This window comes from Nelumbo lutea, chromosome 1 (assembly GCF_056320005.1).
Source record: "Nelumbo lutea isolate HS-2025 chromosome 1, American lotus-T2T, whole genome shotgun sequence".
Taxonomy (NCBI): domain Eukaryota; kingdom Viridiplantae; phylum Streptophyta; class Magnoliopsida; order Proteales; family Nelumbonaceae; genus Nelumbo; species Nelumbo lutea.
In genome coordinates, this window is record NC_142684.1 from 202,894,226 (window position 1) to 202,966,314 (window position 72,089).

At 39.4% G+C, this 72,089-nt stretch overlaps 1 protein-coding gene and 1 pseudogene across 6 annotated transcripts; one reads left to right on the top strand and one right to left on the bottom strand.

Moving 5' to 3' along the window:
- The first annotated feature begins 25,247 nt into the window (after positions 1 to 25,247).
- LOC148880445 (3-hydroxyisobutyryl-CoA hydrolase-like protein 5) lies at positions 25,248 to 40,617 on the top strand. 5 transcript variants are annotated; one of them, XM_088962358.1, is made up of 17 exons: positions 25,248 to 25,431; positions 25,767 to 25,835; positions 25,987 to 26,070; positions 26,246 to 26,314; positions 26,520 to 26,583; positions 26,742 to 26,815; positions 26,902 to 26,985; positions 27,141 to 27,191; positions 27,230 to 27,278; positions 27,329 to 27,414; positions 35,173 to 35,294; positions 35,389 to 35,449; positions 35,745 to 35,843; positions 39,813 to 39,914; positions 40,033 to 40,074; positions 40,132 to 40,238; positions 40,340 to 40,548. In XM_088962358.1, the coding sequence occupies exons 2-17, from the start codon at positions 25,803 to 25,805 to the stop codon at positions 40,416 to 40,418; spliced, it is 1,206 nt and encodes a 401-aa protein (XP_088818484.1). In that variant the 5' UTR covers positions 25,248 to 25,431; positions 25,767 to 25,802; the 3' UTR covers positions 40,419 to 40,548. The 5 variants fall into 5 exon arrangements, with proteins under 5 accessions (XP_088818484.1, XP_088818482.1, XP_088818480.1 ...); XM_088962356.1 differs by lacking the exons at positions 27,141 to 27,191; positions 27,230 to 27,278 and having other exon boundaries at positions 26,759 to 26,815; positions 40,340 to 40,617; XM_088962354.1 differs by lacking the exons at positions 27,141 to 27,191; positions 27,230 to 27,278 and having other exon boundaries at positions 26,759 to 26,815; positions 40,033 to 40,238; positions 40,340 to 40,617.
- A 717-nt stretch (positions 40,618 to 41,334) lies between these two features.
- On the bottom strand, positions 41,335 to 42,379 carry LOC148880446 (SKP1-like protein 1A pseudogene; annotated as a pseudogene). The gene is made up of 2 exons (XR_016109596.1): positions 42,312 to 42,379; positions 41,335 to 42,163 (listed from the first exon to the last, which is right to left on the bottom strand). The product of XR_016109596.1 is annotated as an SKP1-like protein 1A pseudogene (transcript).
- Between the last annotated feature and the right edge of the window lie 29,710 nt (positions 42,380 to 72,089).

Here is a 72,089-nt window from a genome sequence, read left to right on the forward strand (position 1 = left end):
ATTTGCTAAACTGTCTTGTAGAGAGTGACACCCCCAATTTGTTAAATACATTAACAAGTACCATAGTTCTCAGGGAGACCCTCGAAATCACTGACAGCCAACCGCCTACAGGTAAAGTGACGAGTCAGGTTTAATTGGACACAGTATCTACTTATCAGGTATTTATTAAAGCCAAACTATGGCTTTATGGCAAGGAATTCCTACGTTGGACAAATTTGGTTTCATCGCACACATGCAAGACAAATTTTGTTGTTTTTGTAAACAACACCAAGAAACCTTCAATCATATATTCTTTCATTGTTCCTATGCACGGGCTATATGGTGTCATGCTCAACTTGGCATCAATCCGGATCACCATGGAGAAGCTTCTTTACAACAGATTCTCAATAATTGGCTCTTGTCCACCAAACGAGAGTTAACAAAGCCAGATGAAGTCGTGTTCTTATCCAAAATTAGTATCTTGCTGAAACTAATATGGGATGAAAGGAACCTTAGAAGGCACCAAGGTGGGGCATCTTCATCAGAGGATTTATTCCAAAACATGCCATCTTTCCTTTTGAGATAGGGAACTCCAAGGAACCAAGAAACCTACAGCAAGAATTGGTTCCCATAGATTCTGAGCATATCGAAATTTATACTGATGGTTCTTTTAATTCATTCTCAAATCGTGCAAGTGCAGCTTTCGTCATAGCCACTCACGACAACCACTTACTATTTGCATCAGGAAACGTCATTGCAGCTCAAGGAAGCCAAGATGCTGAATTCAAGGCAGTTGTTAAGGGATTGGAAAAAGCACATCAAGAAAGATATAAACACATATCTCTGTTCTTTGATGCAGCACAGGTTATATAACTCAAATGCATATCGGAACTATAATGCTCAATATCACAAAATTTGAGGGCTTTACTCATCTTTTCTTTTTGCTTACTACTCTAGTAAGTTTGATGTAAATATAATATATGACTTTTCTAGGCTTCATGTACTTTCAAATTATCAATAAATTTTATTTTATTTAAACAAAATCGATCAGAAATTAAACCATCTTCTTATCTAGGGTGAGTTAGTGGTTCAACCTTTCAGGCCAAATAGGTTAACCCCATGATGTATCATCAAAAAAATATATTTTTTTAAATAGAATAGTACAAAAAAATATGAAACAATTTTGGGAACATCTATAATATTATATACTAATAATATAAACCAAAATAAGTATGACAAATAATAATTATTTTATCAATGATATAAATGAAATGCAAAAGACTAGTTTGAAAATGAAACCATTTCCATATCTACATGGTAGGTAGGTCAATGATCTAACATTCCAGGTCAAAATGGGTCACCCTGTGATGTCAAAACTAAGTAATGAATATTATATATATATATATATATATATGCATACATGCATACATAAACTCAAAGAAAAATATAAGCTTTGTACAAAGCATTTTGATATAATTCTATTGTTATATATTCAGCATATTAAACAACATAAATGTGAAAATATGAATTACTTTTATCGATGATGAAAATGGAATACATGATTTAAAATAAACCGAAAAAGCAAAATGGTTTTTCATCAAAGTGGTGGGTTAGTGGTTAAACTATCTATGTCAAATGGATCAACACACTATGTTATAATTAAATAATAAAATACATAAAATTCTAGAAAATGTAAAATTTGTCGATAATTTTGGGAACATTCTATAATAATAAATATTCATAATATAAAAAGTGTGATTAATGAGAATAATTTAATTAGGATAAAAAATAAAGAACATTAATGTCTAACACATCACCCAACTAACCATGTAAAATGGTTCAATAATTTAATTATCTAGGTCATCGTAGGCAAGTGGTTTGGTAGGGATGCAAATAGATTAGATCAGATTTGAATTGGGGTATATTCAAATATGATCTGATCCAAAGATTCAGCCAGATCTCATAAATATTTATTCGAATTCGAATCTGATCAAGATGTTGGATATTCAAATATGATACGATCCGATTTAATTTTTTTAAATAATAAATTATTAAAGAAAAATAAAATATAACAATTGAAATAAACAAACAAAAAATATAAGTATTTTCCAACTATTTCCATCATATAAAAAGTTTACAAAAATGCAATATAAATAACATATTTACAAATAAATAATAAATAACACATATATTATATATAAATAATTTATTTGACCACAATATTAAAAACCAGTGTTCAAACAATATATTGGAATTGCATTTCCTCTTGGCAGATAAGTAATTTTTATTATCTCCTAAATTAAATAATAAAAATAAAAATATAGAATTTAATTGAGCATATATTAATATTATATATTCTCCATATTAAACAAAAAATATGTTTAAAAAAATGAGAATTATTGTTAGTAAAGATAGAAATGGCTAAAATACAATGAAAAAAATGAATTAATGTCTTAATCATAGTCCATTTTCTTGGTTAAATAGGTTAACAGTTCAACTAGTAAGGTCATTTGGTTGTTAATTATTATCATCATCATCATTTGATAATACCACGTGCAAAAATAAATGTGAAAATAAGAACTACTTTTATTGATGATGAAAATGGAATACATCATTTAAAATCAATTAAAAAAAGAAAAAATGGTTTTCCATCCAAGTGGCGGGTTAGTGGTTCAACTGTCCATGTCAAATGGATCAACACATGGTGTTATTGTTAAATAGCAAAATACATAAAACTCTAGAAAATGTAAAAAATTTGTAGATAATTTTGGGTACATTCTATAATATTATATATTTATCATATAAAAAAAAGTGTGATTAGTGAGAAAATTTTTCATTAATGATAGAAATGGGACAAAAATTAGGATAAAGAATAAAGAGCATTAATGTATAACGCATGACCCTATTAACCATGCCAAATGGTTCAATGATTTAATTAAATAGGTCATTGTAGGCAAGTGGTTCGGTAGGGATGCAAACAGATTAGATTGGATTTGAATAAGGGTATATTCAAATTTGATCCGATCCGAAGATCTGATCGAATCTCATAAATATTGCTTTGAATTTGAATCTAATCAAGATGTTGGATATCCGAATCTGATATGATCCACTTTAATTTAAGAAAATAAATTATTAAAAGGAAAAGAAAATATAATAGTTGAAATAAAGAAAAACAAAAAATATAAGTCTTTTTTCAACTATTTTTATCATATAAGAACATTACAAAAATGCAATATAAATAACATATTTATATATATATATATATATATATATATATATATATATATATAATTTAACCACAATATTAAAAACCAGTATTCAAACAATATATTGGAATTGCATTTCCTCTTGGTAAATAAGTAATTTTTATGATCTCATAAATTAAATAATAAAAAATAAAAATGTAGAATATTTTATAAATTTTATAGAAAAATTTGAACATGCATTAATATTATATATTCTTCATATTAAATAAAAATATATTTGAAAAATAATAATTATTGTTAGTAAAGATACAAATGGCTAAAATACAAAGAAAAAATGAATTAATATCTTAATCATAATCCATTTTCCTGGTTAAATAGGTTAATGGTTTAATCAATAAGGTGCAGTACACTTTTACTAGTATATATATATATATATATAATCTCCCGTCTTCTCCCTCCTTTTCACCCACCACCACCGCTACAACTCTTAGTAGCAGTGGTTAACACTCCCCCCTCTCTCTTACAGATGTAGTTAGCCATGTTAGGAGGGCAACTAAGAGCATTGGAAAAGATGGTGTCCAAGAGGGATTGGTGGAGTTCTTCCAACCCTTGCGAGAGTGCCTTCTCTGCCTCATGCGTTGATTGTTGTAGTCCACATATTCCCAGGATCTACTTGCTTCGTCAATGGCTTGATGTAATTCATCTGAATCTGTACAGGTGATTCATTTATTTATTTATTAGAGGACAAAAATAATGGTGGTGCATGAATAGCTTTCGAGTTCCATCAACTTAGATAGATAAGCGGGACAAATCAAGAGAGAGGAAGAGAGATTCCTAGATATGGAAGTAATAATTACAACTTTAGAGCACCAGAGGAATAAATCACAATCAAACCTAGGAATGGCAACGGGGAGGGTCGGAGACTGGGAGCCTCTCCTCATATCCCCGTTCCTGCAAAAATCTCCATTCCCGTTCCTGTCCTTGCTAACGGGGATAAGGTTATCCTAATTCCTGTTCCCACGAGATCTCCATTCTCCGTGATTTTTTTTATAATGTTAACCATTTTATTTTTGTTTTCTTATTTTATTTATAAAATAAAAATAAAATAATTAAAATTTATAATCCTATTAGAAAATATTCAAATATATTCAACCATATTTTTAAACATATTAATATATAAATGTATGTGTACATATATACATATATACATATATGTTAGTGGGGATCCCATGGGGCGGGGAGTGCTCTCCCCATCCTCACCCCATCCTGCTAACAAGGATGAAAATTTCTCCACAAGGGGAAAATCGTACCCATCCCCATGTGGATTGGAGAAATGGGGAAAATTGTCATCCTTAATCAAACCTTTAATGGAATAGTTACATAATATACACAGAAATGCATACTGAAACAAACATTTCTTTTTCTATGGCATTGTTGCAACTCTCTCACATAGAAATAGGAAAGGTGACGGCAAAGCACCATTGGCAATAGTTCTGGTGGCGACGCTTCAGCCTTTTCAGACGGCCTCCAAAAGTAATAAACTAGAGATTAAAAGAAAATAAGTGAAAGAAAGAAATGCATGCAGCCTTTAACAGTTGTTTTGGGTTGTCAATTTCCATTCAAAGTTGCAGCAGCAAAGTGATAGCGGGTGCAAAGGAAGAAAAAGATACGGGAGGGAGATTCGGCAGAGAAAGAGAGAGAGAGAGAGGTGGGGCCCATATATAATTTCAAGTGAAACCTACCCTATTAATTTTCTCTTAAAAGAGGAAATTTAAAGTGGGACTCACCTATAATTTCAATTGGGACCCACTTATATATTATTTAAAACATTTATTAATTTATATATTAAATAATTTTATTTTATGGAGAAACACGGATAGGTCCAATGCAGATTTCTGATTTCTACTGCAGAGTTATAAGCATTCAAAAGGTCAAAAACCCACATTCTATGCACCAATGCCCGCTCGTGAATTGGCATCAATTCCGTACTGGCACCTACCCCAAATGTACTTTGAACCTACAAATTTTGACCTTGGGCTAAACCTCATTCTCCCTTTAGTTTATTCAATGGGACCATTTATAATTTTTTAATTTTTTTAATTTAATAGTGTCATATCAGCATTTTCTATTATTTTATTCATTATTTAACTAGTTGTGAACGGTGTTATTAACACCGTGCATTTTGGGGCTAACGAGCGAAAGTGACCTCTTTACTTTACAAAATATAAGGCTTGTTAAAACTAAAAATGCAATTTATTTATAGCAACATCCAATCAAAATTTCATCAAAATTTGATGAATAAGGTTTAAATTGTAAATATAAAAAAATCAAATTTGGATCTATGTATATTTAACACGATCCATCACAGCCCAATCTTTTTCTTTCAATTTTGGATCAATCTCTAATACCATCAATTCTGAGACCAGATAGAGAAGGGTTGTGGTAGCTGGTTGACGTCAGGTAGAAAACTCTTGCCAAACTCTCTAGGTCATGGATCTTGAAGGAAGTAATTATAGCCCAGCGCTATGTTAAGTAATAGTGAGTCACCTAGCAAGCAGAAGAAAAAAAAAAAAACTTTAGGATCAGAGTTTGTATATGTGCATCTTACGGTGACTCATAAAATGCACGGGGTGTTTTTTTTTTTAAATATATTTTTAAGGGAAAAAATGAAGTAATAGTAATTCATCAAATATTTTATATATTTCTAGTTTTTAAGTATAAAATAGTAGAAACAATAGTTTTTTTTTTTTCCTTTTAGTTATTGAACTTCAAACATATTCCTTTTTATATAACCAAAAATGTGCTTAATGTGAGATCAATAACCAAATTAAAAAACAATTTGAAAATTGAACTGACTACGAATCTATGAAACAAATTTACATTAAATTAATAAAAGTATAGAAAAAAACCTAATAACCCATAGAAAGGAGAAATGGTTTCTTTCGGATTTTATATAAAAGAAGAAATTTGGTTTACCCCATGTATTGGTGGGCAAAGTTGGATTTTGACATTAGTTTGGGTCAAAGCTAAGGTTCATATTGGCTGTCTCTTAAACTAACCCGGGAGAGAGAGAATAATGATGTTATTAGAGGGTAAATATGAAATCTATGAGAGACAATAAAGACCCATTAGAATTTTAATTTTGCCTTATTATCTTATTAATGATTTCAATTAAAATAAATATATGCACATGTGCCAGAAAGGAGAGTAGGAGAAGGGTTTGATTTCAACGAGTTGATGAATAAGAATTTGCAATTCTGAGACCTGGCAGCAAGCACTGGTTGTGTGAGTGCGTTTTTTGTATGTGAGCATGAAATAAAACTGTTTGGGAGATAGTAAAAGTAATTATAAACAATGTTTTAAAACCATCGTAGGTCCAGACGATCAGACTGTTCAGTCCAAAAACTGGTCAAGATACTGCTTCCGTTTCAGCCCCAAATCATTATTTTTCCAAAAATCATTAAATTAATTAGCTAGTGATCTATTTACCTGGACAATTAAACTATCGATTAGTTCGATTGGGAAAATTATTTTTAGGCTAATGTTTATTTTAATTAAGATCCATTCAGATTGAACGGTAGAATTGCTGGCCTAGAAACTTGTGGCCTAGCTAAGCGGTTCTAGTTCTGGGTTGATTTTTAAAACATTGATTAATTAGAAATTTTAGAACATAGAGTTAGAATTCTAATTAATTTATGATCCACGCGTATTGCTTGTAATTTATATTGAGGTTGGGCCAGTCTGAGTAATCCAGATTGGTCCAACCCATAGGACCAATTTGGTTTTTGATTATTGCAACATGGTCACAACTAACCTGTATATTGTTTTAAAGTACCTTTAAGTTTTTGACAATTGTCTAAAACCTCATTTTCCTTTAACTTTTAGTCACACTCCATTTATCTGTGACATCATATGACTGATATTTTTTAAAATTTCTAAAACACCCTTTTTATGATATGACAAGGAAAACCCACTTCTAAGTCCACTCCGCCTTCATCTCTATAAGAGCTCTGCATTCAGACAAGTAGCTTACCTCCACACCCAGAGCCTCCCAATTGAGCACCAGGCCAAACAAAATCCGTCCCAATGCCAGCCCCATAAATGTAGGGATAACCGTAGCTCACAAGCAACAAGAACCCACCATGGATGGAGAATTATGACTCATATTCCTCCTTGATCCTCCACTAATGCACAGTGGGCAACACTAGCTAGCCACTAACCATTTGTTGAATTTTAATCTCATTAGAGATTAAATCCAATTGAGTTTAATTGATCAATTACATGAAAAACATACCTGCACACATATTTTGGAAAATATTTTTTTTTTACTAAAGCCAAATTTCAACTTGTCCCACATTGAAAAATTACTAAAATTGTTTTGAGTTTTTAAATTGTAGCTTATTTACACTCCTTAGATATATAAGAGGAGAGTATGGAGGTTTGCTACCGTGCAACATGCGCACACATGTGTGCAGCGCAGTGAGGTGCTTTAAAGGCACACTTTTCTGAACTAACACCTTCCTCTTCTCAATGAATCTTCAGAAATTATTTAGGCCACATTTGTTTGCGGTGGAAAATCACTGGGGTAAACTTTACACCCCGGTTTGATTTTACACATGTTTGGTAGAGGTGTTAATATTGCCTCGTAAATTGATGTAAAAGTCCATTCTTGCCAATATTTAGATTGAAAATCAATAAAAAGTTAAAATTGATGTAAGCTTTTCATTGTTCTCCGTCCAATGGCCTCATCTCTATACAAAGAGTCGAAGAGAGCGTGAGAAGACCTCTCCTCTGATCGTGAGAAGACCTCCTTCGTCCAATGGTCTCCTTCATTTCGCCCACACATATTCCCAACCTTGGATGGGAGAGAGTGAGAAGACCTCCTCCGTCTAATGGTTTCCATCTAATGGTCTTCGTCCAATGGTCTCCTTTTGCATCCTTTGTTTTGAGAGAGATCTTGTTTAGTTTCTCCAAATGTTGCATTTCCCATGAGGGAAGGAGTCTACCTTCAAGGAAGAACTCGTCAGCCGTTAACATCCTATCACCGGTGGAGTTGCTAGAGAGATTTACATTGTGCAACGACACCTTTTCCTGTTTTGTGTCAAGCTTCTTTGGCAACTCGCAACGCTGGCTTATGGAGATGAAATCATTATCATCAACGAAGTCGATGGAGAAAGAGATCTGCGGGCTCGATGTCAGCTCCATGGAGTTTCAGAGCAGAGCTTCAAGAGGCTTTACTAGATTGACAACAAAGAGAGTTTCAAGAGGCTTTACCAGAGCAGAGAAAAGTTTCAGAGTAGAGTTTCACTTTTACATTGGAACAACCAAACAGCATGAGAGAAAAATTCCAAAACACCCCGGTTCAATTTTCCATCGATCACTAAATCGGGATCAAATTTTCCATTGGTGTAAATTTGAATTTACACTTAAAACAAATGCAAACTTAAGGAGCGTGAATCAAGCAACTAACATAAGTTTTTTGAAATCACTCGTGTCTCTCTCAGTTTGATCTACTACTATTTCACAGAAGGTTTCTTCAAAACTCTTTCAACTTTGCTGGTTGTAGATTTTGCCCAAGGTTTTGTTGTATCTTAGGAACGCATTTATCTATAACCCAACAACTATCTCAGTGGAACTATGTGGGGCAAATAACGTTCTAAATATAGTGTCTTCAGACACGCCTCAAACCTTCTCCTCCAAGTTTCAATGACCCCAATTTTCCAACACCATTTTCACTAGCTTCATCCAAGCTCCATTAATGACCATACATTTCTTACCTAGAAACATCTTGCCATTTCCCATGCAGACTTTGAGGCATCCCTCTTGATCTCTTTCACTTCCATGTCTCTTCTCGGTGGTGGATTTACCCTATCTTGTCTGAACGCAAACGATTTGTTCTTTCTTCATGAAGCAATGCTTATATACCAAAAGCTCAAACCTTTCAACTGAAGCTAGATAGATCGACATCTTAAAGAACCTTCCTTCCCCTCTTCCTCCCCCTCTTTATAACATGCAACTGCAAACTCAAGCTTTCAACAAATAAATCCTATTTTGTTCTTTCTCTTTTGCTTTAGATTATTATTATACTCTAAAGGGAGATGCATCGTATAGCTGTTGGAGAGCATTTTTCAAATTGAAAGATCTTGATGTAAGTTGTATGATTTCTCACAACCCTCATAATGTAGCGAATTATTTCATCACACATAATCATATAATCTTAAATATTATGTTGAAAATTTCAAGAGGACTCATTAAAAGAAGACATTGAGAAACTACTTATTCAAATAAGGGGAGTAAAATCTCTCATCGATTGTGGTCATGGGGTTTTGGCTATGCACAACAAGATGCTGGATCTCGAAAAAGAATCAGAAGTAGAGATACAAGAGTTGAATCCTTTCCCAGTGATGGGGTGTGGAGCTAAGCCAATGTTTTCAAGCCACCATTGACCCAGCCGGTCAAACCATTTGAACCATTGCCCGACCAAGATTCTAGGTCTGGTTCAGTCAAGACCCACCAGATGATAAAAAACTGTTGATTTGGTCAAGAACCATTTAACCTAGCTGGTTTGACCATTGACCCATTCGACCTGGTGATCGGGTTGTAGGTTGCACATTCAAATTGACTGTTGACCATTGACTCATTCAACCCAATGACCCGTCAACCCTTTTTTGGTCTCAAATTGCAATTTTTAATATTTTTATAGTAAAAAATTTAAAAATAAATTAAAAAATATAAATTTAATATAAAAGTACATATAACGTATCTAAAACATATTTATACATTATTTATTGATAAAATGTGTATTTATACAATATATATATGCACTGACATGGTAGGTCTGAACCGTTCGACCTAGCCAATTGAACCGGTGACCCACAACTCGGAGGCAAAAATGGTTCGGCCTCCAAGTCGGTTTTTAAAACATTGAGCTAAGCTACTTCAGGTTGGGAAGGTTTGAGGAGAATCCAATGGGGAACATGAAAGACAAAGCTCTGTGTGTGTGTGTGTGTGTGTGTGTGTGTGTGTGTATGTGGAAGATTTCTAACGGAAAACCTTCCATATTCTTCTCAATTCCAACTCCAATTGGATCTACAATCCAATCATTGTTTTGTCAACTCCAACCTTGAAGAATCGCCATATAAAACAACAAAATGAACCAAAGGATGATCGACACTTCCCCTATTCGGCCAAGAACTTCCACCTCTCCTCCACTCGAAAAATGGGTTGGTCATCAGTTGGGACTTATTTTGAAAATTTGAGAAATAATGGAGGGTAAATTTGAGATTTTGCTTTTTTCACCAATATTTAACAATGATGACAATTGTCAAAAAACTTGGGGGTACTTTAAGACAATATGTAAGCAACAAGGGTAGAGTTAGTCAATTTCCTAAACCATAAGAGTAATTTAAGAAATTTGCCCAATAATAAGTTATCACAAATTACTGTTACTTTTCCCTTATACTTATTTAACAATAAATTAATTACAAAAAAAATTATCAACAAATTACGAAATTTATTAGTGTATATTTGTACTTAATATTGAAGCCATTAGTGAAATTATCAATAAATAATAAATTACCACAAACGATCGAATTAGTGTTACTTTTGCTTATACTTATTCAACAATAAATTGATGATAAAAAATTATCAAATTATCAAATTAGTAATTACCAAAAAAGTAATAGAAATTAGAAAAATTAACATTAATTACGAAAAATTATCATAAATAAGTAGAAATTATAATCCTTCCCCTATCTTGGTATCAGTTTATAATGTCACGATGGAAAATAATATATTACTGTTATGTATTTCTATTCTTCACTTTCGGGGTCCTCACTAGTAAATAAATAAATAACTCCTTAATGACTGAAAGTGAAGTTGGGTTTCCCTTGCTTTGTTGGGGAATATTTTGGCTCCTATCTTTTAGTCTTTTTAATAGGTACCGGAGGACATGGGTCCTCTCAAATGCATTTTAGATATTAATTTTAGGGTTTAGGGGCTTAGAGATTTAGAGGGTAAGGGTTTAGGGTTTGAATGTAAAAATCAAGAGATAGTTGGATATGCCTTGGTCCAAACCATGGTAGGAGTGAGGTCACACTTTGCTTAATTTAGTTCCTAACATTGCCCTCGCCCACTCTATTAGCAAGGGGTGTGTGATATGGTAAAATGAGGTTGCATTCGTTTTGGGAATTTAGACGTATGTTTTTGTTTCCTTTTTGGTTTTGACAGGGTTGAAAAATGAAAGGAAGTGTGCTCTATATCTATTGTTGGGTCTAAAAGCTAAGTGGTTGTCCTTTCCACTTGGAATAAAGTTTATGGCTAAAAATATGAGGTTGCTTTACGTAAGATGATATGAACTAAACAACTAAACTCATGTTTGCTTTTACTGAAAAGAAAGAAAAGCTCGTTTTCCAGTTCTGTATTACTAGGCGAAGAAAGGCTCTCTTAGGTTGTGTTTGGTTTGACAGAAAATTTGAGAAAAAGTTAGTTTTAATTATTCATGAAATGTTACTTAAAAAACATTTGGCAAAAGCCAACTTTTACTGAAGTGGTTGATTGTTCATCTCAATCAACTCGCTCCTAATCGAGTTAACTGTTGCCTCTCACCAACCTGATTTTATGCTCACACACACAAATGCACATTTTATTGGTTTTTTCTTTGGACTCTCAACTTGTTTGCATCCTAATACTAGTCCGGATCAGATAGGCACAAAGTTGTAACTACATTCAATGGGCACTTAAAATCTTTTTTTAGCACCTGTCCTTTAAAATACCCTTATCCTAGCTACTCTTGAAAAAGATTAAAATGGCTTTTTGACAGTTGTTAGAATATTTAGTAAGTGCTCATTGAATGTGCTTACTATATTGTGCCTATTAGATCTGATCCCCTATGGAGTTCTATCAGTATTTTGGTTCATTCTAAATCTCCCAAACCTAAAAGATTAAATTTGTTTGCATTGCGAATCTCATTTACATCGGTGTAAATGTATGTGCAAATAAACTGTGTAAATTTTTATTTACTTTTGCTTCGTATTTGACATAGTTCCCACGGAGATTTATTTATTATTTATTTGGGAGTGAGGTAAGAAGCATAATAATGTGGTCTCCACGTACTTTATATAAGAGACAATTAATGTATGAGATTCTTTCAAAAAGGAACTAAGGTGGGTGGAAGGAAGGTAGATGTAAAGTCTGCATCGCAAATGAGTGCAAATGTGAGATAAAAAGTACAAATATTATATCAGATAGGACTGCAAATCATAATCACAAATAAATTGTTACAAAATTGACACAGTTGCAAAATTTGTATCTCGTTCAGATTTATACTGCAAATAAGGATTTAACAATCGGGTTTCTTCCTTGCACGGATCTATGATCTATGCCTGTAGGGATGCAAACAGATCAGATCAGATTCGAATCAGGGTATATTTGAATCCGATATGACATTGTTCATGTCGGATCTGATCCGATCGGATCTGATAGAACTCGATTTGAATTCAAATGCTATCAATAAGTCAGATCTTCGGATCTAATCCATTCCAATTTGTTTTCTTTAAAAATTAATAAATTATTAAAAGAAAAATAAAATATACTAATTTAAATAAAGTAAAAAATGTAAATATTTTTTAATTATTTTCATCATATATATACATGTTTTTTATAAAAAATAAATAATATAACAAATTTATAAAAATATAGTATAAAAAATATATTTATAAATAAATAAATAGTATATATATATATATGTATTATATATATTTATATTTATATTATAAATATATAATATATATCGGATGAGATCCACTTGCACCCCTATATGCCTGCCCCCATCTTATAAGAAAGGGTTTATTCTTGTTTTTTATTTTATCAAATGGCATAGTCATAAATAGTTGAATGTTTAAAAATAAATATAAAACATTTTATGATTATTAGTTTTTGTCTTATATTATGGTATCATTGTAAATACATTAATGACTAATATCTATTATAAAAGAGGGTTTTGTCTGTGGCATAATTGTAAATATATTAATAATTAATAACAATTATAAAAGAGGGTTAACTCATTATTATTATTATTATTATTATTATTATTATTATTATTATTATTATTATTATATGATGGTAATATTGTAAATACTATAATATTTAATAACATTTATAAAACAGGGCTAAGCCCTTTATACGCTTTATATCCTTAGTATGCGGGATACCATTTAGCATAAGGAGCTATGACCACGTAGCCGAAAAAGATTCTATTTACTAAATTCTCGTTAACAATCGTACAAGCATTTTATTGTTAGTATAGATATAAGATTGTATTGATTCAGGTCTATTAGTTACAAACCCTATAAATGCTTGTGATGGTGTGTGATCCGGTCACTCCTAACTGGCACTTGTGTGGCTCCTGAAAGGTACTTGAGATGGAGAAGAAGAAGAATCCCCGGGGGCTTGCCCGACAGGAACACTCCGATGCTTAAGTTAGTATTCTATAGGAGAAACAAGGAGAAGATGAAGGCTAAGAGTGCAGATGGTGCGAGAGTAGAAGATCATCACCGTTTGTTAAGAATAGGCTCCTTAAAACAGAATTCCGTTGCATCAGGCCCATTGGCTTCTGACAAGGAAGGTATAACTGCCACTGTCAGCCTGCCACAGCCGTTACAGGCAGGGATGAGGTGGCACGCACGGGGCCGTCATTGCAGGGTGCGTGCCTGTCAAGTGTAAGGCACCCTCTAAAGGTGGCAGGCACGATGTTGCCTGACGAGGGACACAACTACTGTTCCCAGATTTGTTAGGTACGGTGGACGGGCAGGAGATCTTTCTGCGATATGCTGAACTACTCTTTCACGAGTTACCCTGTGCCGGGCTATCTCGCAAGCGGCGAGCTGCCTGTGGCAAGCTAAGCCGAGCTGTCTGGCCCAAGGTGTCTTCACCTCGGGGTATCTATAGGCGAATCTGTGTGTTCCTGTCTGGGAGTGGCCTGAGGTCCACTAGGAGGAGCTCGGATATTAGGAGAGGTCAGGGGCCCCGAGCTCAGAGGTAGCTCGGGGTGCCTTAGCCCTCGGGGTGGCGATGTAGGCCAAGCTGCTCCCAGCGAGTAGTCTATTCTGTCGAGTTGCTGGGTTGAACTCGGTGGGACCTTCCCTCCGAGTTGCGGTTGCGTCTGCTGTGCTATCGGGCTGAGTCATTGTTTGAGCAAGGTCACGCACACGTGTACTCGGGCTACGAGGTCGGGCCAAATCACCCTCCATCAATTGCCCCCCACTCCCTGTGCTGGCAGTGTTGACCCAGCGTAGGGAGTTCATATCGCACTGGGTGGATTTGGCTTCGGCACTTATGCCACTTCATCATGCGTTTCGTCCAGTTGGACCGGTATAGTTCCTGGCTCGGTTAAAAGGAACGCAGGTCGCGTTCAGCTTACGTGTGAACATCACGCGGTTTGGACTTCGCGGATGCTAAAAAATGCGCTAAACTAATTTCGCCTCGAGGAACCCGTAGTCGGTTTTTCTGAGAGCCGTTGGATCGTCTTGATTGCGATTGTTGCTGCTCGGGCACAACGGCTATAAATAGTGGGGGACCCTTGGCCATTTCTTTGCCACAAAGTGTCTAGCATCAGTGTTTGAGCTCGCGTCTAAGGTTCTTAGCTCGGGTCTTCTAGCTCGGTTCATTCCTCTAGTCAGTTCCCGTCTCTAGTGGTGAGTCCCCGAGCTCCTCTTTCTTTTCCGAGCATTCTTTCCCTTCTGTCTTGTAATTTCGTCTAGTGTAGATGTAGATAGTCTCATCGATGAGCCCGAGGTGGGTACTTCGGCTCAGGGTGGCTCCCCTACCACCCAACTGTCCAATGTACATGCGGCTTCGGGTCATCTGGCACCAACCGAGGTCAGGTGCCAGATCAGTTCGGCCCTTCCACCATGACTTCGGAGAGGCTCCAAGACCTCATACAGAGGTTCAACCTCCCTAGGGAATACTCATATAGCCTTCCTACTGGCAACTTCCCATGGGAGCATGGTCCTAATGAGATCGTGGTCTTTAGGGAGCAATTGGTAGCCGGACTCCAACATCCTCTTCACCCCTTGATTGTTGAGGTGCTGGTGCACTTTAACATCACCTTGGGTCAACTTCACCCGAACTCCATACGGAATGTGGTGGGGTCCATCTCCCTTTGTTTTCACTGTTCTCTCTCCATTGACCTAGACATCCTTAGCACAATCTTGGCCATAAAGAAGAGTGCTTCGGGCACTCTCCCCGGGCACAGACGGTCTTACTACCTGTCTCCCCACTCGGGTTTCAAACTCATGCACAAACTCCCGAGTAAAGCCCCAGCTTGGAAGTGGGACTACTTCGTAGTTCGGAGCAACATGGGGTGGCCTTCCCCACTGACTGGAGGGTGGCCATTCAAAACCCTGGTGTCATCCTAGACGGGAAGATCAAGAAGGCACTCCAATCGCTGGCTCAGCTCAGGTTGAATTACAAAGACTTCACATCCGAGGAGAAGCTCATCCAGGCTGGCTTGAGCCCGGGTAGGTTTTTCTTCACTTCGGCTTTTCTATTCATATATTTACTTTGGGGTTACTAACACCGAGCTTCACTGCAGGCCCTATGGAGGTAGAGAAGATTGACGGTCAAACACTCTTCCGTCAAATGAAGAGGAAGAAGCGAGTGGCCAAGAAGGCTCGCGTTGAATCTCCACAGGCCTTCGCCGAGGCTCAACCTTCACAAGCCTTGGCTTTGGAGCCTGAGCTCCCCCGTCCTCACCCCGTCATCAACTTGGAGGAAGATATGGTGCCTCAGGGCCCACCATGTAGCTTGCTGAGACCGTCGCCGGGAGTGACATAGGAGCTGCCCCTAGGGCACGCCCTATGGAGACTACTGCCAGGGCCTATCCTACTAATGCTGCTGCCGAAGCTTCCGAGGAGTCTGCCCATGCGACGGAGGTGACTGTCTCAAGCTCAGATAGCCCGGGGGATGAAAGTATTCTAAACCCCTGATGCAATCTGCAGAAGAGCAAGGAGGCTGCTTATCCGGAGGAGGACATCGAATGGGCTGATCTTACTACCGGTCAGCTCGGTGGCCGAGCTGCCATGCATGCCATGGTGGTGAGTTCTTCGCGAAGGGTTCTTCTCCTCTCCCTCACTTCTTTCTTTTCTTCTTTTCCTTTTTTTTTACTGACCGGTCTTGCCTTTGTGTAGGTGAACTCCGATGTGCGTGCCTTAACCTTTCAGTCCGATTGGAACTTTCGTCCCGTGAAGCCTATACCGAGTTGAGGGCAGCTTGGGGTCAAATCCACCGCCTTCAGAATGATGCCTCAACTCAGAAGAGCTTCATTGAGGTGCTGTTGGCGGAGAAGAATGAGCTGGCCCAAAATAAGGACATGCTGAGGGCCGAAGTAAACGGTTTCAAGGTCGGTCAGGAAGCATTGAGGCTGGAGGTAGACAGTCTCAAGGCAGACCGGGGCAGCCTTAGGGCAGATCGGAATAAGCTTAGGGCAGACTGGGACACCCTGAAGCTTGAGGTGCAGGGCCTTAAAGAGGCCAAGGGAAAGTTAGAGCAAAAGGTGGAGTTCCTACGAGCTGATATCAAGGAGAAGACGGAAATTTTTTAGGACGCCCTCGAGGAGACCAAAGTGCAGGCCATCATCGATTACGTCCAGTCGTTGAGGTTTGACGATGTGATGACCGAGGCTTACTGCAAGGGCTTCAAGCTCAGCTGGTGGCTGATCAGGCAACTCTACCCCGATTTGGATACCAACGCCATCACTACTTCCCAGATCACTGATGACATAGTGCGTCAGTCGGTGGATGATCCGGACTCTAAAGACGAAGGTGCCGATAATGAAGCGGAGGCTACTGGCCCCGTTACTGCCCCCGAGGAGGTCCCTGGCAAAAGACAACGAGCCTTCAAAATAGCTCGGTCCTTGTATTAATCTTGTCCTTTTCTTTTTTTTTTATTGAAACAAAACTTTGTAATGAAATCTTCATAATGAAAATTTCACTTTGCCAAACAATTGTAATATTTTCTTTTGCTTGCCAAAGTTGTTGTCTTGTTCTAAACTGTTAGGCTACTAGGCTAATTACCCAAAGTGAGGGTTCCTCAACTGTCATGGTCCTGAACTGTATTCCAATACTTAGTAGGGGTAGCCTTGTGTACACCGAGGTGAGTGACATAGTAGGGTACATTTCCGACCTGTCTACACCCAGGTTAAGTTGACATCAGTTGTCCTTTACAGGATTAACTTGTTGAATGCTAAGGCGGGCTATCCGTCACAAGGTTCTCGCTCGAACTGCTTGTGCCTTAGGCATTACAAGTACTTAGCATATGCCGACGAGGCAACTAGGTCTTGTATGGTGCCGAGGTCTTTTGTTAGCTCAGCATTTTAGTCATTAGGCTACAGGAGCGACTTATAATCCATTCTCCTAGAGTTTTCCCATGCCATAAAGGCGAATGGGTCTTATTGCATCGAGGTCATGTTAGCTCGGTATTTTGGCCCTTAGGCTCGGGGAGTGGCTCGTGGCCTATTCAGTTGTTACAGATAGTATTGTCTTAAGTTGACAATATTCCATGCTTGAGGTACTTGTTTTCCTTCGAGGGTCTCGAGTTCGTACATTCCTTCCCCGAGCACTCGTTTCACTCGGTAAGGTCCTTCCCAGTTGGACCCGAGCTTTCCAGTGCCGGGCTCAGGTACCATAACTTTATGAAGGACCAGGTCGCCAACACGGAGGTTCTGCTTCTTGACCCTAGCGTTATAGTACCGAGCTACTCTCTGTTGGTAGGCTGCGGTCCTGATGTACGTGAGGTCCCTTACTTCGTTGAGTAGATCGAGGTTGGTACGTAGCTCATCTTCGTTCGTCTGATCACTGTATGCTTCTAGTCGCAGCGTAGGTACCTCGATCTCAGTGGGGATAACTGTTTCGGTCTCTGTGGTCTGGTAGGCCCATAGAACATTGGGTAGCTCATCTACCCACAACCCTTTAGCTCGGTCTAACCGTGCCTTCAGTTTGCGGAGGATGACTCTGTTTGTGACTTCTGCTTGACCATTTGCTTGAGGGTGTGTGACTGAAGTAAAGTTCTGTCGGATCCCCATGTCTTATTACCAGTCTTGGAATTTGATGTCCTCGAACTGCTTGCCGTTGTCAGAAATCAGTACCCGAGGTAACCCGAAGCAGCACACGATGTTCTTCCAAAAGAAGTTTTGGACGTTTCGAGCTGTGATCGTTACAAGGGGTTCAGTCTCTACCCACTTGGTGAAGTAATCCACTGCTACTACTAAGAACTTCCTCTCACCTGTTGCTGGTGGGAATGGCCTGAGTAGATCGATGCCCCATTGTGCGAAGGGCCACGGGCTGGTGAGATACTTGAGGTCGACAGCAGGTTGGTGGTGGATATTGTAACGCTTCTGGCATTTGTCACATTTTTTAACGAGTTCAATGACATCTGCCTTCATTGTTGGCCAATAATACCCCTATCAAAGTGCCTTTTGGGCGAGGGCCCTGCCCCCCAAGTGTCCGCCGCACAGACACTTATGAGTGTCGCGGAGTACGAGCTCAGCTTCGGTAGGTTGCAAGCAACGCAGGTAGGGGAGCGTGTAGGATTTCCGGTATAGTCGTTCATCTATCATGACGTATTTGACTGCCTGGTGCTGCACCCTTCTGGCAGCATTGTGATTTGTAGGGATGGTCTCGTGTAGCAAGAAGCTTGCGAGTGGGTCAATCCAACTTGGCTCTGCTTGAACGACGGGAGCGACCTCCTTTTCCCCCTGAGAATGCTAGGCTGAGGCAGGTCCTCTATGTACATGGTTTTCATGGTGATGTCACTGGTGTTGGCTAACCTGGACAGGGCATCAGCCTCAGTGTTCTCCGACCTAGGGATTTGTCTGATGAAGTGTGACTGGAAGTTGAGTAGAGCCTCTCTGACTTTGGCTATGTAGGCGAACATTGTCGGCTCGCGAGCTTCGTACTTGCCAGTGACATGGTTGACCACGAGTTGGGAGTCGCTGCAAATAACGATGTGCTTGGCTTTTACTTCTCTGGCTAAGGCTAGTCCAGTTATCAATGCCTCGTACTCCGCTTCATTGTTAGATGTCGCGAACTCGAAGTGTAGCGCGTACTCCAATTTCGTGCCACTTGGGCTGTGCAGGACTATTCCGGCTCCGCTGCCCTGTTGGTTCGAGGAGCCATCTACGTGAAGGATCCAAGGCTCCTCATCCCAGCTCGTGCTTGGCCGAACTAGGAGAGATGCCACAATGGCTGCTACCTCACGGGGCTCGAACTCAACCGACCTGGGATTTTCGGAACTGAATGTGCATTCGGCAAGGAGCCATAATGGCAGTTCGCGGCTTGTACAGGAGGTCATACTCGCTGAGTTCAATGGCCCACTTCGTCAACCGGCCAGAGACCTCGGGCTTAAGTAAGACTTGCCTCAGAGGTTTGTTGATGAGAACGATAACAGTGTGAGCCTGGAAGTACGGGCAGAGTTTCCGAGTTGCAATTACCAGTGCGCATGCTAGCTTCTCTATTTCCGGGTATCTAGTCTCTGCTCCCTGCAATACTTTACTAACATAATAGATGGGTCGCTGGACCCGATCTACTTCCTTTTATTAGTACCGAACTAACCACTTCGTCGCTCATCGAGAGGTACAGTTCTAAAACATTGCCCTCCTCGGGTCGGGTTAAGATTGGCATGCTAGCAAGGTATTTCTTGAGCTCGTCAAACAAGAGCTGGTAGTCTTGTGTCCATTCGAACCCTTTGCTATTTATTGCCTTAAAGAATGGTAGACAATGGTCTGCCAACTTGGACATGAAGCGGTTCAGGGTGGCTATGTGGCCATTCAACCTCTGAACCTCCTTCAACTTCTGGGGTGGTCTCATATCTAAGATGGCCTTAATCTTATCCGGGTTGGCCTTAATGTCATGCCGGTTAATGATGTACCCTAGGAATTTACCCGAGGTAACACTGACAACACACTTGTTTGGATTCAACTTCATATTAAACTTACGCAAAACTTAAAAAGCAGAATGCAAGTCATGTATTAATTCATGCAAAGATTGGGTTTTGATGACCATGTCGTCTACATAGCATTCTACTTTTCTGCCATTTAATGGCTCAAACAATTTATTTATAAGCCTTTGAAAGGTTGCCCCTACGTTTTTCATCCCGAAGGGCATAACCTTGTAACAGTATAGACCGAACTCCGTGATGAAGGCAGTCTTTTCTTCTTCTGTCGGGTCCATCTTGATTTGGTTATAGCCCGAATAGGTGTCTAAGAAACTCAGCAACTCATGCCCTGAGGTCGCATCCACCAAACGGTCAATTCTGGGGAGTGGGAAGCAGTCTTTTGGGCAGGCTCGGTTTAGGTCGATGTAGTCAACGCACATGCGCCACTTGCCGTTAGCTTTCTTTACCAGAACGGGGTTGGCCACCCAGCTTGGGAATGGGCTTCTCTTATGAAGTCAGTTGCGAGGAGCTTCGCAACCTCCTCGTCGACCGCTTTCCACCACTCCGGGGTTAGGTTGTGTTTCTTCTGTCTAACGGGCTTAACTACAGGATCAGTATTGAGCTTGTGAGTTATAAGGTCAGGGTCTATACCGGACATCTTTGCCGTGGACCATGCAAAAATATCTAAATTTTGAAGTAAGAAACTTTCCAATTCGAATCGTAAAGGTTCCTGATGGAAGCACCGATCTGAAGTGTCTGAGCTGGGTCTGCGGCTGAGGTCGGAACAATGACTATTTCTTCCATGGGTGCAACTCGTTCTTCGCCTTGCTCTATAGGTCGCTCCAGTTCGAGGTCATCGGCCACCTTGGTCTTTCCCTTTAGGGCGACGACATAGCACTTGTGGGACTCGAGCTGGTCGCCTCATGCTACCCCCACACCGAAGTCTGTAGGGAACTTCATTGCCAAATGATAAGTGGAGATCACCGCCCGTAGGACATGGGTGATTGGCCGACCTATTATGGAATTGTATGGGGAGGGGATCGCGACCACCAGGAAGTCGTGGTTGAGTCTGACTACGTAGGGCCATGTGCCGAATTCCACAGGTACTGTTACTTTCCCAAGGGGCCGGACTTCTTCTCCGCTGGAGCCCACCAAAGGAGTGTTTGTGGGCTTCAAGTCACTTCCTTGCAGCTAAAGCTAGTCGAACGCGGCTTGAAGAGAATATCTGCTGAGCTGCTTGAGTCAACGAGTACGCGCTTAACTTCGAAGTCGTTGATCCTCAGCTTTATCACAAGTGCATCATTGTGAGGGTAGTCGACCCCTCGCGCATCGTCTTCTATGAAGAAAATTGGCTCTTCTATCTTCGGCCGCTTCGGAGGATTTTGTTCTTCCTGAGTAGCTTCACGAACTGACGTCCGAGCTGCCGCTGAAGTACAACCTGTGATGATCGAGCCTCCCACTATCACGTGGATGGTGCCCCGAACTGGCCTCTCTTCCGAAGGCTGCTTCTACGACTATTCGGCCGGCCTGCTGCTGGACTCAGGAGCATCTTTATCGTGCTCCCCTCGCCGACCTGTTTTATTATTATTATTATTATTGTTATTTTGTACAAAGTTCCTTAAATATCTGCGGCGGATGAGCTCCTCTATCTCATCGTGGAGGTTCTTACAACTCTTGGTACTATGACCGTGACCCCTGTGAAAACTATAGTACAAACTCTTATTTCTCTCATTGGGATTCTCCCTCAGGCGGGGTGGCCACTTCACGTATGGGGCGTCCTTAATTGTCCATTGGGATTTTGGCTCGCTTCGCGTTCAATGGGGTGTAATCAGTTCGGCCCGCCACAGGAGCTTGGAACGACTAACTCGGCTTTGCCCCTCCGAGCTGCATCTTTTTTCTTTCGGTTGTCCCCTTGGCTGGAAGGTTCTCCTTCCCTTTTCCTCTTCTCGGGCGTGCCCTCGCCCTTCTGGTTGATCTCTTCCTCCATGGCTATAAACCTGTCCTCGAGCTTAAGAAATTCGGTTATGGTTGTCGGTTGGTTGACGACCATGTGCCATTTGAACTCTTTATACGTCACACCTTTCTTGGCTACTGCGAGGCACACAACGGGGTCCAAGCACGGTATCTGCATGCACGCATCGTTGAACCGCTTGATATAGCCCCGAATGGACTCTCCCTCTCTTTGAACTATGTTGAGGAGGCTTTCTTCAGTTCGTAGGCACCGCTTGCTGGTGACGAAGTGGGATGTGAAGGCTTGCGCGAATTGTGCCCAACTTCTCATCGACCCTGGTGCCAGGTTTCGGTACCATGTACGGGCTACTCCTCTGAAAGTGGTGGAGAAGGCCACACACATGCACGATTCATTGGCTCTCGCCAGGTGCATCTACGACTGGAATGCATCTACGTGGTCATTTGGGTCAAATGACCTGTCATACTTGTCAAGAGGGGGGAGCTTGAAGTCTTTAGGCATTGGGACTACTAGGAGCTCGGGAGATAGGGGGGATGGAACTGAAAGGAGGGGAGCCTTAGCTTCGCTTGAGCCTACCTCTTCTCTGCCTCCGAGCTTAGGCAGGTTGTGGGTGGCAGATTGGCGAGCTCGGTGGCGGCGTCTCTTCTTCTTGGCGGGCTCCGGATTCGTGCTGCTCACCTTCGTGCTGTCAGGAATGGTTTGTGCAGGAAGTAGCTTGGGCCATTGGCGATGGCTGCGGACAGAGGGATCCTGCTTGGAGTCTACAGCCAGGATCTCAAACCAGTTCTCTAGGAGCGGGGTTTCAAACTTCGACTGCCGAGGTGATGTAGACCTGGCGAGCTAGGGTCCTCTCGACCTGACTGCCCGCAGCGAGACCGGGGTGGCCGGTCTTTCTTGTCTGTCGTGGGAAGAGGCCTGGCTCTTAGGAAGGTTTTGGGAGGCTTCTCCTTGGTGAGAAGGGCGTTCATCCTGGCGGTGAGATCTAGCCCTCTGCAAGGCTGGGTGCCGAGGAGGGAGTTGCAGCTGCTGAAGCTGAGGTTGAGGCAGTTGTGGGAATTGCTGCTGGTAGTGGTACCGGGAGATGTGGTGCAGCACTTGCAACTGGTAAATCTGGTGTTGCTGGAGTTGCTGCACTTGGGCTTGCATGGCCCGCATGCACTGCATCAGATCGTCGAGCTGGCTCTGGCTGGTCACCAGAAGGATGACAGTTGGTTCAGCAAAGGTCGTTTCGACCAAGGAAGGCAGGGGAACACCCACAGACGCCATTGCTCGTGGCATGTTCAAAGTCAATTCACTCCTGAGCTTTGGTTGAGAGCCAAGGGCTCCGAGGCTTTGGAGGGCATGAGCCAAGGTAAAGGAATGGAAGCCAAGGGGAATGGTCTCCTGGAGGTTGAGGGGGCCAAGGACTCGTAGTCGAGGCGAGGTTCCTTCATACGAGAGCTAGTAGTCGAGGTGAGGTGTCCTAAAGAGGTCGAGATGTTCTGCAAGATAGGAGACGTCAGAGGCCTCGGGTGAGAACTCGAGGCACTAGGCTCCGATGGTCAAGTTAGTATGAGGAGTAAAGAGGGGGTCTGGTGCAAACGAAGGCTCAGACGAGGTCGCTCGTATTTATACTTGGACTGGCTGAAGGTAGGTGGAGATGGATGCCCTAGATGAGTGTCATACAATGGCAGATAGCGGGTACCTGCGAGGACACTAGGGCGCTCCACGGTTGGCCCTATGCGATAGGAGTAGGGTAGCCCCTGCTACGCTGGATCAGACCCTAGTTGGCGCCTGTGGGCTGAGCCGAATTAGCCTACATCAGTACCGATTTAGTTTAACCGAACCGTGAGAATCCCTAGATTAGATAGATTGATACCACGTATATTATGTATTTGACCTATGCTTTCCAAGCCAAAAAACAAGAAACCCCAATTTTAGGTTTTATGGTTTGGGCCTTAGCTTTGTGACTTCAGATTGTATACTTTTTAAAACAATCTTACCAAATTCTAAAAGCAAATTATTTCTTGTTTGAATAAGCTTTTGTTTTTGAGCCTTGGGCTGTGTTGAATTGCTTTTAAAACCATATAAGTCTAAAACCTAACACTTTTAATCCCTGAAAGACAAATTGGAATCTCCTGCAAATAAAAACTGTAGGCACATAGCGCCGGCCCCACATTGTAAATATCTCTGGTACACGGTACCAGCCCACGCTGTTAAAATGTATGCAGAATTTTTTATTGCAGAAAATCCCATTGTCCAAAATCGGGCTTTTAAATCACAAATCCTCAAGTCTATCCAAAAACAATCTAAAGTGTTTTTACAACACCAATGTTTTTGTGTTCATTTGTTTTTGGAATCAGCACATCAGTAATATTCTGTTTTTGTTTTCAAAGTGAAAAACAAATTGGTTTTGTTTGGAAAAGCAATACATGTTTTTGAAACCAAGAAAATATTAGTTTTTAAAATAAAAAAAAATCTTTTATATGTAAAACATGATGTTTTATAATCAGATGAAAATATGTTTTTAAAACTAAATTCAAGAATATGTTTTTGGTTTCAGTTTTGAAAACAAAAGAATATATACACAACCAAGAACATATATGTTTCTTATATTTTTATTTTAAGAAATAATTTATTTTCAAACAAGATCGTTTTGATTAATTTGTTTTCAGAATCAAAAAGAAGAAACACAATTCCTAAATCTCCCAAATTTAACATTTTTATTGGCAATTTTTATGGAGATGGGATCTGGTCTTTACGAATGGGTGCGGCACATGCACATCCACCGTGCATTGAGAACATCTCCCATGAATAATAATTGATAAGTAGGGAAGATGTTCCCAATGCATGGTACGATATGCCTATGAGGCGCCAGGTGTGAGGAGCAGATCTGGTCTCATTTCTATGGTAGAGGAAAGGCTTGGTACCTGAAAACCTAAAACCAATAACAAACCCACTTACCCACGTGATCTTAACAATTCCTAATTTTAACACTTGATTGAAGGTTGGTTACCCTGAAGTCCTAGAATTGACATCAGCTTTGTAGGTTGTGTTTGGTTTGGTAGAAAATAAGTGAGAAGCAGAAAGGTGAGGGAAACATGTTTTCTAACAAACCAAACGTATCCTTAGTGGGAGGTGGTAGCCTGGTAGGTAACGCGCCTTCTCCAATGGGCAATAGTCTTTCCCCCTCTTTCTCTCTCTCTGCCTATTTTCTCACATCACACTTGAAAATTCACTCTTCTTGTTGAAACAGGGTTCTTCCAACCACCAAACCAACCTCATCAGATTCCTTCTCCATCTCTTCTCTTGTATAAAACCGTCTTTTCTGTTAGTATTTTCTTGTTCTTTCCAAATCTCATCTCTCAGGTAAGCTTAATTTGTCCTTCTCTCTTCCACTTACGTTTTCCTTTTCTTCTTTCTTCTCTCTTTTTCCCCTCTTTAAGTTCCTTCATTTCAGTCGTAAATTTATACACATTGGTCCTTAATTGCATTTGTTATTCTTTATTTTCTCCTTTTCAATGGTCTTATTTAGTTCAATTACTTTACTTTTGTTGTTTTGTTTGTTGTTTGCTATGAAGAACAGAGATGAACTTTTCATCTTACCCAACTTAATACTTTTGCTTCGAGTTTTCTATTGAGTGGTTAGCTTTACTTTTTCTGTTGCTGCGCTTCTTATGATTTTGATTTTGCTTGTTATGCAGGTTTTCTTTCTTCTTTGAAACTGTCTACTTGCTTTAATGGGTCAGGATCTCGTTAACCCAGAAGGAGAGGTACTCCCTTTGAAGACTTTTGTTTTCTAAATAAGGAATAAAATTACTTTTCGGCAATTATCTTGTTTGGATCTTCTGGTTATAGATGTATGTAGTGGATTATCGTTTCATATCACTGATTGATTTAGTGTACCTAATACATACTCATCAGGTTGTTCTTGGAGATGAAATAAACCATGTGAGATTGATAACTTTGAACCGGCCTCGCCAATTGAATGTCATTTCATCCAAAGTGGTAACTTAAATAAATTTGCAGTGGCGCTCTCTATGCTCTGTTTTCTGATGAAATTCTTTTGTTTTTGGTGAATTATGAAATAATTAATAGGTTCAGCTTCCATTTCGTTCGCTTCCCAAGTTGAATTATGAAATAATTACACCACTGAGTCATTGATACCCTTTTTTGGGGTCAGGTTTCTCTGCTAGCTGAGTACCTAGAGAAATGGGAGAAGGATGATGACGCAGAGCTTATTCTAATTAAGGTTAGTATTTTTACTTCTTGGCATTCGAATGTCTTGAACTTTTTTTTTTTCTTTTTTGTTTAGTTCCATAGTGCCATTGAGCCATTAACAATCAACAGATTGTTTATATATTGTTCATGATTTTCTTTCTTTTTAATTTGGCCATGTTTTCCTTTAGAGGAGCACAAAATATTTCATGTATTCACTTTATCATTTTCTTATCCAGGGGGCTGGGCGTGCTTTTTCTGCTGGTGGGGACTTGAAGATGTTCTATGATGGCAAGAAATCATGTAAATAGAAGTCTAATATCTTTGTTATCAAACTTAGTAGTTCCATTTCTTGTTCAGGCAATTTTTGTATCTGAGCATTTAGAATTAAATTCACTGTTATATTTCCTAGGTGTAGTTGTTTAAATAGAGAAAGTTACTTATAGATAATCTTTTATTAGATGATTCCTGCCTAGAGGTTATGTACAGAATGTACTGGCTTTGTTATCACATCCATACTTACAAGAAAACGCAGGTAAGATGCTTTAAGATTGTTAAGAACAAATGTTTCTTATGTTTTGTTATCTTTGTTGCTGTAGTCACCTGCTGGTTTGTTTTCAGGTAGCTCTTGTTCATGGAATTTCCATGGGTGGAGGTGCAGCTCTCATGGTACCATTGAAGTTCTCAGTTGTCACAGAGAAAACAGTTTGTATTTGGGACTTTCAATTTTTGCTGAAATTTGTTCTAGTTTTTCTTTATATCAGACCAGATGGTTGATTTCTAATGCACTGTTGTAGTACACATGCCTTGAAGTGCTTTTTTTGTAAACAATATATGCATTGCGTCCTCTTATCATGTAGGTCTTTGCTACACCTGAAGCCAGTATTGGGTTTCACTCTGACCAGGATTTTGTTTCATGGTGAAATGGGTCTTTGCTTCTCAAGGAGAGATATATAGCTTAGGCAGGGTAAAAATGTCAAAAGAAAAAGGAAAGTTGTGTTTGTTTATGATATATCCTTTTGTGACTTCATATATTGGTAAATAACAGGTGAACTCTTGGCTTTAACGGGTGCAAGACTCAATGGAAAAGAATTGATTGCATCTGGCCTGGCAACCCACTTTGTCCCTTCTGAGGTAAGCTCAAACTATTATCAAATTGTTAGAGAACTTACAGACATTTTTACAATTTCAAAATATGCTTAAGTGCGTTAGCTTTAACAATGTTGTTTTAATGCTTAATAATTACCTACCCAACAAGCTCAATATAACATGCAAATATCACTATAAATTTCTTCAACTTCCCAATAAAAGCAACGGCACTCACACCTTAAAGTACAAGGCACAATTTTCACACAATGGGATGGATGCCTTCTATCGTGCCTGTAAATGTAAATGTGCATATACCATGTCCTTATATCTTTAGCAGTAACATATTTGAAGATATTTTGAGGTGTTGTTTAGCATTTGGGGCTTCTTGATAATTATAAAATGGTTTGTGAGAATGTGATAACTTGCTCTGAAGCTCCCAATTTTCTTAAATTGTTATTTGTGATAATCTATATACTAATCTTATGCATATTCCTGTATTTTTCTTTATTTTAATTTGATGTTTTTTTAAAAAAGTGGCAACTCATGGAACCTGATGAGGGCAGATTTGGCCCTCCAGTGAAATTGTGACATATGGCACCTCGTGACAAATAGGAAAACACCCAGCCAACAAACTTACAAAGTTGGTGACCCACCCGGGCACCAGTCTGGCTGGCCTGGCGCGACCTGCGCGCGGCCTGAAGCGCGCCTGCGCGACCTGAGCGCGGCAAGCGCGACCTGCGCGGCGCGCGTGGCACGCGCGAACTGCGCACGGCCTGTGCGAGCTGCGTGCGGGGTGCGGCCTGCGCGACCTGGCCGACATGGACCAGCCTAGCGCATGATCCGGCCAAGCCGCCCATAAGGCGTCCACCGACAAACCTGGCCTAGACACTGACCCGTCGACTGACACAGGCGCTAGCTTGACGACCTAGTCTAGACACTGACCCGCCGACTGACACAGGCGCCGACCTGATGACCTGGCCTAGACACTGACCCGCCGGCTGACGCAGGCGCCCCCATGACAACCCGGCCCAGGCGCCGACCTGGCCGCTTGACACAAGCACCAACCTGACGACCTCAAGGAGTTCACCATCGTACCCCGGTTCTGACAGGATGCGACGAGTCTTACCGTTTGGAGGCTTTTCACCCACCTAACCCGCGAGGACTCCAGTATATAAAGACCTCACCCCCCAAAGGGGAGGGGGATAATAAAAGGGAAGTAACCCTGCTCTCTAGCTCTCACATATTATCTTCAAAGCTCTCTACAATAAGAGTGCTAACTTAAGCGTTGGAGAGCCCCCACCGGAAAAATACCCCTGAGACCTCTGATTCAGTTTTCGCAGGTCCTTCAGCTCTCGCCGCCTACAAAGAGGAGGAAAAGATGGAGTTTTCGGAGGTCCCTCAGCTCCCGCCACCTACAAAGAGGAGGAAAAGATGAAGTTCTTGCAGGTCCCTCAACTCCCGCTACCTACAAAGGAAAGAAGACCACCTCATGCTGAGGGCAGTCAGATTGCGCCGCACTAGGGAGCTCCAGCATTCTCTAAGTCACCGGCCGCCTAGTAGGCAGTTCGCTACCAGGCAGTTCGCCACCAGGCAATTCACCACCAAGCAGTTCGCCACCAGTCAATTCGCCCCCAGGCAGTTCGCCACCGAGCAGCTCGCCACCGGGCACGTCGCCACCAGGCAGTTCGCCACCGAGCAGTTTGCCACCAGGCAATTCGCCACCAGACAGTTCGCCACCAGGCAGTTCGCCACAAGGCAGTTCGTCACCAAGCAGTTCACCACCAGGCAGTTCGCCACCAGGGAGGTCGCCACTAGGCAGTTCGCCACCAGATAGTTCACCACCGGGCAGTTTGCCACTAGGCAGTTAGCCCCCAGGCAATTCTCCACCGAGCAGTTCGCCAGTAGGCAGTTCACCACCAAGTAGCTCATCACTAAGGCACGCCACCACCGGGTCAAATAACGAGGTACTTAGCCAAAAAGTTACATCACAAAACATTGGTACGTGGCCGAAAACGATTACATCAATTGGCGCCGTCTCTGGGAACACGCTACAAAAAGCTAAGTTCTCATCTTGCCAAAACTAAGTCCTCACTTTTTAGAAATTGAAACTATCGCTTTATAGTTTACATTTTTTATGAACTCAGAGACTATGCAGGGAGCTAACGTAAACTTACTTTCAATTCAGATAATGCCACATCAGTCCTCTCCGCAAGGTCCCCCTACAAAGATGAGCTCTTCGTGGCTTCCGCGGGAGTTGGCGGCCAACTGACTACATAGGCGCCCTTACTGGTCGAGCCGTCCAAGGCTCCCGTGTGAGTTGGCAACCTAAAGTTAGTTGTGCTGCCCCCGAAGGTCGAGCCCCTAGTAGCTTCTTGTAGGAGTAGGTGACCGGCATTACGAAGCTGATGCAGGCCAAGCCTACGGGCCACATTACTACTTAAGACCCGGTCGCCTCTCCAGCACCGGCAAATTCAGAAAAGAGTAGACCACTAGTCACTCCAAAGCCTATGGGCCACATTACTACTTAAGACCCGGTCGCCTCTCCGGCACGGGCAAAGTCAAAAAAGAGTAGACCGCTAGTCACTCCAAAGCCTACGGGCCACATTACTACTTAAGACCTGGTCGCCTCTCCGACACGGGCAAAGTCAAAAAGAGTAGACCACTAGTCACTCCAAAGCCTACGGGCCACATTACTACCTAAGACCCAGTCGCCTCTTCGGCACGAGCAAAGTCAGAAAAGAGTAGACCACTAGTCACTCCAAAGCCTATGGGCCACCTTACTACTTAAGACCCGTTCGCCTCTCTAGCACGAGCAAATTTAGAAAAGAGTAGACCACTGGTCACTCCCAAAGCCTACGGGCCACATTACTACTTAAGAGCCGGTCGCCTCTCCGGTACGGGCAAAGTTAGAAAAGAGTAGACCACTGGTCACTCCCAAAGCCTACGGGCCACATTACTACTAAAGACCCGGTCGCCTCTCCGGCACGGGCAAAAATCAAAGAAGAGTAGACTACGAGTCGCTCCCAAAGCCTACGGGCCACACTAGTAATTGGATCAGCACTTACTAGCTCATCGACTTACGGGCCAAAAGAAATCTACTCCCTTTGCTGAGTTACTATCAGCTCGGGAGTGGGGGGCTATTGATGAGGGCAGATTTGGCCCTCCAGTGAAATTGTGACACGTGGCACCTCGTGACAACTAGGAAAACACCCAGCCAACAAACTTACGAAGTTGGTGACCCACCCGGGCACCAGTCTGGCTGGCCTGGCGCGACCTACGCGTGTCCTGACGCGCGCCTACGCGACCTGCGAGAACTGCGTGCGGCCTAGCGCGCGGCCTGCGTGAGCTGCGTGCGGCGTGCGGCCTGCGCGGCCTGGCCGACCCGGACCAGCCTAGCGCATGATCCGGCCAAGCCGCCCATAAGGCGCCCACCAACAAACCTGGCCTAGACACTGACCCGCCAACTGACACAAGCGCCAGCTTGACGACCTGGTCCAGACACTGACCCGCCGACTGACACAGGCGCCGACCTGACGACCTGGCCTAGACACTGACCCGTCGACTAACGCAGGCGTCCCCCTGACAACCCAGCCCAGGCGCCAACCTGGCCGCCTAACACAAGCGCCAGCCTGACGACCTCGAGGAGTTCACCACCGTACCCCGCTTTTGACAGGATGCGACGAGTCTTACCGTTTGGAGGCTTTTCACCCACCTAACCCGCGAGGACTCTGGTATATAAAGTCCTCACCCCCTAAAGGGGAGGGGGATGAAAAAAGGGAAGTAACCCTGCTCTCTAGCTCTCTCATATTATCTTCAAAGCTCTCTACAATAAGAGTGCTAACTTAAGCGTCGGAAAGCCCCCACCGGGAAAATACCCCCGGGACCTCTGATTCAATTCTCGCAGGTCCTTCAGCTCCCGCCGCCTACGAAGAGGAGAAAAAGATGGAGTTCTCGGAGGTCCCTTAGCTCCCGCCACCTACAAAGAGGAGGAAAAGATAGAGTTCTTGCAGGTCCCTCAGCTCCCACCACCTACAAAGAGGAGGAAAAGATGAAGTTCTTGCAGGTCCCTCAGCTCTCGCTGCCTACAAAGGAAAGAAGACCACCTCATGCTGAGGGCAGTCGGATTGCGCCGCACCAGGGAGCTCCAACATTCTCTAAGTCACCGGCTGCCTAGTAGGCAGTTCGCTACCAGGCAGTTCGCCACCAGGCAATTCGCCACCAAGCAGTTCGCCACCAGGCAGTTCGCCACCAGGCAATTTGCCACCGAGCAGCTCTCCACCGGGCAGTTCGCCACCAAGCAGTTCGCCACCAGGCAATTCGCCACCAGGCAGTTCTCTACCGGGTAGTTCGCCACCAAGCAGTTCGCCACCAGGCAGTTCGCCACCAAGCAGTTCGCCACCAGGCAGTTCGCCACCAGGAAGTTCGCCCCCAGATAGTTCACCACCGGGCAGTTCGCCCCTAGGCGGTTCTCCATCGAGCAGTTCGCCAGTAGGCAGTTCACCACCAAGTAGTTCATCACTAAGGCACGCCACCACCGGGTCAAATAGCGAGGTACTTAGGCAAAAAATTTTACATCACAAAACATTGGTATGTGGCCGAAAATGGTCCGTCTGTGGGAACACACTACAAAAAGCTAAGTTCTCATTTTACCAAAACTAAGTCCTCACTTTTTAGAAATTGAAGCTATCGCTTTATAGTTTACATTTTTTATGAACTTAGAGACTATGCAGGGAGCTAACGGACTAAGTAGCTCTACCGACCTTACTTTCAATATAGATAATGCCACATCAGTCCTCTCCGCAAGGTCCACCCTACAAAGATTAGCTCTTCGTGTCTTCCGTGGGAGTTGGCGGCCAACTGACTACATAGGCGCCCTTACTGGTTGAGCCTTCCAAGGCTCCTGTGTGAGCTGACAATCTAAAGTTAGTAGTGTTGCCCCCGAAGGTCGAGCCCCTAGTAGCTTCTTGTAGGAGTAGGTGACCGTCATTACAAAGCTAATGCAGGCCAAGCCTACGGGCCACATTACTACTTAAGACCTGGTCTCCTCTCCGGCACGGGCAAAGTCAGAAAAGAGTAGACCACTAGTCACTCCAAAGCCTACGGGCCACATTACTACTTAAGACCCGGTCGCCTCTCCGGCACGGGCAAAGTAAAAAAAGAGTAGACCGCTAGTCACTCCAAAGCCTACGGGCCACATTACTACCTAAGACCCGGCCGCCTCTCCGGCACGGGCAAAGTCAGAAAAGAGTAGACCACTAGTCACTCCAAAGCCTATGGGCCACATTACTAATTAAGACCCGGCTGCCTATCTGGCACGGGCAAATTTAGAAAAGAGTAGACCACTGGTCACTCCCAAAGCCTACGGGCCACATTACTACTTAAGACCTGGTCGCCTCTCCGGCACAGGCAAAGTTAGAAAAGAGTAGACCACTGGTCACTCCCAAAGCCTACGGGCTACATTACTACTAAAGACTCAGTCGCCTCTCCGGCACGGGCAAAAGTAAAAAATGATTAGACTACGAGTCGCTCCCAAAGCCTACGGACCACACTAGTAATTGGATCAGCACTTACTAGCTTTTGTGACTCGTGGCACCTCGTGACAACTAGGAAAACACCCAGCCAACAAACTTACGAAGTTGGTGACCCACCTGGGCACCAGTCTGGCCGGCCTGGCGCGACCTGCGCTCGGCCTGATGAGCGCCTGCACTACCTGCGCGCGGCACACGCGACCTGCACGGCACGCGCGCGACCTGCGCGAACTGCGCGCGGCCTAGCGTGCGGCCTGCCCGAACTGCGCACGGCCTGCACGAGCTGCGTGCAGCGTGCGGCCTGCACGACCTAGCCGACCTGGACCATCCTAGCTTATGCTCCGGCCAAGCTGCTCATAAGGCACCCATCGACAAACCTTGCCTAGACACTGACCTGCCGACTGACATAGGCACCAGCTTGACGACCTGGTCTAGACACTGACCCGCCGACTAACACAGGTGCCGACCTGACGACCTGGCCTAGACATTGACCCGCCGACTGACGCAGGTGCCCCCTTGACAACCTGGCCCAGGCGCCGACCTGGCTGCCTAACACAAGCGCCAACCTGACGACCTCGAGGAGTTCACCACCGTACCCCGGTTCTGACAGGATGCGACGAGTCTTACCGTTTGGAGGCTTTTCACCCACCTAACCCGCGAGGACTCCGGCATATAAAGACCTCACCCCCCAAAGGGGAGGGGGATGAAAAAAGGGAAGTAACCCAATTCTCTAGCTCTCTCATATTATCTTCAAAGCTCTCTACAATAAGACTGCTAATTTAAGCGTCGGAGAGCCCCCATCGGGAAAATACCCCCGGGACCTCTGATTCAGTTCTCGCAGGTCCTTCAGCTCCCGTCGCCTATGAAGAGGAGGAAAAGATGGAGTTCTCGGAGGTCTCTTAGCTCCCGCCACCTACAAAGAGGAAGAAAAGATGGAGTTCTCGCAGGTCCCTCAGCTCCCGCCACCTACATAGAGGAGGAAAAGATGAAGTTCTCGTAGGTCCCTCAGCTCCCGCTGCCTACAAAGGAAAGAAGACCACCTCATGCTGAGGGCAGTCGGATTGCGCCACACCAGGGAGCTCCAACATTCTCTAAGTCACCGGCCGCCTAGTAGGCAGTTCGCTACCACGCAGTTCGCCACCAGGAAATTCGCCACCAAGCAGTTCGCTACCAGACAGTTCGCCACCAGGCAATTCGCCCCCAGGCAGTTCACCACCGAGCAGCTCGCCACGGGCAGTTCGCCACCGGGCAGTTCGCCACTAGGCAGTTCGCCACCAGGCAGTTTGCCACCAGGTAGTTCGCCACCAAGCAGTTCGCTACCAAGCAGTTCGCCACCAGACAGTTCACCACCGGGCAGTTTGCCACCAGGCAGTTCGCCCCCCAGGCAGTTCTCCACCGAGCAGTTCGCCAGTAGGCAGTTCACCACCAAGTAGGTCATCACTAAGGCACGCCACCACCGGGTCAAATAACGAGGTACTTAGCTAAAAAATTTTATATCACAAAACATTGGTACGTGGCCGAAAACGGTTACATTAGAACCTAAGCCTCAAACATCTGAAGGTCCTTGTGTCTCGTGGCTCTTACCTCATACTTCTACATTTTTAAACATTCACTTGTTCCAAGATATACATGAGTAAGCAATCACAGTGTCCAAGTTAAGATGCAAGGGGAACAGAGAGCCTTCATTTCAAACTGATGATAAAGCATTTCTGAATGATAGAATTGAAACAAGACCATAGATGAAGATCATACATCCACATTAAGTAGACAAGGTGCATCCATCAGGTGAGGAAGGAACAATTAGTATGGAATCAAGGTTACTCGGTACAAAACTTGCTGCAAAGACTGCAAAAATGAATTGTCAAATGAGTCCCAAGGATCCAATTTGAGATTACAAGGGGCAAAGTAATACCAAACAATTTGGAGAATGACATTCACTAGGAGGAATTTTATGTTGATTTCATTTTCAGATATTGAACCAACCTGGATGTATGTATTACATATTGTCCATCAAATTCCATACAGAATTCATTTATTTATTTAATTTCGAATATGTTTGAGCTCTATCTATAAAAGTTTCTTTCTCCCTATCCAACAATTACCGATGCAACCTTTAATTGATCTACATACATGCAGAAATGTAGTAAGAGATGTTAAGCTAATAGAAATTCCAATGTGGCAATTATTTACCCAAATTTTTAATTTTTAATTAATCATTTTCTTTTCTTTGTACTAAAATTACTTTCCTTATACATGTATATCATATGTCCATCAGAAATTGCCTCAGCTTGAGAAGAAATTGATAAATTTAAACTCGGGTGATGTGAATGCGGTTAGATCAGCAATTGAGGAATTCTCTTTGGATGTTCAACCAGATGAAGAAAGCATCCTAAACAAGTATACATCCGAACTGAAAAAGCATATATTTTCTGCTACTGAAGGAGATCCATAATGTTGGAGTTAATACTGATATGAAAATCTTCACTTGCAGGCGATCAACAATTGACAAGTGCTTTTCACATGAGTCAGTTGAAGAGATTATAAAATCATTTGTGAGTTCACGAGATAGTATGATAACTTATGTGGTCTTGTTAGAATCTTCGAAAATATGCCCAAGTTGAGCAGTTCACTTCTTTCACTCTTAATAGGCATCTAAATTCTCTTATATCTCTCTCTTTATTATGTCTGTGTGCACATATGTGTGATTTGTAGATCCACCAGTTTTACACCCTAAGACCACAAATCAGTTTAACACTTGGAACATATGGAGAAATGAGTATAGCACCTAACAGGTTAAGTGTTTTAAATTCCATTGCCCTTATTAACCAAAAGGTACTCTCCATTCAGGAAACTGAGGCAATCTGTGAGGGAAATGGATGGATAGGTCCAGTGCTCAAGGGCTTGAAAAGATCTTCCCCAACAGGATTGAAGATAACATTACAATCGGTACACTTGAAATTTCCTTTGTCATTTATACACTTTTTTTTTTTTTGATAAGAAAGGAAGATGAGCTACACAACATGGAGAGTAGCTCTCCTCATGGAATCACAAAAATAGATGAAAGAAAATAACCAATTTAACACAAGAGAAGAACTAATTCTGGAGGACCAATGACCTTCATTAGTAATCCAACCTATGGCAAAATTTGTTTCTCTATACACATGAGAGAAAAGAACGTCAAGGTCTCTTTCCCTACATTGGTGAAGCCATTCCTCGATTAAGTTTGCAATACTCCACAGTGGCACAATCAATCAAACTCTTCAAGCTGTCAATGGCAATTTTTGAGTCTCCCTTGATGATGAAATCACTTCTGGGGAATCTTCTTGTTGCCCTAATTGCTTCAAATGTTAGACAGTCTTGTATGCCCTTAGCTTCAGTCGGATTTGATGTACTTTTGTTATTTAGTGGAAATAAATTAAAGTGCATGTCTGATTCATGTTGTTTGGTATAATTCTGTGTAAGACCCTAAAACTGGACACTTATAGAAACTTGTGTTAGTTTTAAATGTTCACAGCCATTGGATAAGTCTGGGGAGATTTATCTTGCCAAGGCTGATACTGGTGTGCCACCAAGTGTTGGGATGGCTTGTTTCGGCCATTAGGGTAAGACCCAAGGCACATACAGTATGGGATTGCTTGAACCCTTAAACTGGACCAGATTTTTAGTATTACCCTAGACCTTGGAGACAGATGGGCAAAACTAGAAAGTTACACCTGACCCCTAGACTCGATTATGACACATCACTAGGTGTCGGATCGGGCTGTCTTTGATGTGTCAATCAGTGAGATCCTTAGTGGGGGTCAAAACCTGGACATGTTGGGGTAGTTTGAGAATTCATCTGAGTGAGTGGCCATAGTGATAGGATCAGCCCCTTTGTCGGACAATGGTAATGATCGGGAATGCACTCTCTCTGATGGAAAGCAAACTTCCGGTAGTTGATTTCAATCGTTGGAATTTTGTTTTGCAAAATTAAGATATATATGGTTTCAAAAAATTTGCAAAAAGGTTTTAATTCCCGGGATCCATGTGAGTAGAGAGTGCGGCACTGTTCCTTGCAGCCGAGAGAGAGGTCTTCTCTTGTCGGGCAGTGCTTGATCATTAAGGGCTGAGAGGTTAAGTGTAAGACCATTTAGGATAATACTTGATGGGCTAATCTTGCACCTGCCCATAGTCCCTGGGTTTTTATAAGATGGCTTGGTCCAAGGATCACTTAATATAAGTGTTGGGCCCAAAGGGCCCATGTGATGGGCTTAAGTGAGTCACTGAGTCTTTCAGTGAATTCGGCTGGGCCTTATAATAAAGGCTGGGCCGAACCCATGTGGCTGGTGTGTAAATCAATGTTTGGGTCCCACGCCATACAAAGAAGCCCAACTGGGCAGCAGCTTGGAAACTGGTTAAACACTAAACACTTAATGGGCCAAAAGCCCATTTCGAACTGGGCTGATATGATCACTAGTTCATGGGGCGAATCTGAGATTAGTGTTAGTATAAGGATTGGGCTTTTGACCTTATCCACTCTAAGAGACCAAATTCAAATTAGATTTGAATCTGGTAACCTCCTGATAAAATCAGGAGTTAACTAGCTTAATCTGTAGATAGGATTAAGATTAACCTCTATCCAAATACTGATTTGGATTGGGATAACTTCGAAAATATTGGGAGGTTTCTTAATCAAGAAGAAAGAGGAGAAAACCCTAGTAGAAATATCAGATTTTGAACTAGGGGGTTTGAGTAAGCAAGAAACACATCCTGCAATCTGAGATTTGATCTCACACAAACTCCAGAGAGAAGAGACAGTTCTGCCCTCTTCGTCCCTGGACTTCTCTTCCTTCAGCCGCCACCACTACTTGTTGGAAAATTGGATCTTTGCAGCAACAGGAAGTCAAGAAAGCAGTTTTTGACAATAGTCTTGCAAGATAGACAAAATGATTCGGTGTTCAAGGTTTCCAGAGGGTTCTTGTGAAGAATCCAGTGTGTAGGACGCACGCTGCTGGTTCCGTTCCATCCACAGCTGTGTCATCTTCACCAGGAGCGGATCTTGGTTATTTCTTTGGGCGTGAACACCAGCTTTGGGAGATATTATTTCTCCGGATCAGGTATAATCCTTCCTGTTTCCTTTTGGTTCAGATCTGGTTTGTTTATGGTTCAAGTAGGATCCTTGAATAATGTATTCTAAATTTAGGGAATATGATTCCCAGTTAAAAGAAGGTAGGAAATTTTTTTTGAAATTCGCCCTCCATTCCGCACCCTTCTTGGCATCCATTAGATGGATCCTACCATTCTTTCATCAAAAGCTGTCCATGCTTCTGCTAAGTTAATTGAGAAATTACCTGTCATTCTGGATTCCACTCCTAGCACCTGCCCTAAATTCTTGCAACCCAGCCAATTGCACATTCACCATTAGTCGATTAGTTTTGCGAGAAGCATCAAAGTTGCTTTTTATTACTCCCCTCTTTGGGGCACCCAGGTAACTTCTAGAGACTCTTTCCTTCCCTCGACATTTTCTCCTACCCCGTTATAAAACTCCTCTGCTTCCCATCAAGCCTTTTCTATAACAACCTGGGGAGGGGTGCTTCTGTCATCAAAAGCCTTGCTGTTCCTGTTTTTCCAAATTCTCCAAAGAATAATGGCCATTAAAGTTTTCAATTTATCATCTTCTCTACTCAGGATTTCTATTCTCCTCTATCAACTATTAAAACTTTGGTCTTCATTGAAAGGCTTAATCCTCGAGTCATCAAAAAAATTCCATATTTGCTTTACATAATCACAATGGAAGAAGATGTGCACTAAGCTTTCTTGATTTCCACACAGGACAATCCAAGTTGATATTAAAGCCCTTCTCTCAAAATCAGGTTCTCAACAGGATCTTGCAAGTGAGGAAAAAAAAACCATCTTATTTTGGGCAGGCATTTGACTGTCCAGATTTTCCTCGGTTGTAATTCTCTTTCCTCATAATTTGACCTACCGCCTACAAGTTATAAGCTGATTTGACTGAAAAGAAACCCATGGGTTTGGTCTCCATATTATTTTGTCTTCTTTATCCTCAGATGGGATGACAATGGTTTTTATTTGTTTCCAGATTTGATCTCTTGCTAGGTTTCCAGCCCTTACTGAGGACATATCAATCCTTGACTCCAGAGCGGTCTCTCCTATCCATGTATCTTTCCACAGATTGACAGATTTTCCACTACCAATAATCCATTTTAAACATTTCTTTAAGAGGTCCCTTTGACTTAAAATACCTTTCCAGGTCCATGAGTCCCTTCCCCTGGCTTCAAGAGTCCAGAAATCCTTATTTTTTAAATATTTTTCTTTCATCACTTGGACTCATAAGTTTTCCGATTGCGAACCCAATTTTGCTTGGCAAGCATTATTCATCCATTCTGGTTTCTTTACGCCTCATCCTCCTTTATGCTTTGATTTGCATAAACTTTCCCATTTGATTAAATCAAGGGGTTTTCTATCACTTTTACCCCACAAGAAACCTTTTTGGAGTTTGTTCAAGGCTTGCAAAATTTCTTATGGAATTTTAAAAGCTCTCCTCACAAATAGAAGCATCATACATATGGTTGCCTTTAAAAGAGCCATTTTACCCGCTATTAAAAGAGTTTTTATTCCAACCACTTAATTTATACAATAAATTTCAGTTGTACAGTTTTGCATTTCATTATTTTATCAAGTAGTCAATAAAGTCCAACAGTCCAACACCTGATCTGAGATCCAATCTTATTATTTTTGGTTTCAGATTATCCATTTACATAATAAAGTTAATAAAGTCAACTGGATTAAATCCAAACAAAATCTGACCCGATTAAAGCCCTATTGGCAAATATAAGGAACAGATTTTGAACCTTTATTCTGCTTGATGTTTCGTGCAAATTCCGACACCCATTCTCTTTAAGCTTAATTTTCCAGATTCGAGAAGGAAGGAAGCAAACTCTGCTTGAATGTCTGAAGAAGGAATTCAGACTAACAATGAACATACTAAGAACCACAATATCTGGCGATGTCTATGAGGTAATAAAGTAGTAGTCTGCCATATGTGAGAAGTAATAATGAATTAATATTTTATTTGGATAGCATACTTTTCCTGATGAATCCAACTAATATTTCTCTTGATTCTGTGCTTGAAAAGGGCATTAGAGCTCTAACTATTGACAAAGATAATGCTCCAAAGGTATGCTCTTTCTCTCTCTCTCTCTCTCTCGCTTTACAAATTTACATACCATGGCAGTGGGAGCCAGCAAGTCTTGACAAAGTGGAAAGTGAAAAGGTGGATCTGGTATTCAAACCATTTAAGGATGAACTGGAGCTCCAAATTCCAACCAGGGAAGAATGCAGGTCAGTTTTTCTAAGGGATTATGCTTTGCCTACCTCTTTATTTTTCTTTTCCCTTTTTAAAAGATAGGGCAAATTCATCTCTTCTTTTGTATAAATTTCAGATGGGATGGAAAGTATGAATATTCACCATATCCAGGCTTAAAGGCGGCAGCTGGTGTTCCTGCAGCCTCACCAGAGTAATTAACTGAGCAGCGACAGTAACTTAGGATTTTCTTCTTTTTTTCTCCTTTTTTTTCCTTTTTGTCATTATGTTATAATCTACTGGTTCGTTTCTGCTTATAATTATGAATAAATTGCATTGTTGTTATTATGTACTGCAATAATCAGGAAAAAAGGAAAACAAAATATCAGATTCTTGTTTGTTGAATCATTAAGAAAATGACGAGAGTAATTGTATAAGATTGGAAAGATGGATCCAAGAGAACCCAGCCTAAAGACATACAGAAAAGCAAAGTTTTTAATTTATTTACTTATTTTCTGTATCGGCAGAGGTGTATGGATAAATTAAACCATGTGCTTTTTATGTTTTATTTAGTTTTTCTTTCAAAGTTTGGTTTGTGTATATATCTTTTATTAAAAATAGGGGTTCCAGAAACACCTGTATTTCGGACCCCAAAAATACGATACCATACATGAACCTTGGTTTGCTCCACTGCAACCTGGGTGACCAGAGTTCAAATCTTGAAAACAGCCTCTCTGTATGTGCAGGAGTAAGGCTGTGGACATCTGTCCCTCCCCATATACCCCACATTGGCCGGAGCCTTGTGCACCGGTCTGCCCTTCTCTGAAGCTCAAATACAAAAATGTAGAGTGCAAAACCTAATATTTTGTATTATTGTGTATTTATTTGTACAGTACATATTTGTGTTTGTACTCCTTCCAAACCGAGCCAAAATTTTGGTACACCACAGTAGGACTCCTACCAAAAATCATCATCTGAAATACATTCTCTTTGAATTTCTCTAACATATTCTGAAGAAACAATTATCCCCAAAGCACAAGCATCCACTCAAACTAAACGCTCAAGCGTCCCAACAACATTAAAAACTAAAGAGTAATTAAAAAAAAGAGAGAGACTGATCAATCCCATGTTTAAGACTTAAGATTTCAATTTCTAGGTATATCATGTTGTCAATCTTTTTACAGTCAACAACCAAAAGAATAAATAAGCGAGAAAAAAAAAAAATTAAAGCCAATCCCTACTGTTTGCTACTACTATCTCTTTCAAAATTTTGATTCATAGAAGAGTAATTATTTGCTTCTCTTTCAGTGGGATTCTGTTTCTTCTTCTTTCTTCATACTTCTATAACTATTGTAAGCATTTAATCTCTACTCGATTGGAGATTCACTCAAAAGCCCAACTGTGTTCTTTCCGGATCTCCTGATCTTCTTCAGGCGTAAAGTCATTCTCGATATTAAAAATCTTCCGAATCTGCTCCGGCTGCTTCCCTTTAATGATATCAGCGAACTTCTGGCAAGTCAAATCCAGTAACCTTTTGATATGAAGGTAGTTGGCAGCCATTATAAGATGGTAAAGCTCATCGACACCGACGTTGATGTACTCTAAGTCTCAGTTCTTGATTTCTTCGTGAGCCTCATTATCACCGTCCATCTTCTTTTTGGAATCAAATTCGACGTGTTTCTTGCAATAATCAATCACCTTGGGTAAGACAATGCTACTGACGTTGAGCAACGGAATCACATCGCCACCAAAGCCATCTTCGACAATTTGCTTGATCATCTTAGACTGAAGGGCAACGGCCTCGTCAACCTCGAAATGCTTTCCATCGGAGCTCTTCAGAATGAACTTCTTCGAGGACGAGGGCAACGGCAAGGAGGAGGAGGAGACGCCATTGCAGCAGAAGCAGATGAGGAGGAGAAGAGAGAGGTTGAAGATTTTGATGCCAGCGCTCTTCGAGTGGTCTCTTCAATTTATAAGCGACTCCCTCCCCTTCCTCTCAGTGTTCGTTTTCAACTCTATTTCTACGTACTACGTAGACTTCCAATTTTGATTATGATTTACGATTGCAATTCCTTGTCTACAAAGGAAAGTATTTTTCTTTTCTGGGTAACTTGCTAAAACCTCCCCAGAAGTTTTGGTGGTTGCGGAAAGCCTTCCTAAGTCTAGTAATTGCAACCATCTTTCTTAAACTTTTACATAATCGCATGTAGATCCTTTTGGTAGAATCTTTTAAATAGAGGCACGAAAATATCTAAAGTATATTAATTTATTTTCCAATTTTTCCCTTAATATCAATCATTCAAAATTAAAGCTGCAACTTTAAATTTTCTATTTTTTATTGTTTATAAAATTTGTAGTGTTTTTTCTGTAAAAGCCAGTCTTGATATTAATTGTATGGGCATTTTAGACATTTTTGTCTTTTTTAGAAGATTTTAACGATTTGTAACTTTATCAAAAGATTCAAAAGAAGTGATTGAAATTACCAAACTTGAGAGATGGTTTGAGAAATGGTTAAAAACTCTAGAGGAGGATTCAGTAATTTAGCCTTTTTTGATAAAGGTAAAATTGTGCAAAGGAAACTAATTAGTTGACTATTGAGCGAAAAACTTCGGTTGTGGGGGATCCACCCGAATTCTCTATAGGGTTGTTGCCCAATGCACGAGTTGGATGCATTGTGGCCTTGTGGGCGTGTTTGAAGTGATCTATGTGGGTAGAGATCTTCTATGGTTCTACCCATGAAACACTTCTAAGTTCTAACCAGTGTTTAGAAAATTGAATCGGCCGGTTGGACTGGTTGAATCATAACCTGAGTCCTTATCGGTTTGGCCATACACCCAAATCACATTGGACAAAAAACCAACCAAAATTGGTGATTTAGATGGTTGAACTAGAAAATTGGTCGATTTTTTTAATTTTTTTTGCACATAAAAGCAAACTTCTAAAGACCATAACTTTGTGCTTAGATGTCCAATTGCGGTGAACTTTTTTTTTCTTTTGAGATCTATGTGTTCCCAAGTTGTCAAATGTGCCTTTTCCCACTATTTTTGCTAAAAAAAACACGTTTTTTCTTCAAATATTAACTTTTAATATGAAAAATTGGAACTTATATATATATGTGTTTCCAAGTTGCCAAATGTGCCTTTTCCCACTATTTTTGCTAAAAAACACGTTTTTTCTTCAAATATTAACTTTTAATATGAAAAATTGGAACTTTATATATATATATATATATATATATATATATATATATATATATATATATTATAGAAGAACATAATTATATAATATGCACGTGCATGTGGTAATGTCAAATAACATTAATTAATTCAATTCTTAGTTATCACACTTATTTTTGTTTGATATGACAAGTTTATAATATCTTAGATATCTCAAAAATTTCTACAAAATTTATGTATTTTTATCTATTTTTTAAATCTTTATTATTTAATTATGACATCATTGTTTAATTCACTTACCCAAACAATTGGACCATTATGGTGCAAGGCAAGTAGGTTGATCTGAATTTAAGCTTAACCCACGCCCAACCCTGTGCATTGGACCTAAGGCTTCACCAAAGTCAAGTCTAATTTATTCAACTTGGGCCCAACTTCCAACCTACATTGAAATTTAATGCACTTGGGTTTATCAATTAGCCCAATGATAAAACTTGTGTCACAAAATATGTGTACAATTGTATATACATGCATGTATGCAAATATATGCTATATATGTATTTATGATTGTATGTATTAGCTACTTAAGGGATAGACTTGGGCCCAACTAGAAAAATAAAAAAGTCCAAACTTTTGAACCTAGGCCTAGGCCCAAGTCGAGGATCGAAAATCGAAGCTAAACTATCTAAAATTACGAGTTAGGTCAATTCAAGCTTGAGTTAAGCCCACTTAATTTTGTCTCCCTATGGACCATAGACCATTAATTAGATGCAAAAACAATTTTGTTAATAATTTACTTTAGTTTTTAATTCTATTTCTATCATTAATAAAAATAACTATTATCCCACTTATTTTTGTTTAGGGAAAATTCTCGATAGGTACCCTGTTTGTTTCTATAGGGTTTTTGTCCAGAGTTTCTTCTTCTCTTGCATGGTAGTTAGCTTGTTGGCTCGTGAGGTATCCGGCCTCTGTCTTGGAAAGCTGGCATTGAGGTCACTCTCCATTTCCGCCACCGTCAGCGATGCGTTGTTGATTCTCAAGGGGGTTGGGTGACAACTTTCTCTGCATTTGGAGCTACAATCACTCCTCGAATGCGAAAGTTGGCTTCGAGGATTGTCGATGTGTCGGGAAGCTTTGCATGGTTGATGTGATCTACTATCTTATCTCTATAAAGAGGAGAACCTCGCTTCCCCTTCTCTGCAATTAAATCTTCGGTCTCTGTTCTTCTCACGAAGCCAATAGGTCGCATTTGGAAGCAAATCCAAGCTTCATTTTGTTTTCTTATTAATTTAATTTTACAAATTTTCCGTTGTTTACTTTGACTATTTTGATTTCGAGAGTATTATAATGCCTTTGTCTATGTTTTTACTTCATTTTACTTAATATCTTCCTTGAAAATTCTTCTGGGAATGGTTACTATTTTGTTAAATTTTTTGTTTTCACCCTTAGAATTCTACGTTGCTTAATAAAATTTAAGCCACCATTGTTAGAACTTATTCATGTAGCTTGAGATGAATAAAAAATCGGGACCTAATAGTGCATGGAACTAGCTGCTGAAATGGCAAGTTGTTCTAGAAGCCACCTAAGGCTCCCATTGAGAGAGGGAGTACATGGTTTCATATCTAATGATTTGTAAAACAGAGGTTGATGGAGCCTCTGGTTTTACAATTCCTTAACCATGAAGGAAGGCCCATCTCTAGGCGGTTTGGGCTCCATAAATAGAACTCCATACACAAACATTAGCCATCCATCGGTTGAGAGCAACCATGACTAGAGAGAAGAGTCTCCATTGTGCTCTGTTTTTTAGGTTTTGCAGTTCAGCAAGGAGCAAAGTGTTCTCTAATTCGTTTTCTTACAGAGAAAAGAGAGAGAGAATGTAACAAAGCTAGAAGAGGTGTTTCTGAAGGTCTCTAATGTCGGAATAGAGCCATGGACGCCAACTTTACATCAATAGCTCAAGGTTGGTTTTACTTATTTCAGTCTGTTTCTAGAGCAAAGAATGCTTCTATGATACTTCTTTCATGTTCAAAAGTCATCATTATATCTGACAATTGGTATCAGAGCCACTCTATGCTTTGAAATGGTTGAAGCTTTGCTCTTTTCTTCTTTGTTTCTCAAGAAATCTTAGACCTGAAAATTTCTGGATTCCGGTCATTTCAGGCCATTTTCTAGGTGATCGGCGGTGACATTTCGGTCGTTCGTCGTCAATCAGCCGCCCTTCAACACCCGTTTGGTGCTGCTGTGTTTGCTGAGTTGAGTGAACATTGTAGCACCAGATTTGGGTGAAGAAGATGAAGCTTGAGGGTCAGTAAACTTATGGTGTATGATTCTGGTTTGACCCGGTTTGACCCATTCCAACCGGTCCAACTCAGTTCGGTTTGAGTTTTAGCTTGAACCAGTTCGATTTTGCACGGGTTGGATCAGAGTTGTCAAAACCGGTTCGGCTCAACCCAATAGACTATGACAATGTCATAGTTATGTGGCCGGTTCAAGGGGTTTTTGAACTCCGATTTAGCTGAAATTTTGTGGGCCCCCACTAGACCCTATGACCCTATTATGTATGAAATTTCAAGCAAAAAAAAAAACACTTTGGATAAGGAGATATTGGACCGGTTTAGTGACTGATCTTCCGGTTCACTATCATATTAATGATTTCTTGAGGCCGGTTCAGGGGGTTTCCAAACTCGGATTGAGCTGAAATTTGGAGGGATGATAGAGGACCCTGTTGCATACTCTTGCTCAAAATGTCATTAAAAATGAACCTATATATGTATATATATGTGTATATATTGTCTTTATTTGGACGTGACTATGAGGTTCTCCTCTATAAATAAGTCACATATTTGTACTTAACTATGATGGGTAGCGGATCGGCCCAATGGAATGGCGCTATTTTGAGTAGTTAGAGTGGGACGGAAAGACTAAATAAGGGGTTCTGCTTGGGGAAACTTGTAACCCAACGGTGATGAGCTTACCCAACCAACATAATCACTTACTTAGTCTAGACCATTGAGATCATTTGTAGAATTATCATTCAACCCAATGGAGGAACGATATCCTACATCGATGTTGGGTCAAGACCTAATCAGGATTATGCAATGGTCTTGATGAGATCTAACTAATGATTACCCCAATTTTAAGTTAGATTATTGATATATGTGTGTATTATGTGGCATGACATTTTGTATATTATGAAACTTGCAGTTGTTAATCCAGCAATGGTTATTGGTTATCTATCAGGCATTGAAATATTAACTGGTACAAACTTTAACAAGTGGAAATACCAGATTATGATTGTTCTAGGGTGCATGGATTTGGATCTTGCAATTAGAACAAACAAACCCACTGAAATCACTGGTGCCAGTACTAGTGAGCAAAAGGCACTTTATGAAATGTGGGAACGTTCTAGTTGCATGAGTCTCATGATCATAAGGAACACCATTTCTACTACAATCCATGGTGTAATTCCTAAAAAGGAAAGCACAATGGATTATTTAAAGGCAGTAGAAGAATACTTTGTTGGCTCCACAAAAACATTGGCAAGTACCCTCATGATCAACATGATTACCATGAAATACAATGGTCGTAGTGGGGTACATGAGCACATTATGAAAATGAGTGACATGGCAAACCAACTAAAAGGAATGGATATGGAAATATCCAAAGGTTTCCTTGTACACTTCATTATGACTTCTCTTTCCGCACAATTTGGTCCATTTAAGATCAACTATAATATGCAGAAAGAGAAACGGAAAATGAGCAAGCTAATCGCCATGTGTGTTTAAGAAGAAGAAAGGCTTAAGAGTGAAATGCCTGAAAGTGCTCACCTAACCATTGGACCACATAAGAGACATTGTAGGAAGAAAACTCAGAGAAACGGTAAAGAAAAGGTCATTGCTGTGGAAAGTGGGGATTATAAAGTTTGTTGTTTCTTCTGTAAAAAGAAGGGACACGTAAAGAAAGAATGTCCCAAATATGCGGCATGACTCGACAATAAATGTAAGAATTATGCCTTTATGTTTTCTGAATCCTATTTGGTTAGTGCACCTTTTAATACTTGGTGGGTGGATACGGGCACTACAACTCATGTCACGGTTTCTCTGCAGGACTTTCTGACAAGTCGACGATTTCATAAGGGAAAACGCACCATAGCCGTTGGTAATGGAATAGAGATAGATGTTAAAGCCATAGGGACATATCATCTCATTTTGAATACCGGCTTTCATCTAGACTTAGTAGATACACTATATGTACCTACATTTAAGAGAAATCTTATTTCAGTTCCTAAACTTGATTCCTATGGCTTTGAATTTAAGTTTAAGAACAACAGTTTTACTCTACTCCATAATTCCATTAAAGTTGGGTGTGGTGTGTTATGTGGAAACCTTTATAAGATTAATTTGCACCCTATCTTTGCTCATGGCCCATATATCTTGCATGAGAACTATATGGTCGGAAATAAAAGAAAATGAGTGAATGAGAATTCATCCATTCCATGGCATAAATGATTAGGCCACATTTTTAAAGAAAGAATGGAATGTCTCACAAAATATGGAATCCTCAGTTTGCTGGATTATTTTGACTTTGACATATGTGTGGATTGCATAAAGGAAAAATTCACTAAAACCACTAAAAGGGAAGCCACGAGATGTGTAGAATTACTAGAAACAATACATACAGGTATTTGTGGACCATTCCCCACTCCTACTATGGGAGGACACAAATACTTCATTACTTTTATAGATGATTTCTCCAGATACAGTTACATGTATCTGATTCATGAGAAATCAGAAGCACTTGATGATTTCAAGATCTTCAAGACAAAAGTTGAAAATCAACTCAATAAGAAGATCAAAATTATACGGTCTGATAGAGGAGGTGAATATTATGGTAGATACACCGGAACAGGTCAAAATCCAAGTGCTTTTGCCTTATTTTTACGAGAACATGGGATTGTTGCAAACTACACCATGCCAGGTACACTTGAGCAAAATGGAGTAGCGGAGCAACAAAATCGTACTCTCATGGACATGGTAAGAAGTATGTTGAGTAATTTAAGTCTAAGAATTTATGGGGAGAAGCCTTAAAGACAATTGTACATATTATTCTCAACAGGGTTCCTACTAAAGTAGTCCCTAATACCCCATATGAATTATGGACTGGTAGGAAACCCAAATTAGGGTATTTATGTATTTGGGGTTGTCAAGCTGAGGTAAAAGTACATAACCCGCAATCAAGTAAACTAGATTCCAAGATAGTTAGTGGTTATTTTGTTGGTTACCCTAAAAGATCTAAGGTTTATAAATTCTTTTGCCCTACTTTGAATACTAGAATTGTGAATTCTAGGCAAGTCGAATTTTTGGAATTTGGGAATTCTAGTGAGAGCTCTAGATCTAGGTAGATCACCTTTTAGGAAAATCTAGTGATCATACATGTACCAGTCATACAGGAAAGAGTTGTACCAATTGAAACTCTTGAGAATGATACACAAGTGGTCTAGAATAATGAAATCACTGAAAATACAACGCCAGAAGAACAAATCCCACTTAGAAGATCTCAAAGAGTCTGGAAATCCCAGACACCACTATGAAGTCTATTTAAATGAGTGTGAGCATGAGTTAAATTTAGAAAATGATCTTGTATCATTTATTGAGGCCATCAACTCAAGGGAATCAACTCACTAGTTAGAAGCCATGAAGGATGAGCGTGAATCCATAAAAAATAATGGTGTCTGGGATCTCATTGTTCTACCTGAAGGAGTTAAGCCAATACGCTGTAAATGAGTTTTTAAAACCAAACAAGACTCTAAGAGGAACATTGAAAGATATAAAGTTTGGCTTATTGCAAAATGATACACTCAAAAAAATGGAATAGACTATACAAAGACATTCTCTCCAGTATCAAAGAAGGACTCGTTTAAGATAGTCATGGCTCTGGTTGCTCATTTTGATCTAGAACTGCACCAAATGGATGTTAAGACAATCTTTCTAAATGGAAATCTACATGAAGTCTACATGCAACACTAGAAGGTTTTGAAATAGACTATAAGAAAGGTTTAGTTTGCAAATTAAAGAAATCCATTTTTGGTCTGAAGTAGGCATCTCGACAATAGTACCTAAAATTCCATAATATTTTGTGTAATTATGGATTTAAGGAAAATATTGTTGACCAATGTATATACCTGAAGGTCAGTGGGAGCAGTTACACCATGTTAACATTATATGTTGATGACATCTTGATTGCTAGTAACAGTCTTGCAATGTTACACAGGACCAAAAGGTTTTTATCGAACAATTTTGATATGAAGGATCTCGATGAAACCTCTTATGTTTTAGGCATTCAGATTTTTCGAGATGAGTCCGTAGTATCCTGGGATTAACTTAGAAAGCACATATAGAAAAGGTGCTTAAAAGATTTAACATGCAAAATTGTGCTAGCATTGCTACTCCTGTGATAATGTTGCTGTCGTGTTTTTCTCAAAGAATAACAAGACAAGAATAGGGTTGAAGCACATTGACATCAAGTACCTTGTTGTGAGGGAAAGGGTTCTGGATCAGATTGTGTTAATAGAACATTTTAGTACTATACTCATGCTAGCTGATTCATTAACAAAGGGACTTCCACCCAAGTTCTTTTTAGAGCATGTAACACGCATAGGGTTGGTGGAAAGTTTTGATAAATTGGATATGTATTAAGTGTGATGATTCTTATTGACACCACTTCATGTGATCACAATAAAGTTATTGATTCTAATAAACATATCTCTAATATTTCTCTCAATTTAAATGTGCACACATAACATGAGATAGAGATATATGGGCCATGCTTAGGTTGTCTAAGCATTGTATGCAGTTTGTTCATATTGGTTGAAGTTGCTAACTCTATAACCATTGATGGTCCTAAGTCAAATTAATAGAACTCAAGTGACTTTGATGATTTGGGATAGTCATTTCAACTGAATGGAAATGATACCCTTAGGTTTATCATACTAGTCATTAATGGCCATATGAAGTAAACAGACAGATTCATCTCAACTAAGTGGGGGATTGTTAGAACTTATTCATGTAGCTTGAGATGAATCAACAACTGGGACCCAATAGTGTCTGGAACTAGCTATTGAAATGGCAAGCTGTTCTAGAAGCCCAACTAAGGCTCCCACTGAGAGAGGGAGTACATAGTTTCATATCTAATAGTTTGTAAAACAGAGGTTGATGGAGACTCTGGTTTGACAATTCCTTAACCATGAAGGAAGGCTCATCTCTAGGCAGTTTGGGCTCTATAAATAGAACCCCATACACACACTAGCCATCCATCAGTTGAGAGCAACCGTGACTAGATAGAAGAGTCTCCATTGTGCTTTGTTTTTCAGGTTTTGCAGTTCAGCAAAGAGCAAAGTGTTCTCCGGTTCATTTTCTTACAGAGAAAAGAGAGAGAGAAAGTAACAAAGCTAGAAGAGGTGTTTCTAAAGGTCTCTAATGGATGAATTCTCCCCGTCATCGTTGTCATCGTGTTCGTCAGGCGAGGAGTCTTCTTCATCGTCGCCAAGGGCTGCAGTCGAGCAGTTATAGTCAGTAGGGAAGTTACTCAACGAGGATGGTAGGGAGAGCGGAGGTATCTCTCTCTCTCTCTCCACCGATGCTTCATCGGTGAAGTAGTTAAACAAGTACGTAATTGTGGAAGGTTGGGAGTTTACACTTGAAGGGCATTTTTGCCTTTTTGCATGCTATTTAACAGTTGGTTAACGCAGGGTACTAGATTGTCGCATTTTAAAGTTTGGGTACTAAATTGGCACAAGGCCTAAAGTACAGGGTACCTATTGGGAATTTTTCCTTTTGTTTATTATGATATATTAAAGATGCACCCAAATGTTTTTTTTACAAAATTTCTATGTTTTTAATAATTTTGTGTCTCTATCTTTTTTAATTTTTTTACAAAATTTCTATGTTTCTAATTTAATTTTTTATTATTTAGTCAATGGGATTTTGATTCCCATTGACTAAGAAACCAATGTTCTTTTTTCATATTTATGTAGGGACCAAGGAAAGGTTTTTTTCTTGGATATCACTTACCTAAGTAAATAACTTTCTCACCTAGGAGGAAAGTTGCCAATACTTGAATGGGACAAAAATGCCCCTTTTAATAATGGATTTTATGGCTAAATTTGTCATTGCCTTATTTACATGGGAAATAAAGGGACATGGGTAAATACCCAGATAAGTGTTTCTTAGGAAACACTTACTTGGGTAAGTGCATTTACTCGGGTAAATAACATAAAAGCAAATGCGGCCTAAATTACATTTTTTGCCTACATAGTTAAAGAGGGATTAAATTCATAAATAGGGGTGTTTTAGTCAAGCAAAGTCCACAAAACTCATTTAGTTAATGTACCTTAAATATAAATTTAATGAAAGGAAATGAAACTTAGGTGGTTTTTGATAAATCTAAAATTTCAGATCTAACAAGTTAAACAGATCTTTTTTTTTTTTTTTATCTAAAATCTTAAAAGAAGCATATGTGTTTTTTTACTTTTTAGAGGCTCTAAATCCATAAGTTTGTTTGTATTGGGTAAACCCTTTACCAACTGAAATTTACTAATTTTACTATTTTATCCCTAGAACATAATTATTTGGAAATGTTGATTTCAATTTGCATTATCTCATAAAATTAATTTTCAACATCAAAATAATATTGAATATAGGTAAAAATTAATAATTAATAATTTATAATTAATAAATGAAATGATTAAAATTAAAAAGTAATTAATAACTATAAAAAATTAAAATAATTAATAATTAGTAATTAATAATCTACACAAATAAAAATTAAAATAATTTTTAAAAATTAATGAAGTAATTAAAAAATACTAGTTAATAAAAATAACTAATAATTAATATATAACACAAGTAAAATTAATAAGAAATAATTAATGTTTAGTGAAAAATATTAAAATAATTAATATTTAATAAAAATAATTTACAATTATTAATAATAATAAACTGAAACTTGCTGTGGCAGTGGCGAGAAGACAGGGGGAGAGATAGAGAGATCTAGAGAGAGAGAGAGAGAGAGAGTTGTATGAAGACGAGAAAGAGAGGTCGAATGGAGAGGGGTATTTTTGAATTTAGGCCACGTCTAAAATGCGTTTGACCGCGTTAAGTGATGAGCCTGAGTAAAAATTTCAGATCTGAAAAAACTTTTCTGGCCCTATTTCAGATGCAATGCCAAACAAATGTGGCATCTGAAAAGCAACGTTTTGAGATTCAGACGTCTAAAAAGTGTAATCAAACGCCACCTTAATACCTTAAATATAAGATTTAATGATGAGGAATATAATGAATTTAATAATAGTAAAAGTTTAAATTATTCTTTTGCTTTCATAAATATCAACTTCAAAGTGTTAAGGGAATTTTAGTCAAAAAAATTCCAAAATCCAAACATGTGAACCTTTCTCTTTTTTGGGTCAATTATGCCTAGTCTAGTTCTTTAAACCTTAGTTCTAACACTTTCTCAACAAGCGATTATGGTGGCACATGGGTAACATCTTCCCATGAATGGGAGTGGAATATGCTCACAACAAATTTTTTTCCAACATGGTTCCAACATGTCCCGTGTCCACAAGGTTTCAATAGATCTGTTGGAACTTGTTGTTACACTTTTTGTTGTGAGCAGATCTTACCTCCTATAAATGACGAAGGAAATGTTTCCAGTGGCCTGTCAGAATTAGGGGTGCAAGTCGGGCGGGCTGTGTTGGGTTTAAGCTCAACCCAAGCCCAACCCTAAGAATTTGGCCTAAGGCCTGAGCCCAAGGTCAAGCCCAAACTGTTCAACCCATGCTGCCCCGAAATTTGATGCATTTGGGTTGGGCCTGTGCCTAGGTTGGGCTCGGGTCTATTAATCAACCCACATTAAATTTAACATAAATGTATGTATATATACATAGACATGTCGCCTTGAGTTAGGATTAGGGGTGAACATTATTCAATTAAAACCAAGAAACCAAATCAAAATTTTCAGTTTTGGTTTTTTTATTTGGTTAGTTTGTTTTTTAATATTTTGATTTTTAAAATTCAAAATTTGATTAACCAAAAAAATTGAATTAATCAAATTTCATTATATAATATGTAGCATATAATATATTTGTATATTAATGTCTAATATATAACAATCTAATGAAATATGGTTTCATAATATATATTATATATTATAATATAAAATATATATTATATGTTTTAATATATAGAATATTATATATTATGGAAATTCGGTTTTAATCCAAATAATCGAAAAAAAACCAAATATTTCGGTTTTGGTTATTTTGGTTTTCCTCTAATTTGGTTTCGGCTCAGTTTTTAGTTTTTAATTTTGATTTATTCAGTTTGGTTTTTAACAGAATAAATAGAATGCTCACCCCTAATTAGGATATGGGAAGGTTGGGCTTGGACTGAGTTTGAGTTATCTAAGAGGTAGGTCCGAGCACTGCCCAAAAAATAAAAATGCCCAAATGTTTGGATCCAAACCCAATCCGATGCCTTAAAATCCAAGTTCAGTCCATATAAAATTATGAGCTGGATCAGTCTGAGCTCGGGTTGGGCCTGCTCAACTTGCACTCCTGGTTGGAATAATATAGCTGCATGAGAGTTTGGATGGGCTCCCACATGGCACGCTCCACAAGTGCCCCACAGCACATCTTCCCAGTGCATTAGGAACATCTCCCCATGACAAATAGAGGAGTTCAATGCACCTCACACCAATCTCACAGTGCACCACAGCTGTGCATTAGGAACATCTCGCAGCCCAATGCACTGAGGTTGGTATGAGACATACACTTGAGGAACAGATCCGATCTCACAGAGAAGATGTTCATCTCCAGATTCTCCCTATAACAAGTATAAGAGATGTTCCTAATACAGGAAGGGGATGTGTAGTGCTTGTGGGGCACGCCTTATGGGGAGCCTCTGAATAGGCCAGGAGTCCATCTCTTGTCCCACATGCAGATTAATCCAACCTGGCAGCTCTATTGAGTTTGACAAATAAAGAATAGAGGAAGTACACAACCGTGAGCCAAGTTTTTCTGAATTGATACAAGGCCATGCCAAAGTTTTGTGTTATTAGCTTATTAACTTGTGGTCTGGTCCGGCTTTGGCATGGGCGGAACATAGCCCTAATTCGCAACAATTTTCATGACATCTTTATTATTTTAAAATTTGTTTATAGTAATAAAAATATCAAATTAAATTATTAATAAAATAGTTAATATTAAATAATTAGCATATGTGTAAAATGTATCAATCCAAAAAGTATTAACATATTAATAATTATAAAATCCTAAAAATCATTTAAGAATCTTCTTAAAATTTAAAATAATGAAAAATGAACTATTAATAAATTATAATAATTATGAATTATTACTTATTAAAAAATAAATGAATATTATTTAAAAATTTAAAATATTATTTTTATTATATATTATTACTTAATAAATAATAAGCAATTAGAAATAAATAAAAATCAAAATACTTATAACAGTGCTTTCAACCCAACGTTGACCCAAACTATCAAACCGTTCAAACTGATAATCAAGATTTTGAGTCCAATTTTCCTAAAACCCACCTTTTGGTAAAAGAAAAAACACCCAATCTGAGTGGTTGAACCATTGACCCATTTGAATATAGGTCAGCTTTGGTCAATGCAAGCCCGTGCTCACACCATTTGAGCAGCCTCATGGAACCCTGCACTGGGAATATCCCCCATAAAATAAAGCACACAAGTATGGAGATATTCCCAATGCAAGGCTATAACTATTTGAATGGGGCTTGCATTGACCAAGTCGAACTCCATTTGACCCAGTCACCAGGCCATAGGTTACACACACAATGTATGTGCAAATTTCTAGAGGCCATGACTTTTTGTTTAGTTGTCTAGTTGGGGTGATATCTATAGCAATTCAGGGCAACTTTTCAAGATGTATGTGTCCCAAAGAGCATCTTGCCCTTTTTTTTTTGCTAAAAATCCCATTTGGCTTGAAATCCCAATTTTTAAGCTTTAACCCTTTTTTACAAATAAAAATTAAAAACTGGAATAAAAATATTTAAACATAAATTAACACATATAAATACATATATCATATGTAAAATATAATTATACATATGTACACATATATTGGTATTTATATATATTATATACATATGTTGATGTTTTAGTTTTTAAAATCCAGACAATCATCCATGTCATAAAAAAAAAACCGGACAATCAAACTGACGACATGCGACCCAAAGGCAAAAATGGTTAAACTTTAGGTCATTTTTTAAAACACTACTTAAAAATAATATGTATTAAATAATTGCAAAGTCACAAAATTACATAATTTTGTAATTTTCAATAATTTACAATGAAAATTACATAATTTTCAATAGTTTTCCAAAATCTATCAAATGTAATAAATTTCCTAAAATTTCCAAAATATTCCAATAATTTTCAATAATTATTTAATACATTTTAAATAAATTTTCAAGTTTTTGTCCAAATAAACTTTCAATTTTTTTCCAAAAGTTTAATATTAAATCTTTTAATTTCCAAAATTCTATTTTATAAAAATTTCTGAAAACTTTATTACATTTGTGTAATTATGGAGATTTATTGAAAATTATCTTAAATTTTTATTAAGTAGTTTACTAACAAAATTACACTAACATATCTTTTATTTTCCAATATAAAATAATTAATAATTTCATTTCCAACATTATAATATTTTATTCCCCAATCTACATTTGGTATTAACTATAATAACAAATTTTATACTTTTTGATAATTGTTAAATATAATTAATTAATGATAAAGAAATAGTTTAGTAAGTTACTTAAATAAAATAAAAGTAATTATTTATTATTGTCATTGATAAAATGTTGTTATTAATATAATAAAAATAATTTAATTAATAAAAGGAATAATATAAATTAAGAACAAATATCAATTTAAAATTAATATAAAACCGATACAAAATTACCAAACAATTATTAGTTTTACAATTAAATTTTGTTAATTTTAAACCAACTTAAGTTCCACTGAAAATAAAATTTTATATAATTAATTAGATTTCATAAGGATTTTAAATTCAACAAAAACTTAATATACTTAAATAAATTCAATTTTTTTAATTTCAAAAATTAATAAAAATATTAATTTTAGATATAGTTTAATTACTTTAAAATAAATTTAAATTCCACTTAAAAATAAGGAAAATTATAAAAACTTCCTTGCGCATTTTCTAGCAAACCTATGAAACTCCCCAATGTTTTGACCTTAGCAAAAACCTCCCCTATTGTTTGGCTGATGAAATGCACTAATTTTATTTCACTTCAAAGTTTTGGTAACTTCAATATCTTTGTTACCTAAAACTAAAAGCAAAGGTATTTATTCTTTTTCCTCAAAACCATAGAAGAGGCCTTTTGTTAGGGTCAAAACACAAAAGTAACTTATAGAATTATTATATAAGAGAATGTTTTTTTTTTTATATAATTTTACCTAAAAATAATAATAAACCAATAAAAATTAATAAAAATATTTAAATCTGAATATTTTAGGTATTACCCCTCTGTAGGTCGTGTACGTTCATTCACGATTGGTTATTAGCCAGATTAGTTTACATCAGCGTTCGTGGCAGATACTGTGTCCAATTAAACCTGACTCGTCACTTTACCTGTAGGCGGTTGGCTGTCAGTGATTTCGAGGGTCTCCCTGAGAACTATGGTACTTGTTAATGTATTTAACAAATTGGGGGTGTCACTCTCTACAAGACAGTTTAGCAAATTGGTCCATGTGCTTCTCACCATCTTTACTCAATTTCTTTTTCATATTGCTTTATATATGCACATATATGAACTGATTCATTAGCTGGGTGGTGATGAGGAATGCAACTAGTGAAGGCGACTGTTTGCTGTGTTTTTGTTTTAATAGTTTCTTTGTGTCCACTGTGTTCTCTTTGGATGGAGGAGTCCGGATATGGTCCCGACAGCAAGTTGTACATTGAAACATATGAAGGAGAATGGACTTGATGTACAGCTGCAATGGATCATGGAGCCTCTCTTATATATTCCTTTATACCTTACCCTGACCCCAGCCCCAGCTAGGTATTCAAAAAAGGACAAACTTCTTAAATTATATATGCATAAGATTTAGGAAATTGACTAATTATATCCCTATTGTTTCAATATTGTCTTGAAGTATTCCTATTATTTTTGACAATTGACTAGTTTACCCTTATTGTTATCATCCATTAGTATTCCGTCAAATTCCGTATATACGTGACACTACATGACATATAATCTTTTTAAAACCCAATTTTTCCCTTCACTCTCATTCTCTTTCTCTCTCTCCTTCTTCTTCCCCTTTGTTCTCTCCCCTGTTTCATCACTGCAACAAGATATAAAGAGAGAGAGAGAGAGAGAGAGAGAGGGAGGGAGGGAGAGTTTTGGGGATCTGATAGCTTGCACTGTTCGCCGTTGACATTGACTGTTTGTCAACGCCTTCATTGTCCAAGATCCGACAACTTCTTCAACATGATTTGCCGATAAATTTGGGAAGGAAGAAGCTTCAACTCATCATCATTTCACTAGAACAAAAGCGGTTTCAGATTTCAACAGGATGTGTCCATGATGCTCTCTGATAACTTGCACTGTTCGCCGTTGACATTGACTGTTTGTCGACGCCTTCATAATTTATTGGTTAATATTTATTAGATATGAAACTCGTATTTGAGATTATACTATTTATTGCCTAGTTTTATATATTTATTAGTATTTATTATATTTTGTAATTATTGTATTTTTATTAGTTTATTTATTGTATTTTTATTATCAATATATTTTCAATAGTTGTGTATTTTCGCTATGAATTTTCAATAATTATTGGAGATTAAACTATTGTTATTTATTAGATATTAGAATATTTAGTTGGAGTTATGAGGGTTCACGGGTTGGTTCGGTTTGGTTTAACATATTTGGCCAAGCAAATCAACTTGGTCAGGTTGGGGAGTTGGTAACCCAAAAGCAATTGACCATTTGTGAAAACTGGCCCACTTGGGTTGTATCGATTTTTGGTTTAGTCAATCAGTTAAAAAAATTAAACTTAAAAAAATTAAATTTAAATTTAAAAAATTACAGTGGCTTTGTTAAAAAATTAATTTATGATATAAAATATTTTAGACTAAGAAATATGATTTTTTTTTCACTTTCCCATATTAAAAAATTATATTTAAAATACATATCTATAGTAATATCATTCGATTTTGGTCAATTTACAAATGATCATAGCAAAACTGATCCAACCTGGTCAGGTTAGAAAATTATTAAACCAAAACTGATAAAAAATACTAAAAAATTGACCAAATCAGATCGATTTACAATTCTTGTATATTTCTATTATTTACAATTATATACTCCTAATTGTTTAGCTTTTACTTAACAAATCTCATAAGTATCCTCTAGTTTTTTATAAAAAATAAAAAAGAAAATATCTATTGAAAGACCTTCAATCTATTTCATGATCTGACAAAATAAAGTATGTGTTTGATTCCGTTTATATTTATTGAATAAACGTCTGCACTTTATTTGTTAATAAAACTAAAAAATACAATAATTATAACCATTTATTGATAAAAAAAAGTACAATAACTTTCCCAAACGCCTAACATGCGCATGAATCAAAATTGACTATTTTCATTTTCTATGCATACAGAAGAGGAAAATAGAGAAATAAAGGAACCAAACGCCCGAAAAGTCAGTCAGTCCTGTATAGATGATGAAATGGCAGAGGATCCAATAATTATATGCCACATGCATGCACACACATCACCATGCAAACCAATAAATTGCTTCCTGCTGCTATTGACCTATTTATTTTGATGAAAAAAGAAATTCAATATTGAATTTGGTGAATTTAATACGTAGGACCGGCTGTCATTAATAAAAAGCCATGCCTGACAGTACTAAAGGGGTGGGTTGTGTGGTCATAGTTGATTCGTATATCATATGATTTTCGCACGTGAATTGTTTAGCGCAGTTTGGAAGAATACAATACAAGGGTAAATTATACATAGATATGCTATACTTTTTGGGATAGTTATAGACTCAACTTTCAATTAGAATACTTGAGTATATTAAATTCATCCATTAGTAATACAACAATTAAATATTACATAATATTAAAAATGTTATTTTCTTATATTTTTTATATCATTTTATGTAGGGATGCAAATGGATTAAATCGGATTTGAATTAAAGTATATCTAAATCTGATTTGAGCAAATTTGATATATCTCGATCTTAATTTGAATCTTATAGGTAAGTTGGCTTTTTAGATATTTCCTATAAAGTAAAACTATATTACTTTTGAATCAATTTAACAATCCAAAGTACTTATTGCCATTATATTGTTGCAGCTGCAAGGGGTGGGAGCCCGGTTCGCTTTTATTGGTATTATCATGGTTTTAAAGAATGATTCGGAAATGGAATCATTATGACCACTGGTTTTTGGGTTGACGGTTCGATTATTTGGTTCAAATAGATAACCTATTTTGACAAAAAAAGTTAAAAAAATAAAAAGTAATTAAAATTAAAAAATGACCAAAATCGTTGAACGGATCGACGGATCAATAGTTCAACCACTCGAGTCAACGAATCATTGACTGATTCACGGTTTTTGTCTAGGGACTAAGTTTGGGGTAAAATGGAACTGGTTGCCTGGATGGTTCTCGGGCCAAATGATCCGACAATCCGGGTCAACAGCAGTTCAAAAACCATGGGTATTATTACACATGAAAAAAGTAGTGGAAGTATATATTTCTGCTTTTTCATGGTGGATAACAAGATATCGAATTTGCTTATTGAGCGTGCCTCACACCAATCTGACAGTACATCGCAATCAAGCATTAAAAATATTTCCTTATCATTCATGCTTCTGCATACTAACCAGAACTGTTTCGCGGTCCCTATGTAAGGGTTTTATTAATTAACTGATGAAAGATTTGCATTTTCACTACTATAAAAATATAAATAGTTTTTATTGACTAAAATAAATCTTTTTTTGAAATATGATCCATTTTTATTGTGAGGATTGAAAATGTAATTTGAATATTATTATTTATTACATTTAAATCCAGCATTTAAGATATTAACTCTCATTCACCCTTATTGAATCATATATTTAAGCTATTTTTGTTTCTTATCATCATTAAATTTTGTTAATTAAATTCATACATAATAAATTAATAATTCCAATAATATAAAAACATACATTTAAAATTTACATAGAAAAAAATTCTGTTTTCATCTAGGTGGTGATAAGAAATTAAACAATTTTGGGTCAATTGGTCCAACCCATGTTGTCACAATTAAATAAAAAATTTCAAAAATAGATAAACATATAAAAAATATAGGATTTAAAAAAATTGAGAACATTTTTAACATCATATATTCAACATATTAAATAATAATAAGCATAATAAATAAGAAATATTTTTATTAATGCTGGAACTGGAATATAAAATTTAAAACCCATTGAAAATAAAACTAGTTTCCTATTCTCTCATTAAATCATATATCTAAAGTATATTCTCATTAAATCTACATTTGATTATGAAACTTCTAAATATGCATCCACATCCAATTATCATGTTAGACTTTAGATCCACAATCATCTATCTCGTTTTGTTTAAAATGACTACAATTTTAAAAAATTGAAAATTTTTAATTATTTTTAATTAACTTGTATATGCATAATAATGTATATAAATATAATACATTAAACATATCAATTATAAACTTTATACAATTATATATAATATCTTTATATACATAATTATATTGCATAAATATATAAAATAATAATTTTTATTTGATTTAGATTTTAATCGGATTGGAGGGGGTTAAATCTGCATCAGATCTGATTGTTAATCAGATGCAAATTCTAACATCTAAATTGGGGATAATAGAATTTAGAGTCAATTGACAGAATTCAAATCAGCCCCCCACAACGTCCCATAACATATTCCTGTCGTGTATTGGGAACACCTCTCGATGATAATACCTGGAATGATGAGGTCATCATCAGAAGATGTTCCCAATACACGGTGGAGATGTGTTGTGGGACATTGTGGGGGGCAATTTTGTGTGTGTGTGGGGGGGGGGGGTTGATTCGGTCTCCCATTGACAGACCTAGCTATGTGCTACACAAGTTGATTGGAGTGCAATCAGGTGGATTGGGTTGGTTTAGGTTCAACTCAAGACCAACCCTAAATGTGCAAACCAAGGACTTGAGCATGGTTCAACACGAGGTTAAATCAGAGTTTATCAACCCAGCCCAATCAATGCTTACCCAACACTACTCGGGTTGGGCTTGGGCAGAGGTTGGGTTTTGTTAGCCTTGGATGGGTTAGTTGGGTTTGAAAGAATTATAAATATAGTATTTTTAAGAGTATAATTGTTTGAAAATAACTACAACCATCGTTTTGTACAAATTTCATTTGTAAATGTATATATGCCTAGTTTGTATATATATATATATATATATACCCTAGCCCTACATTCTCCTTGACTTTCTCTCCTCTCTCCTTCCCACTATTCCCATTAAGCTATGTCACCATTCCCAACCCAACTACCTAATAGAAATAGAAAACTCTTAAATTAATTTCTATAAAATTGAGAACTCCTCCACCCTTGGCCGCTTCAGGGGGGTTTATCTCTTCTCTGGCGGCTTCACAGGCTGATGACCGAGCTGTTGCCAAAGTGCAGCCCACGACAATTAATCCTCCAACGATTACGTGGATGGTCCCTCGGACTGGCCTCTCGTCTGGAGGCTATCCCTGCGGCTGCTCCGCCTGTCTACTGGACTCAGGAGCTTCCCCGTGTCGACTTGCTATATTATTACTATTGCCATGCTGTACAAAATTTCTCAAATATTTGCGACGGATGAGCTCTTTTATCTCATCGTAGAGGTTATTACAATTTTCGGTGCTATGACCGTGATCTCTATGGAAGCTACAATACAAGTTCTTGTTTCTAACACTAGGATCGGCCTTGAGGCGAGGTGGCCACTTTACATACGGGGCGTCCTTGATCGCCATGAGGATCTTGGCCCGCTTTGTGTTGAGGGGTGTAAACACCCTTTCTGCTGCTGGAGTTCGGAAAGGCTAGACTGGCTGCGCCCCCGAGCTTGATCCTTCTTCTTCTTTTAGTCATTAGGAGTCGGGGGTCTCGGTTCCCTCTTTCTTTTTTCGGGGGGGGGGGGGTTCTTGCCCTTCTGGTTGCTCTCATCCTCTGTTCCTATGAATTGATCAGCGAGCTCGAGGAACTCGGTCACGGTTTTGGGCTGGTTGACGACCACGTGCCATCTGAACTCTCTGTGGGTGATACCTCGTTTTGTTGCCATAAGCCGAACTGCAGGGTCCAGGTCAGGTATCTGTAGGCAAGCGTCATTAAACCTCTTGATATAGCTCTGGATGGAATCCCCTTCCCTCTGGACTATGCTGAGGAGGCTTTCTTGGGTCCTAGGGCATCTCTTGCTAGTGACGAAGTGGGAGGTAAAGACCTCCACGAACTGCGCCCAGCTCTTTATTGAGCCCGGCGAGAGGTTTCAGTACCAGGTGCGGGCCACCCCTTTGAACATAGTGGAGAAGGCCATGCACATGCAAGATTTGCTTGCCCTGGCCAGATGCATTTGGGACTAGAAGGCGTCGACATGGTCGTTGGGGTCGAAGGACCCATCATATTTGTCCAACGGTGGGAGCTTGAAGTCTTTGGGCATGGAGACTGCGAGAAGCTCCAGGGACAAAGGAGAGGGGACTGAGAGAAGTGGTGTGACTCTCACCTCTCCCGACCTTATTTCTATTTTGCCCTTGAGCTCAGGTAGGTTGGGGACGGTGGTAGTCAGGTTGGCCCGGCGACGTCTTCATTCCTTCTTGGTCGGCTTGGCGTTGGTGCTGTTGGCCTCTGTATTGCTAAGTTCAATGGGACCAGCGGGAGGTAGGGATGGCTGCCGGTAGCTGCGGACAGAAGGACCTTGCTCTAGGTCATCGGCTAGCATCTCGAACTAGTTCTCCACGAGCAGAGGCTCGAACTACGAGTGTCGGGGTGATGCCGGCCTAATCGGCTAGGAAGCTCCCGACCTGACTACGAGTCGCACAACAGGGGTAGGGAGTCTTCCCTTCCTTCCATGGGTTGATGCCGAAGTCTCTCCCTGTTGGGAAGGGAGTTCGCTACGGCATTGAGGCTTGGCTGGCTGCGCCGCCGGATGTCGGGGAGGGAGCGAAGGGAACTATTGTTGGTATTGGTACTGAGACACTTAGTGCAGCACTTGCTACTGGTGAAGTTGGAGTTGTTGGAATTGCTGCATTTGGGCCTGCATGGCCCGCATGCACTGCATCAAATCTTCGAGTTGGCCTTGGTCGGCCACCAGAGGGAGAATGGTGGGTTCAGCGAAGGTCATCCCGGCTGCAGGGGGCAGCGGGACAGTTACGGGTGCCAACGTTACGAGCACGTTCAAGCTAGGAATCCTGTCCGCAGAGAGAGGGATGGTGAACTGCCCGATGTAAATGGTGGGTAGTTGGAGTTGCTCCTCTCGGGTGCTCCGGCATTCGGAGTTGCTAAAAGAAGCCACGGGTGTCAGTGGTGTTGGTGAGCAAAAGAGGGAAGTTTCGTAGAGATTAAAGGGAGGATTTTTGAAGCGTTTCCCACAGACGTCGCCAAATGATGTTGCACGATCTAGGCACTCCTAGCTGGTTGTGACCTGGCTTCTGACTGGAAAGAATGGCACATGAGTGGAAGGAGAAAGTGAAGGGTTCCTGGGGAGTTATCCCGGTGGGAACACTTCAATGGCTAAGTTAGAACTAGGAAAAATCTCAAGGAGAGTAGAGAGTAAGAGTGCTCAAAGTGCTTAAGCTTCAATACCTTTTCTTTGTGCGAGTTAGAGTTCTTTTATGTTGGAGCCTGGTCATACTTGGCATAACCGCCATCGCCCTTGCCGTTACTGCTAGGGTAGGTGTGGCAGGCACAGGTTGCCGCCACAAACTGTCCTCACCAGGTATGGGCTTGACAGACGTGTCATGCTTTCCATTGAGGCAAATAGAATGCCGCCTGGCGAGGGATCAGAGCCCTGCCACCGGGTCTGATGGGTATGGATGTCAGAAAGGGCTCTCCACAACTTACCGAGCTATCGTGCACCGGACTGTCTCGGGCAGGTTTGTCCCTGTACCGAGGTGCCGAGGTGTCTACACTGGGGGGAAGGAGGACGGTGCTGTCCCAAGGTGCTCGGGACACTTAGCTACGAGCCAGGGTGCCTCCTCTTTGAGAAAGGAGAGCTTCGGGCCCCTCAGGGGGAGCTCGGGACCTTCCACACTTGGTGGGAGTCAAAATGGCCAGGCGTCAGTCCCTAGCGAGTTGCTTAACTCATCGAGTGGCCAGCGTTGGACTCGGCATGTCTTGACGTGGCTCATTGTGACACTAGCAAGTGCACTAGCCGTTCAAGTAATAAAGTAGTGAGTGAAGTATCGTTCCCACGAGGATTTAGGAAACAAGTATCAATACTAAATTGAGTACTTCTTATCTGATTAACAAATAAATCAAAACTTTAATGAAAGCTAAAAATCCTAAACTAAAATCTATCTAAATAATTGGCCAAATTACCTTCAAATCAGGTTAGAAGAGTAAGCAGTAAATGCCAATCTCAGAATTCAGCAATCTATCAATTTGGATCATTTGAATAAATCATGATTGAGCCTTAGTTTGGTCAGACCCCAAGCTCATAAACAGCCTCTTTCGAGTGCATGTTCAATCTATGCATGAGTGATGATCCCCATATCTCTATCAAGGATCTAATCTTCATGCATGCATTTCTTCAAACACATCTAAGGTATCAATTCAAAACTGAATTGATCACCAACTGAATTGTGCAAGTTATCTCTAATCTTGCATCCAATTCAGTTCTTGAATAGTAGATCTAAATTCCTAGAGTCTCTCTCAAGCACTCTAGGAATTTCAAGCTTTAGATCGATTCGGCCAATCTAAAATTTGTAGATCTGAATTCTCTTTCAAGCAATTCAGATATTGCAATCTCATATCTGAGAATTCAAATCTGAGTTTTGAAGGTTAGTTGGTCGAATTAATCTACAATAACACCCTTATTCAAGAAACTTCAAGTACAATTCATGATCATTCAAATGAATAAAAAAGAATTAGATTGCTGAACTGAAATTTTACATGCTGAAATACATCAAGGAAGAATGGAAGAAGGAGAAAGAAGAAAGAAAATATAACAAAGAAACTGAATTCAAATCAAAAGAGAATGAAACTACAATTGATTTATTACAAAAGATCTCTGAACCACAAACCCCCAATTTCGAACTCACCTTCTCTTCTTGCTTGCTTGACTTGAACTTCCTTCAGCCCTTCTTCTTCTTCTTCTTCCTTGCGCTTAGCCTTCTTCTCTTCTCTTTTCTCAAGGTGGCTGAACCTCTAAGAGTGGGAGAGCCTTCCTCTCAAGCAATTGAACATCCCTCCCCCCTCCTAGAGGCCTCCTTATATAGTTTTTCAAGGGGGCTCTTGCCCCTTTTGAAGCCTCTATAATGAGGTGTATTACACCCCTTTCTTGAACTTCCTAGAGCTCTCTTGAAAGCCTCCTAAGGGCTGCTATTTGGGCTGCACTTAGGCCTACTCTTAGCTAGGCTTTCTTTTCTTAGGTTTTTTCAAGGAATCCACTTGCTCTTCTTGGGCCGAAGTGCTCTCTCTTGTTTCCACAACCGAGTGGGGCTAAATTTGGTCTTTTTGAACATTCTTTCCTTGCCTTTTTCCTTCCTTTTCTTGGATTAATTACCCCTGAAACTTATTCTTAGCATTAAGCTAAATTAAGGCAAAAAATAATAAAATCGGCATAAAAATCCATGCTGAAGTCCTAAAAAATTATAGATAAATTGTAGGTTCATCAAATAACCCCACACTTAAGCTTTTGCTTGTCCTCAAGCAAAGACATCAGCCATAAACTGAACATTCCCCCCTTCTATTCTCATCATTTACCGAGTGAATGTTTAAAGATAGAAATGCATTGAGTAGTCGGGGAACTTTTGTAAGTGTTCAGATCTTATTCTTGTAAATTACCATTTAACATATGTATAAGATCCAAGGAATGGAGAATATGAATTTCCTTAAGTCCATCATTCACTCCCAATCAATATATAAATTAGCTCCTTAATTGTCAAACTTAATAATCTAATTGCTCTAAGTTTCACATCTGTAACTATATCTTAATGAGAGTTCAACTTTAGTATGCCCCTTTGAACCTCAGCTGTCACCAAAATTACTTATTTGTAGGGGTGAGTGCAATTTATACTCTGTCTCACCCTTTTCTTCTTCTTTTAGTGTGAGTGCATTTTATGCTTCATCCCACACTCTTCTTTCTCTCTATCTCTCTCTCTCTCTCTCTCTCTCTCTCTCTCTCTCTTTTTAGGTGTGAGTGCATTTTATGCTCAATCTCACACTGGTCACATGCTTGAGGTAGATAACAAGACTCGTGTTCTGAGCTGCTAGTTTTACTATTCAGCTCAAAATAGCGGAGTCAATTTGGGTTGAATCTCATGTATCAGTAATTCAGATGTGCACTAGCTTCCTTGACCATTAACAATGAAATCAAGTGCTTTCATACACATGATTTTTTTTTTTGTGTGAGTGCATTTTATGCTCCATCTCACACTGGTCACATGCTTGAGGTAGATAACAAGACTCGTGTTCTAAGCTACTAATTTTACTATTCAGCTTAAAATAGCGGAATCAATTTGGGTTGAATCTCATGTATCAGTAATTCAGATGTGCACTAGCTTCCTTGACCATTAACAATGAAATCAAGTGCTTTCATTCACATGAAAGGTAGTTAAGGCTAGTTATGCTGAAAGACATATTCAGCTCCCCCTTTTTTTTCTCATGCATATACTAAGTTGGGTCATTTGCAAGAATAAAAACTTAGCAAATACATTGATCTCCCTCAACTCATTGTATTCCTTCTTAAAAATCACATAATAAATAGCAATGAACTTGGGGGGTTCCAGTTTACTTGGATATGTCATTTCCTACAAATGTGTGTTGGGGTGAATGAGGTGCATGGCTTCAGCCCCCAAATTCTAGTTCTCAGGCTCACTCCCCCACACTTCAGATGAACATTGTCCTCAATGTTCGTAGTGTTAGGGAATCACACTTGCTAGAGAAAACTGAAGAAAAGAGATGGATGAACAGTGTCCTTAAAGAATTGGAATTTTGAGAAAGAGATCTTTATTTTACTAACTAATATTCTAAAAAGATAAATGACAAAAAGATGTCTTGACCTGTTCATGAGCAAGCATAGAAGATCATTAGTTATCAAGATAAATAGTGGATGGAGGGGGTGATTTCTATAGCCCCATGGGGAAAAACCTGTGAAATGGTAAAGGGTCCAGACCACCTGGATCTCAGCTTACCTGGGAACAAGTGGAGATGGTAATTATATAACAATACCTACTGGCCTACATAAAAATCCCATCTCAGCAAGTTCTTATCATGCCAACTTTTGATTCTTTCTTTATAAACTTTGGCATTCTCATAGGCGGCAAGTTTGAATTCCTCTAATTCATTCAATTGCAACTGCCTTTTAGCCCCGATGGCCTGAATGTCAAAATTTAAGAATTTAAGAGCCCAATAGGCCTTGTGTTCTAATTCAATTGGTAAATGGCATGATTTACCAAAGACCAATCTGTAGGAGGACATGCCAATGGGTGTTTTAAATGCAGTTCTATATGCCCACAATGCATCATCTAATTTGACAGACCAATCTTTTCTAGCAGATTCTATGGTCTTTTCCAGAATTCTTTTGAGCTCCCTGTTAGCCAATTCTACTTGGCCACTAGTTTGAGAGTGATAAGGGGTAGCTAATTTATGTGTAATTCCATATTTCTGCATTAACCTCTCAATTTGGCTAATGCAGAAGTGAGTTCCCCTATCACTAATTATAGCTCGTGGAGTGCCAAATCGGGAGAATGGCTTCTTTTGGAAGTATACCACCCTCCTTGAGTCATTTGTGGGCAAAGCCATGGCTTCTACCCATTTAGATACATAATCAATTGCAACGAGGATGCACTTATTCCCAAAAGAATTCGGAAAAGGTCCCATGAAATCTATACCCCAAACATCAAAGATTTCACAAATCAAAATATTGGAAAGGGGCATTTCATTCTCTCGGGAAATATTTCCCGATCTCTTGCATTTGTCACATGCGGGCACGTACCTATGGGCATCTTTGAATAGTGTGGGCCAATAAAAACCTGATTGCAAAACCTTGACTACAGTGCGACTAGCTCCAAAATGACCTCCTGCTTCTTTATCATGACAAAATTGGAGTACCGATTCTATCTCCTCCTCGGGGACACATCTCCTTATTATCCGATCTGCACACAATTTATACAAAAAGGGTTCCTCCCACATATAGTATTTTACATCAGAAAAGAATTTCTTTTTCTGTTGATATGAAAGGTTAGGAGGGAGGACTTGTGCAGATAGATAATTAGCAAAATCAGCATACCAAGGATATGAGTATTCCTATATTGAGTATAGCTGTTCATCCAGAAAATTTTCTTGAATGTTGCTTTCTTTTGAGCTTACCTTGTCCAACCGGGAGAGATAATTAGCAGCCAGGTAATTAGCAAAATCAGCATACCAAGGATATGAGTATTCCTATATTGAGTATAGCTGTTCATCCAGAAAATTTTCTTGAATGTTGCTTTCTTTTGATCTTACCTTGTCCAACCGGGAGAGATAATTAGCAGCCAAGTTTGTAGCACCCTTCATGTCTCTAATCTCAATGTCAAACTCTTGCAATAAAAGGATCCACCTTATCAGTCTTGGTTTTGAATTTTTCTTGGTAAGAAAGTGCCTTAATGCCAAGTGATCTGTGTATACAACTTTGGACAATATCATATATGAACGAAACTTGTCAAGTGCAAATATTACTACTAGCAGCTCCTTTTCTGTGGTGGTGTAATTGAGTTGGGGTCCATTCAAGGTTCTGCTAGCATAGTAAATTGGCTGAAAATGTTTGTTCATTCTTTGTCCTAAAACAACTCCTATAGCAGAATCACTCGCATCACACATTAATTCAAATGGGAGGGTCCAATCGGGTGCTACCATGATAGGTGCATGGATTAATTTGTCTTTCAAGATGTTGAAAGCATGAAGGCATTCATTTGAAAATTCAAAAGTCACTTCTTTCTGAAGCAAGGTAGATAATGGTTTGGAAATTTTTGAGAAATCCTTAATAAACCTCCTATAGAATCTGACATGTCCTAAGAAACTTTTCAAAGAATGGACAGATGTTGGGGGTGGCAATTTTTCAATTGCCTCCACCTTGGCCTTGTCAACTTCTATACCTCTTTGATAGATTGTGTCCAAGCACTATGTCTTCTTGCACCATAAAATGACATTTCTCCCAATTCAATACAAGACGTGTTTCTTTGCATCTAGTAAGCACCTGTTCCAGATTATTCAAACATGCATCAAACGAAGAGCCAAAAACTGAAAAATCATCCATAAAGATCCCAGTAAATTTTTCAACCATATCAGAAAATATAGACATCATGCACCGCTGAAAGGTTGTTGGGGTATTGCATAACCCAAAGGGCATCCTTCGGTATGCAAAGGTACCATATGGGCAAGTAAAAGTGGCATTTTCTTGGTCTTCTGGTGCAATTGGTATCTGGTTATATCCTGAATATCCATCCAAGAAACAATAATACTCATGCTCGGCTAGCCTCTCTAACATTTGGTCCATAAATGAGAGAGGGAAATGGTCCTTCCGGGTGGCTTCATTTAATTTTCTATAGTCAATACACACACGCCATCTGGTGGCAGTTCTAGTAGGGATGAGTTCATTTTTCTCATTTGGAACAACAGTCATACCCCCTTTCTTGGGCACAACTTGCATAGGTCTTACCCAAGAACTATCAGAAATAGGATAAATGATCCTAGCATCTAACAACTTATTTATTTCAGCCTTTACCACTTCTTTCATGTTGGGGTTCAGACGCCTTTGGGGCTGAATAGAAGGCTTGCTGTCCTCTTCCATCAAAATTCTGTGAGTGTAGATTGATGGATTAATGCCTTTGATATCCTCTACCTTCCAAGATATAGCATTTTTGTGTTCCCGCGGTACTCTTAAAAATTTTTCTCTTTGTAAGGGATTCAGTGCTGCGGAAATTATTACTGGGAGATCTGATGGCTCCTCAATGAAAGCATACTCTAAATGGGAAGGTAATTGTTTCAGTTCAAGGGTGGGGGGTTCTTGGGATGATGGCTTACCTGATGGTCCAGAAAATTTGCCTAAGTTTTCTAACTTGAGAAACCCCTTTCCCTTGAATTGAGGCTTATCATTTAGGTATGCTATCATGAGGTTTATTTATTCATTTTCTCCTTTTTCAAGTTCTCCCTGCTGGAGGTCGAGTTCAAGAGGATCATCTAATCTGCTTACTTGGAAGCATTCATCAATTGTCAATTCAATGCCATCAATCATAAAACAAGAATCATCACTAGAGGGTGCATGTTTCATAGCATCAGACATTTTAAAAATTATCTCATCATCTTGTATTCTAAGGCTGAGTTGTCCTTGTTGGACATCAATCATTGCTTTCCCGGTAGCCAGGAAAGGTCTCCCTAGGATAAGTGGGACCTCTACATCTTCTTGCATGTCTAACACAATGAAATCAACTGGAAAAATGAATTTGTCAACTTTAACTAACACATCTTCTATGATCCCCCTAGGATGTCTAATGGATCTATCAGCTAATTGTAATGCCACTCTAGTGGGTTAGGGTTCATTCAACCCAAATTTCTTGAAGATAGAATATGACATTAAATCGATGTTATCTCCCAGGTCACATAAAGCTTTTTCAATTTTTAAACTGCCTATGGTACAAGGAATAGTGAAACTCCTTAGATCTTTAAGTTTCTAAGGCAGCTTGTTCAGAAGGATAGCAGAACATTCCTCATTTAAAGCAACTATAGTCACATCTCCCAGTTTCCTCTTGTTTGCCAATAATTCCTTCAAAAACCTTGCATAGCGTGGCATCTGGGCTAAAGCATCAGCAAAAGGAATATTAATATGTAAACTTTTAAATATTTCAAGAAACTTACCAAATTCCTTCTCCATTTTCTGTTGCTTTAGCCTGTTAGGGAATGGAACTTGTGGCTGCTAGTGCATCCCTTGTTGTGCTTCAGGTTGTTCCTTCTTCTGTTGTCCAGTCCCAAGGCTTATTTCTGCCTTGGGTTCAACCCAATTCTTCTTTTCTACTTCGGGAAACTCTTTTCCACTCTTTAATGTAATAGCTTGCACCTGCTCTCGTGGATTCACTTCAGTGTTGCTTGGAAGAGTTTCCGGTAGTCTGGAAGAGATTAATTGTGCCAATTGCCCCACTTGGTTTTCGAGGTTTTTGATTGAGGCTTCCTGGTTCTGGAACTTGGTTTCCGCACTTGCTATAAATTTTGTCATCAGTTCCTCCAAATTGGACTTTGGTTCGGGCTAATGATAAGTCTGGTGGAAAGGCTTGGAAGTATGCTAATTTGGCCAGGATTGGTTTGAATGTCCCCTCCATCCTGGGTGAAAGGTATGGTCACTTTGGTAACCCTGCTATCTTGATGAATTGCTGACATAGTCAACTTA

Excerpts from the sequence above, each read along its gene's own strand:
- LOC148880445 (XM_088962358.1), top strand. The coding sequence starts at position 25,803 with ATGGGTCAGGATCTCGTTAACCCAGAAGGAGAG. Across the intron at positions 35,450-35,744 it reads AAGAGATTATAAAATCATTT|GAAACTGAGGCAATCTGTGA; the intron begins GTGAGTTCACGA and ends CTCTCCATTCAG. Across the intron at positions 39,915-40,032 it reads TATCTGGCGATGTCTATGAG|GGCATTAGAGCTCTAACTAT; the intron begins GTAATAAAGTAG and ends GTGCTTGAAAAG.